Raw genomic sequence first — 72,089 nt, forward strand, 5'->3', positions numbered from 1 at the left:
ATGCACTAGTTGCATAAGGTGGCTAGCGGGTGTCTGTCTCTCCCACTTTAGTGTCATGCCGGTGACAAAGATGATCATGGAGCCCCGAAGATGGAGATCAAAGGAGCTATATGATATTGGCCATATCATGTCACTACTATATAATTGCATGTGATGTTTATTATGTTTATGCATCTTGTTTACTTAGAATGACGGTAGTAAATAAGATGATCCCTTATAATAATTTCAAGAAAGTGTTCCCCCTAACTGTGCGCCGTTGCTAAAGTTCGTCGTTTCGAAGCACCACGTGATGATCGGGTGTGATAGATTCTTACGTTCACATAAAACGGGTGTAAGACAGTTTTACACATGCAAAAACACTTAGGGTTAACTTGATGAGCCTAGCATGTACAGACATGGCCTCGGAACACAGAGACCGAAAGGTCGAACATGAGTCGTATGGAAGATACGATCAACATGGAGATGTTCACCGATGATGACTAGTCCGTCTCACGTGATGATCGGACACGGCCTAGTCGACTCAGATCATTTAACACTTAGATGACTAGACGGATGTCAAATCTGAGTGGGAGTTCATTAAATAATTTGATTAGATGAACTTAATTATCATGAACTTAGTCTAAAATCTTTGCAAAATATGTCTTGTAGATCAAATGGCCAACGCTCATGTCAACATGAACTTCAACGCGTTCCTAGATAAAACCAAGCTGAAAGATGATGGCAGCAACTATACGGATTGGGTCCGAAACCTGAGGATCATCCTCATAGCTGCCAAGAAAGCATATGTCCTAGAAGGACCGCTAGGTCAAGCACCCATCCCAGAGAACCAAGACGTTATGAACGCTTGGCAGTCACGTGCTGATGATTACTCCCTCGTTCAGTGCGGCATGCTTTACAGCTTAGAACCGGGGCTCCAAAAGTGTTTTGAGCAACACGGAGCATATGAGATGTTCGAGGAGCTGAAAATGGTTTTCCAAGCTCATGCCCGGGTCGAGAGATATGAGGTCTCCGACAAGTTCTATAGTTGTAAGATGGAGGAAAACAGTTCTGTCAGTGAGCACATACTCAAAATGTCTGGGTTGCACAACCGCCTGTCCCAGCTGGACATTAACCTCCCGGACGAGGTGGTCATTGACAGAATCATTCAGTCGCTCCCACCGAGCTACAAGAGCTTTGTGATGAACTACAATATGTAGGGGATGGTGAAAACTATTCCTGAAGTATTTTCAATGCTGAAGTCAGCAGAGGTAGAAATCAAGAAAGAACATCAAGTGTTGATGGTCAATAAAACCACCAAGTTCAAGAAGGGCAAGGGTAAGAAGAACTTCAAGAAGGACGGCAAAGATGTTGCCGCGCCCGGTAAGCCAGTTGCCGGGAAGAAGTCAAAGAATGGACCCAAGCCTGAGACTGAGTGCTTTTATTGCAAAGGGAAGGGTCACTGGAAGCGGAACTACCCAAATACTTAGCGGACAAGAACGCCGGCAACACTAAAGGTATATTTGATATACATGTAATTGATGTGTACCTTACCAGTACTCGTAGTAACTCTTGGGTATTTGATACCGGTGTCGTTGCTCACATTTGTAACTCACAGTAGGAGCTGCGGAATAAGCGGAGACTGGCGAAGGACGAGGTGACGATGCGCGTCGGGAATGGTTCCAAGGTCGATGTGATCGCCTTCGGCACGCTACCTTCTTCATTTACCTACGGGATTAGTTTTAAACCTCAATAATTGTTATTTAGTGCCATGTTTGAGCATGAACATTGTATCTGGATCTCGTTTAATGTGAGATGGCTACTCATTTAAATCCGAGAATAATGGTTGTTCTATTTATATGAGGGGTATGTTTTATGGTCATGCCCCAATGGTTAATGGTTTATTCTTAATGAATCTCAAATGTAATGTTACACATATTCATAGTGTGAATACCAAAAGATGTAAAGTTGATAACGATAGTCCCACATACTTGTGGCACTGCCGCCTTGGTCACATTGGTGTCAAGCGCATGAAGAAGCTCCATGCTGATGGACTTTTAGAGTCTCTCGATTATGAATCATTTGACACATGCAAACCATGCCTCATGGGCAAAATGACCAAGACTCCGTTCTCCGGAACAATGGAGCGAGCAACCAACTTATTGGAAATCATACTGATGTGTGTGTTCCAATGAGTGTTGAGGCTCGCGCAGGATATCGTTATGTTCTCACTCTCACTGATGACTTAAGTAGATATGGGTATGTCTACTTGATGAAATACAAGTCTGAGACCTTTGAAAAGTTCAAGGAATTTCAGAATGAAGTAGAGAATCAACGTGATCGAAAAATAAAGTTCTTACGATCAGATCGTGGAGGAGAATATTTAAGTCACGAATTTGGTATGCACTTAAGAAAATGTGGAATCGTTTCACAACTCATGCCGCCTGGAACACCTCAGTGTAATGGTGTGTCCGAACATCGTAATCGCACTCTATTGGATATGGTGCGATCTATGATGTCTCTTACCGATTTGCCGCTATCATTTTGGGGATATGCTCTAGAGACAGCTACATTCACTTTAAATAGGGCTCCGTATAAATCCATTGAGATGACACCGTATGAATTATGGTTTGGAAAGAAACCTAAGCTGTCGTTTATAAAAGTTTGGGGATGCGATGCTTATGTCAAGAGATTTCAACCTGAAAAGCTCGAACCCAAGTCGGAAAAATGTGTCTTCATAGGATACCCTAAGGAAACCATTGGGTATACCTTCTACCTTAGATCCGAAGGCAAGATCTTTGTTGCTAAGAATGGATCCTTTTTGGAAAAAGAGTTTCTCTCGAAAGGAGTAAGTGGGAGGAAAGTAGAACTCGATGAAGTACTAACTCTTGAACCGGAAAGTAGTGCAGCTCAGGAAAATGTTCCTGTGGTGCCTACACCGACTGGAGAGGAAATTAATGATGATGATCAAGGTACTTCGGATCAAGTTGCTACTGAACTTCGTAGGTCCACAAGGACACGTTCCACACCAGAGTGCTATGGCAACCCTGTCCTGGAAATCATGTTGTTAGACAACGGTGAACCTTCGAACTATGAAGAAGCGATGGCGGGCCCAGATTCCAACAAATGGCTTGAAGCCATGCAATCCGAGATAGAATCCATGTATGAAAACAAAGTATGGACTTTGACAGACTTGCCCGATGATCAGCGAGCGATAGAAAACAAATGGATCTTTAAGAAGAAGACGGACGCAGATGGTAATGTTACCATCTATAAAGCTCGACTTGTCGCTAAGGGTTATCGGCAAGTTCAAGGGGTTGACTACGATGAGACTTTCTCTCCCATAGCGAAGCTGAAGCCCGTCCGAATCATGTTAGCAATTGCTGCATACTATGATTATGAGATATGGCAGATGGATGTCAAAATGGCATTCCTTAACGGCTATCTTAAGGAAGAACTGTATATGATGCAGCCGGAGGGTTTTGTCGATCCTAGGAATGCTAACAGGGTATGCAAGCTCCAGCGATCCATTTATGGGCTGGTGAAAGCATCTCGGAGTTGGAACATTTGCTTTGATGAGATGATCAAAGCGTTTGGGTTTATGCAGACTTATGGTGAAGCCTGCATTTACAAGAAAGTGAGTTGGAGCTCTGTAGCATTTCTCATATTATATGTAGATGACATACTTTTGATGGGAAATGATATAGAACTTTTGGACAACATTAAGGCCTACTTGAATAAGTGTTTTTCAATGAAGGACCTTGGAGAAGCTGCTTACATATTAGGCATCAAGATCTATAGGGATAGATCGAGACGCCTCATAGGTCTTTCACAAAGCACATACCTTGATAAGATTTTGAAGAAGTTCAAAATGGATCAGTCCAAGAAAGGGTTCTTGCCTGTATTGCAAGGTGTGAGATTGAGCTCAGCTCAATGCCCGACCACGGCAAAAGATAAAGAAGAGATGAGTGTCATCCCCTATGCCTCGGCCATAGGATCTATTATGTATGCCATGTTGTGTACCAGACCTGATGTAAACCTTGCCGTAAGTTTGGTAGGAAGGTACCAAAGTAATCCCGGCAAGGAACACTGGACAGCGGTCAAGAATATCCTGAAGTACCTGAAAAGGACAAAGGACATGTTTCTCGTTTATGGAGGTGATGAAGAGCTTGTCGTAAAGGGTTACGTCGATGCTAGCTTCGACACAGATCTGGATGACTCTAAGTCACAAACCGGATACGTGTATATGTTGAATCGTGGAGCAGTAAGCTAGTGCAGTTGCAAGCAGAGCATCATGGCGGGATCTACATATGAAGAGGAGTACATGGCAGCCTCGGAGGCAGCACATAAAGCAATATGGATGAAGGAGTTCATCACCGACCTAGGAGTCATACCCAATGCGTCGGAGCCAATCACTCTCTTCTGTGACAACACTGGAGCTATTGCCCTTGCCAAGGAGCCCAGGTTTCACAAGAAGACTAGGCACATCAAGCATCGTTTCAACTCCATCCGTGAAAATGTTCAAGATGGAGACATAGATATTTGCAAAGTACATATGGATCTGAATGTCGCAGATCCATTGACTAAACCTCTTCCACGAGCAAAACATGATCAACACCAGAACTCTATGGGTGTTCGATTCATCACAATGTAACTAGATTATTGACTCTAGTGCAAGTGGGAGACTGTTGGAAATATGCCCTAGAGGCAATAATAAAAGGATTATTATTATATTTCCTTGTTCATGATAATTGTCTTTTATTCATGCTATAATTGTATTATCCGGAAATCGTAATACACGTGTGAATACTTAGACCACAACATGTCCCTAGTGAGCCTCTAGTTGACTAGCTCGTTGATCAACAGATAGTCATGTTTTCCTGACTATGGACATTGGATGCCATTGATAATGGGATCACATCATTAGGAGAATGATGTGATGGACAAGACCCAATCCTAAGCATAGCACAAAGATCGTGTAGTTCGTTTGCTAGAGCTTTTCCAATGTCAAGTATCTTTTCCTTAGACCATGAGATCGTGTAACTCCCGGATACCGTAGGAATGCTTTGGGTGTATCAAACGTCACAATGTAACTGGGTGACTATAAAGGTGCACTACAGGTATCTCCGAAAGTGTTTGTTGGGTTGACACGGATCGAGACTGGGATTTGTCACTCCGTATGACGGAGAGGTGTCTCTGGGCCCACTCGGTAATGCATCATCATAATGAGCGCAAAGTGACCAAGTGTCTGGTCACGGGATCATGCATTACGATACGAGTAAAGTGACTTGCCGGTAATGAGATTGAACGAGGTATTGGGATACCGACGATCGAATCTCAGGCAAGTAACGTACCGATTGACAAAGGGAATTGTATACGGGGTTGCTTAAATCCTCGACATCGTGGTTCATCCGATGAGATCATCGAGGAGTATGTGGGAGCCAACATGGGTATCCAGATCCCGCTGTTGGTTATTGACCGGAGAGCCGTCTCGGTCATGTCTGCATGTCTCCCGAACCCGTAGGGTCTACACACTTAAGGTTCGGTGACGCTAGGGTTGTATGAATATGAGTATGCAGCAAACCGAAAGTTGTTCGGAGTCCCAGATGAGATCCCGGACGTCACGAGGAGTTCTGGAATGGACCGGAGGTACAGAATTATATATAGGAAGTGCAGTTTTGGCCATCGAAAGAGTTTCGGGGGTCACCGGTATTGTACCGGGACCACCGGAAGGGTCTCGGGGGTCCACCGGGTGGGGCCACCTATCCCGGAGGGCCCCGTGGGCTGAAGTGGGAGGGGAACCAGCCCCTAGTGGGCTGGTGCGCCCCCCCCCCCTTGGGCCCCCCTGCGCCTAGGGTTGGAAACCCTAGGGTGGGGGGCGCCTCCACTTGCCTTGGGAGGCACTCCACCCCCCTGGCCGCCGCCCCCCTTGGGAGATCCCATCTCCAGGGCCGGCGCCCCCCCAGGGGGCCTATATAAAGGGGGGAGGGAGGGTAGCCGCACCCTGAAGTCTTGGCGCCTCCCTCTCCCCTGCTACACCTCCTCCTCCCGTAGTCGCTTGGCGAAGCCCTGCCAGAACCCTGCTGCATCCACCACCACGCCGTCGTGCTGCTGGATCTTCATCAACCTCTCCTTCCCCCTTGCTGGATCAAGAAGGAGGAGACGTCACGCTGACCGTACGTGTGTTGAACGCGGAGGTGCCGTCCATTCGACGCTAGGATCTCCGGTGATTTGGTTCACGACGAGAACGACTCCCTCAACCCCGTTCTCTTGAACGCTTCCGCACGCGATCTACAAGGGTATGTAGATGCACTCCTCTCTCTTGTTGCTAGATGAACTCATAGATTGATCTTGGTGAACGTAAAAAATTTTATTTTATGCAACGTTCCCCAACAAAGGTATGTGCTCATTTGAAAGTACCATTTAGCGTTTTGATCTATCCTCATAGATCTTGATGCTCAATGTTCAAGCAGCTTAATTCAGGTTTTCTATTGAAAAACACTTTTCAAATAACCCTATATGGTTTCTAGAAATTCCACATCATTTTGGATCAACAATATGTCATTCACATATACTTATCAGAAATTCTATAGTGCTCCCACTCACTTCTTTGGAAATTCAAGTTTCTCACAAACTTTGTATAAACCCAAAATCTTTGATCATCTCATCAAAGCGTACATTCCAACTCCGAGATGCTTACTCCAGTCCTTAGAAGGATTGCTGGAGCTTTGCGTACTTATTAGCGTCTTTCAGGGTTGACAAAACCTTCTGGTTGTATCACATACAACCTTTCCTCAAGGATATCGTCGAGGAAACAATGTTTCGACATTCTATCTACAAGATTTCATAAATCATGCAGTAATTGCTAATATAATTCTAACAGACTCTTAGCATCGCTACGAGTGAGAAAGCCTCACCGTAATCAACTCCTTGAACTTGTCAGAAAACATCTTAACGACAAATCAAGCTTTCTTAATAGTAATACTTACCATCATTGTCTGTCTTCCTTTTAAAATCCATCTGTACCCAACAGCCTTACGACCATCAAGTAGTTCTTCCAAAGTCCACACTTTGTTCTCATACATGGATCCTCTCTCGGATTTTATGGCCTCGAGCCATTTGTCGGAATCCGGGCCCACCATCGCTTCTCCATAGCTCGTAGGTTCATTGTTGTCTAGCAACATGACCTCTAAGACAGGATTACGTACCACTCTGAAGCAGTATGCATCCTTGTCGACCCATGAGGTTTGGTAGTGACTTGATCCGAAGTTTCATGATCTCTATCATAAGCTTCTACTTCAATTGGTGTAGGTGCCACAGGAACAACTTCATGTGCCCTGCTACACACTTGTTGAAGTGATGGTTCAACAACCTCATCAAGTCTCCACCATCCTCCCACTCAATTCTTTCGAGAGAAACTTTTCCTCGAGAAAGGACCCGTTTCTAGAAACAATCCTTTTGCTTCCGGATCTAAAATAGGAGGTATACCCAACTGTTTTGGGTGCCCTATGAAGATGTATTTATCCGCTTTGGGTTCGAGCTCAACCGGATGAAACTTTTTCATATAAGCGTCGCAGCCCCAAACTTTCAAGAAACGACAGCTTAGGTTTCTCTAAACCATAGTTCATGCGGTGTCATCTCAACGGAATTATGTGGTGCCCTATTAAAGTGAATGTGGTTGTCTCTAATGCCTAACCCATGAACAATAGTGGTAATTCGATAAGAGACATCATGGTACGCACCATATCCAATAGGGTGCAACTATGATGTTCGGACACACTATCACACTATGGAGTTCTAGGCGGTATTAATTGTGAAACAATTCACAATGTCTTAATTGCGTGCCAAAGCTCCTAACTCAGATACTCATCTCTATGATCATATCATAGACATTTTATCCTCTTGTCACTATGATCTTCAACTTCACTCTGAAATTACTTGAACCATTCAATAATTCAGACTTGTGTTTCATCAAGTAAATATACTCAACATCTACTCGAATCATCTGTGAAGTAAGAACATAATTATATTCACTGCATGCCTCAGCACTCATTGGACTGCACACATCAAAATGTGTTACTTCCAACAAGTTGCTATCTTGTTCCAGTTTACTGAAAACGAGGCTTTTCAGTCATCTTGCCCATGTGGTATGATTTGCATATCTCAAGTGATTCAAAATCAAGTGAGTCCAAACGATCCATCTGCATGGAGTTTCTTCATGTGTATACACCAATAGACATGGTTCGCATGTCTCAAACTTTTCAAAAGACGAGTGAGTCCAAAGATCCATCAACATGGAGCTTACTCATGCGTTTTATACCAATATGACTTACATGGCAGTGCCACAAGTAAGTGGTACTATCATTACTATCTTTTGGCATGAACATGTGTATCACTACGATCAAGATTCAATAAACCGTGCAAGACCATTGAAGGTGTTATTCAAATAAACAGAGTAACCATTATTCTCCTTAATGAATAACCGTATTGCGATAGACATAATCCAATCATGTCTATGCTCAACGCAAACACCAAATAACAATTATTTAGGTTCAACACCAATCTCGATGGTAGAGGGAGCGTGCGATGCTTGATCACATCAACCTTGGAAACACTTCCAACACATATCGTCAGCTCACCTTTAGCTAGTCTCCGTTTATTCCGTAGCTTTTATTTTGAGTTACTAACACTTAGCAACCGAATCGGTATCTAATACCTTGGTGCTACTAGGAGTACTAGTAAAGTACACATTAACATAATGTATATCCAATATACTTCTATCGACCTTGCCAGCCTTCTCATCTACCAAGTATCTAGGGTAATTCTGCTTCAGTGTCCGTTCCCTCATTACAGAAGCACTTAGTCTTGGGTTTGGGTTCAACCCTGGGTTTCTTCACTAGAGCAGCAACTGATTTGTCGTTTCATGAAGTATCCCTTCTTGCCCTTGCCCTTCTTGAAACAAGTGGTTTCATTAACCATCAACAATTGATGCTCCTTCTTGACTTCTACTTTTGCGGTGTCAAACATCGCAAATATTTCAAGGATCATCATATCTATCCCTAATATGTTATAGTTCATCATGAAGCTCTAGTAGCTTGGTGGCAATGTCCTTGGAGAAACATCACTATCTCATCTGGAAGATTAACTCCCACTCGATTCAAGTGATTGTTGTACCCAGACAATCTGAGTACAAGCTCAACGATTGAGATCTTCTCCCTTAGTTTGTAGGCTAGAAAACTCGTCGGAGGTCTAATACCTCTTGATGTGGGCACGAGCCTGAAATCCCAATTTCAGCCCTCAGAACATCTCATATGTTCTGCCACATTTCAAAAATGTCTTCGGTGCCTCAATTCTAAACCATTTAACATTACCGAACTATCATGTAGTCATCAAAACGTGTATGTCAGATGTTCGCAACATTCACAGACCACGTTCGAGGTCCAGCACACCGAGCGGTGCATTAAGGACATAAGCCTTCTACTGTCCGCATAATTGCTACTGTCAACTTTCAACTATATTTTCTCTAGGAACATATCTAAAACAGTAGAACTAAAGCGCGAGCTATGACATAATTTGCAAAGGGCTTTTGACTATGTTCAGGATAATTAAGTTCATCTAATGAACTCCCACTCAGGTAGACATCCCTCTAGTCATCTAGGTGATTACATGATCCGAGTCAACTAGGCCGTGTCCGATCATCACGTGAGACGGACTAGTCATCATCGGTGAACATCTTCATGTTGATCGTATCTACTATATGACTCATGCTCGACCTTTCGGTCTCTTGTGTTCCGAGGCCATGTTTGTACATGCTAGGCTCGTCAAGTCAACCTAAGTGTTTCGCATGTGTAAATCTGGCTTACACCCGTTGTATGTGAACGTTAGAATCTATCACACCCGATCATCACGTGGTGCTTCGAAACGGACGAACTTTCGCAACGGTGCACGGTTAGGGGGAACACTTTCTTGAAATTTTAATGAGGGATCATCTTATTTACTACCGTCGTTCTAAGCAAATAAGATGCATAAACATGATAAACATCACATGCAATCAAATAGTGACATGATATGGCCAATATCATTTTGCTCCTTTTGATCTCCATCTTCGGGGCTCCATGATCATCATAGTCACCGGCATGACACCATGACCTCCATCATCATGATCTCCATCATCGTGTCTCCATGAAGTTGTCTCGCCAACTTATTACTTCTACTACTATGGCTACCGGTTAGCAATAAAGTAAAGTAATTGCATGGCGTTTGTTCAATGACACGCAGGTCATACAATAAATTAAGACAACTCCTATGTCTCCTGCTGGTTGTCATACTCATCGACATGCAAGTCGTGATTCCTATTACAAGAACATGATCAATCTCATACATCACATATCATTCATCACATTCTTCTTGGCCATATCACATCACATAGCATACCCTACAAAAACAAGTTAGACGTCCTCTAATTGTTGTTTGCATGTTTTACGTGGCTGCTATGGGTTTCTAGCAAGAACGTTTCTTACCTATGGAAAAACCACAACCTGATATGCCAATTGCTATTTACCCTTCATAAGAACCCTTTTCATCGAATCCGGTCCGACTAAAGTGGGAGAGACTGGCACCCGCTAGCCACCTTATGCAACAAGTGCATGTCAATCGGTGGAACCTGTCTCACGTAAGTGTACATGTAAGGTCGGTCCGGTCCGCTTCATCCCACAATACCATCGAAACAAGATTGGACTAGTAACGGTAAGCATATTGAACAAAATCAACGCCCACAACTACTTTGTGTTCTACTCGTGCAAAGAATCTACACAATAGACCTAGCTCATGATGCCACTGTTGGGGAACGTAGCAGAAATTCAAAATTTTCCTACGAGTCACCAAGATCTATCTATGGAGAGACTAGCAACGAGAGAGAAGGAGAGTGCATCTACATACCTTGTAGATCGCTAGGCGGAAGTGTTCAAGAGAACGGGGTTGAAGGAGTCGTACTCGTCGTGATCCAAATCACCGGAGATCCTAGTACTGAATGGACGGCACCTCCGCGTTCAACACACGTGTAGCCCGGTGACGTCTCCCATGCCTTGATCCAGCAAGGAGAGAGGGAGAGGTTGAGGAAGACTCCGTCCAGCAGCAGCACAACGGCGTGGTGGTGATGGAGGAGCGTGGTCATCCAGCAGGGCTTCGCCAAGCACCACGAGAGACGAGGAGAAAGAGAGGTAAGGCTGCGCCAGGGAGAGGTGGAAACTCTTGTGTATGGCAGCCCCAAAACCTCAAGTATATATAGGGGAGAGGGTGGGGGCTGCGCTCCCTCTAGGGTTCCCACCCCAAGGGGTGCGGCAGCCCCAAAACCCATCTAGGGTGGCGGCCAAGGGGGGGAGAGGGGGAAACTTGCCCCCCAAACAAGGTGGAGGCCCCCCTCCCCAAACCCTAGGCGCCTTGGGCCCTTGTGGGGGGGGGCGCACCAGCCCACCTGGGGTTGGTCCCCTCCCACACTTGGCCCATGCAGCCCTTTGGGGCCGGTGGCCCCACTTGGTGGACCCCCGGGACCCTCCCGGTGGTCCCGGTACGTTACCGATAACACCCGAAACTTTTCCGGTGACCAAAACAGGACTTCCCATATATACTTCTTTACCTCCGGACTATTTCGGAACTCCTCGTGATGTCCGAGATCTCATACGGGACTCCAAACAACATTCGGTAACCACATACAAACTTCCTTTATAACCCTAGCGTCATCGAACCTTAAGTGTGTAGACCCTATGGGTTCGGGAACCATGCAGACATGACCGAGACGTTCTCTGGTCAATAACCAACAGTGGGATCTGGATACCCATGTTGGCTCCCACATGTTCCATGATGATCTCATCGGATGAACCACGATGTCGAGGATTCGATCAATCCCGTATACAATTCCCTTTGTCTAGCGGTATTGTACTTGCCCGAGATTCGATCGTCGGTATGCCGATACCTTGTTCAATCTCGTTACCGGCAAGTCTCTTTACTCGTTCCGTAACACATCATCCCGTGATCAACCCCTTGGTCATAGTGTGCACATTATGATGATGTCCTACCAAGTGGGCCCAGAGATACCTCTCCGTCACACGGAGTGACAAATCCCAGTCTCGATTCGTGCCAACCCAACAGACACTTTCGGAGATACCCGTAGTGCACCTTTATAGCCACCCAGTTACATTGTGACGTTTGGTACACCCAAAGCATTCCTACGGTATCCGGGAGTTGCACAAGCTCATGGTCTACGGAAATGATACTTGACATTAGAAAAGCTTTAGCATACGAACTGCACGATCTTTGTGCTAGGCTTAGGATTGGGTCTTGTCCATCACATTATTCTCCTAATGATGTAATCCCGTTATCAACGACATCCAATGTCCATGGTCAGGAAACCGTAACCATCTATTGATCAACGAGCTAGTCAACTAGAGGCTTACTAGGGACATGGTGTTGTCTATGTACCCACACATGTATCTGAGTTTCCTATCAATACAATTATAGCATGGATAATAAACGATTATCATGAACAAGGAAATATAATAATAACTAATTTATTATTGCCTCTAGGGCATATTTCCAACAACAAGTTGCTGCTCCCGGGAAGAAACCCAAGTCTGGACCTAAGCCTGAAACTGAGTGCTTCTACTGCAAAGCGACTGGTCACTGGAAGCGGAACTGCCCCAAGTATTTGGCGGATAAGAAGGATGGCAAAGTGAAAGGTATATTTGATATACATGTTATTGATGTGTACCTTACTAATGCTTGTAGTAGCGCCTGGGTATTTGATACTGGTTCTGTTGCTCATATTTGTAACTCAAAACAGATGCTACGGATTAAACAAAGATCGGCTAAGGACGAGGTGACGAGGCGCATCCAAAATGGTTCCAAGGTCGATGTGATCGCCGTCGGCACGCTACCTCTACATCTACCTTCAGGATAAGTTTTCGACCTGAATAATTGTTATTTGGTGCCAGCGTTGAGCATGAACATTATATCTGGATCTTGTTTGATGCGAGAGGGTTGTTCATTTAAATCGGAGAATAATAATTATTCTATTTATATGAGTAATATCTTTTATGGTCATGCACCCTTGATGAGTGGTCTATTTATATGAGTAATATCTTTTATGACCGAAGTTTGTTCGGAGTCTCGGATGAGATCACGGACATGACGAGGAGTCTCGAAATGGTTGAGAGGTAAAGATTCATATATTGGAAGGTACTATTCGGACATCGGAATGGTTTCGAGTGGTTTGGGTATTTTACCGGAGTACCGAGGCGTTACTGGAACCCCCCGGGGGAAGTATTGGGCCTACATGGGCCTTAATGGAGAGACGGGAGGGCCGCACGCCCCCCATGGCAGTCCGAATTGGACTAGGGGAGGGGGTGGCTCCCCCCTTTCCCTCTCCCTCCCCCTCGCCTTCCTTTTCCCTCCGGTGGAAGAAAGGAAGGGGGGGGGCGAAAATCCAACTAGGAGTGGAGTCCTAGTAGGACTCCCCCCCCCCATGGAACGCCCCCCTTGTCCGCCGACCTCCTTCCCTCCTTTATATATGGGGGCGGCGGGCACCCCAAAGGCACATCAATTGTTCTCTTAGCCGTGTGCGGTGCCCCCTCCACAGTTTACACCTTCGGTCATAGTGTCGTAGTGCTTAGGCGAAGCCCTGCGTGGATCACATCACCATCACCGTCACCACGCCGTCATGCTGAAGAAACTCTCCCTCGACCCTCTGCTGGATCAAGAGTTCGAGGGACGTCATCGAGCTGAACATGTGTTGAACTCGGAGGTACCGTACGTTCAGTACTAGATCGGTTGGATCATGAAGATGTTTGACTACATCAACCGCCTTAACCTAACGCTTCCGTTTTGGGTCTATGAGAGTACGTGGACACACTCTTCCCCTCTCGTTGCTATGCATCTCCTAGATAGATCTTGCGTGATTGTAGGAATTTTTTTGAAATTGCATGCTACGTTCCCCAACAGTGTTATCAACACATAGTATCATGAATCTGTTTTTATAGTGGCATATAACAACATTCAATAACATGGCAACTAAGTTAATATAATCTGGTAACTAAGTGACTAATAACTTGGTCAACAAGTGCTGAAAAGTATTCACAAAAATGTTGTTAAAACCTTCCAACATGCAATCTAGTTTCGTAGATATCATCCACTACAAAAAACCTGTTAATCCATGAAGGATGTATGGTGACATTCTCAGAAACTGTCACTGATCATGACAGGTTTCTCTTGTTCGTCACAGAAACTGCCATGGATCAGCAAGATGGGAGTGGCCCCTGAAACGGTAGCCCCCTTATGGCGGACATAGATGAACCATCATGGAAACCATTGCAAATCGAGCAGCTGGTCTGTCACGGATGGCTCATGCTGATGTGTCATGCTGGGTGGAGTAGGGAGCGATCCTGTATGAGAAAAACTGTGCATTCTGATTGGTCGAATCAACCCGCCGACATGTCGATCTCCCAAACCGTTCAATTTTCCGAGATCCAACAGGCGACACACAATATCCCTATCCCTATCTTCTCCCCCTACCTCGCAGTCATCGTCTTCTCTTCCGCCGAGCATCCAGCATGTAATTCCCCCAAACTCCTTCTCTCCCATGCCTTCCTCCTCCCATAGCTCACCGCCGCCCCCACCTCGAATCACCTTGTAGCTTTGGCGGCTGCCAGATCCGTTGCATGCCCCACCCATCTCCTCTTGCGACCCATCTCTCTCTCTCTCTCTCTCTCTCTCTCTCTCTCTCTCTCTCTCTCTCTCTCTCTCTCTCTCTCTCTCTCTCTGAGTGCATGGTCGTCAAATTATGATGCGATATACATGACGGATTTCAAATCCTTCATAGATGTCCCATGATGGTTTTCAGCACATATGTGATAGTTTGAATCTGCCATGGATTAACAGGTTTATTGTGGTGTCATAAGTGGCTGTCGGTGAAAGCGGATCAATAACTAGATTAGTACTTTTAGATATTTTTGTAATTTTAATATTTAAGAGAATCTTCATGGTTATGGAAATTTTGCGGCCTTAATGTTTGGACCCTATGGGTCCAACTAACTACCCCAACAACATATGAGCCTGATATACAATTGAATACAATTTCCTGTTATTATTTATTTCATTTGTCATTTTGTTGTCCTTCCCCCTCCCCTTTTCCTTGCCGCACTTTCATTCCAATTTCACTTTATCTTCTTCTTTCATTTATTTTATTATTTATTTCTTATAATAGTTTTCTTCCTGTTTTGAAACACTTTATTCCTTATTTCTTTACTTTCTTTGGTAGCTCTTTAGTGTCTAATCTTGTTTCCATTATTGTCACCGAACAAAATTTTCATGTAATATTTTTTGTTAACCAGTATACATAAATTAACAAAAAAATTATTCTAGAATGATTTTTAATAAAATTAACATAATTGTTTTATAAATTTTTGAGTTGATAATGCTTCAATTTTTCATGTAACAAAATGAAGTTTATCAAATAATGTTTTATATGGGCTTTTTGTGTATAGGTGTTGGTGTGATGTTTGGGCCGATATCATGTATGGGCTCTTGATGGTTTTTGAGTTATATTCCGGTGCGACTACGTCTCGCTTAACGCGAGACAGAGCCACCGCTCGCCTCAAGTGGCTCAAGAATGGGACGATCCATTTGGCTTCCTGAAGAACACACAATTTTCTACGTTTGAATCGTCTTTTTCTTCTTTCTTTCTTTATTTTTTGGTTGCTCCACTTCTACTTTGCTTCTACTTTGACTTCTTTTCTTCTTTCAATATCCTACATGTTTCTTCTTTGCTTCTGATTTCTATTCTTTTAACTTTTTTCAATGCTTGTTTGTCAATAAAATGTTGGTTGCTTAAAAGAAAAAAAATGTTAATTTGATAGTTAAGAAATGTATGTGTAATGCTTAAAGAATATACATCAACAAAGGTGAAAAAAAATGGTAATTAAAAACAAATTTTAATCCTTTTGGAGAAGTGTTGGTAATGTGTTTTAAATATGCACTTAAAAATGGTCATTATGTATCCAAATAAGAAAGTGTACACCCAATGGAAAAATATTGATTGCTCAAAGGAAAAAAACGTTAATTTAGTAGTTAAGAAATGTATGCGCAAGATACATGAAATTGAAAAAGGTACAATTTTTTAATGCATTTGCTTTTGGAAAAAGTGTTGAAAATGTATTTAAAAATGTGAAAAAAACCCCATTAAAAATACATGGAATCTACATTAAAATGGTTTTAAGCTTTTTGGAAAAGTGTTGGTAATGTTATTAAAATATGTATTTGAAAAATGGTCATGATATCTCCAAAGGAAAGATGCTGTTTTAGTAGTTAATAAATGTATGTCCAAGATACTTGGACTAAAGAACAAGTGTAAAAAATGTTCCTGATGTATACAAAAAATATACTACATTTATGAAAAAAGTAGACATAAAAAAGATACATTTGAATTTTTTAATCATGTATTTGATAAATGTTAACACTATATAAGAATAATGTTTCAAATGTGAACAAAAGAGTACAATATGTATGAAAAATAGGCATAAACATATATATGATAAAATGTTAATCATATATTTAAAAAATATTAAACATGTGTAAAAGATGTTCCTTATGTATACGAAAATGTACAATGTATATAAAAAAGTAAACATTAAACCATATATTTGACAAAAATGTTTATCATGTGTAGAAAATATATTTATCATATGCAAAAAGCTTCAGATGTATTTTTTAGGGAGGTTTCAGATGTACATGGAAAAATATTTCATGTATTGGAAAATGTTAAACATGAATAAAAAAATGTTCCTGTCCTATAGGAAAAGGGAAAGAAAGGAAAGAAAACAAACAAACAAAGGAAAATGAAGAATCCAAGAAAACAATAAAACCAAAAAAATCAATGCAAAAAGAGTAAATACAATGGAAACCGACAAAGAAACAGAGAGAAAAATAATGAAAACGGGAAAAGAAACAAAGAAAATAGGAAAATAAAAACCAAGGAAAACGTATGCAAAAAGAACAAAAATCGATAAAAAAAACAAAGAAAATCGAGGAAGAAATAAAGAAAATGTAGAAAAAAGGGGAAAAAGTGAAAACCGAAACAGTAAAGAAGACCACAGAAAAAGAAAAAAATATGATAAAACGTCAACTAGGCCAATCAATAACCAGCCAGAAGAACAAAACCAACAAAACTTACACACTGTGACGCCCGGATAATTAGGCTACAGTAAAACTCTGCTAATGATGCCACGTCACCACTCTTACTGTTGTAAACCTCACGATGATTCAATCACGTCTGAATTCAAAAATTCAAAATCAAGGCAAACAATAAAAGTTTTCAAACATTAAAACTAAAATGTTCTATATGTGCCAAATATTGCATAAATAATTATGGTGGAGAATCCACAGTTTTATAAAGTATTTAATGGCACTGAAATAAATAAAACAGTAATAAAAACTAATAATTAAATGCCTTTACTAATTAGTAAATTATCAAACTAAATTAATTGGGGACTAGACATTTTGTGACGGCGGACTAAACTGAGATACTAAATTAGATGCTATGTATATATTTTACAGAAACTAAAATAAAAGGTGACTAAAGTAAAACAGGAAAGAATAAATAAAAAGAAAAGAACAAATAGAAAACAAAAGAAAGAAAAAGGAGAAAGAAAACCCCCCTGCCCCCCTGGGCTTCGGCCCAGCTCACCGGCCTCTCGGCCCTCCTGGCGACCGGCCGGCCCAGCCCCCCCCCCCTCTCTCTGGCCAAGTTGGCCACTACACCAGGCCCAACCCACCCCGTCCTCCCTTATCCCCTCCCACGCCCCGAAATATCTGCAGACCACCCCACTCCCCCGATCCACCTCACCCTCTCGCTCTCTCGATCTGGATCGGGAGATCCCCCCTCGCCTCCGCCCGACGGCCCTCGTCCCTGCCCAGGTGGTGTCGCCGCCGTTCGACCCCGACGGACGCCTCGCCCTCCTCCTGAAGCTCGCCGCCTCGTTGCGTCGCCCAGACCCGAGCCGGCGCCCCGCCACCTCGCCCCGAAGTCGCCCCGCCGCCTCGACCACGCCTCCCCACCGGACTGCCTCCTCGCCTACGACGTCGCTGTCCCCGTCCCCCACCTCGAGCACCATTGCCACGTGCCCTACGCTCCGATGTGAGCCCTCGCCAACCCCCCCCCCCTCGTCTCCGTCGTCGAACGTGGCCGCCGCTCCCTGTTGCGGATGCTGCCTGGCCCGTGCTCCCGTGCTTCCCTGCGCCGTCCCACGGTCGCCCCGTCTTGGTCCGCCGTGGCCGTGCCGCCCCGCTCTTGCTTGCTTCCCACGTCTGGTGTGGCCGCCGGACCGCGCGTCCCTGGCCACTCCCGCCAGGCCCTGCGCCTCGCCGCCCCAGTCCTCGCGGCTCCAACCGGCCGCGCCATGGCCGCCGGCGCGCGCCCTCCTGGGCGCCCGAGTGCTCCCCGCCCCTGGTGGCCTCGGGCACGCACACCCGCACCCGTCGCCCGCTAGGCCACTAGGGTCTATGACACCGGGGCCCCATGCCCCTGTTCAAAAAAACGAAAATTAAAAAGAAATGAAAATGTAATTAATAAAAACATTAATTAGCTAATTAATTAATTAGTAAAATACTTAAGTTAATTAATCATGTTTAAATTAATCTAATTAATTACTTAATTTAATTAAGCAGTAATCAATCAGCTAAACCCTACTTAAACTAAAAAGTGTATGACATGCGGGACCCACACGTAGTTGACTCAGTCAACTGCGCAGTTGACTGCTGACGTCAGCATGTTGTCATGCTGACGTCATCTTTTACTATTCTGGATAATGTTGAGATAAATAATTAAATAAATCCTGAAAATGATTTAAATCTTTTAAAATTAATAGAAAATAAACCGTAGCTCCGATGAAAAAACTTTGTACATGAAAGTTGCTCAGAACGACGAGACGAATGCGGATACGCAGCCCGTTCATCTGCCACACGTCCCTAGCATAGTGAACCTGCAACATTTCACCTCCGGTTCATCTGTCCGAAAACACGGAACACCGGGGATACTTTCCCGGATGTTTTCCCCCTTCACCGGTATCACCTCATACCGCGTTAGAACATGTCTACTCTGCTTGTTGTCCTGTCATGCACTTGCTTGCTATGTATTTACTGTTTCTCCCTCCCTCTTCTCTCCGGTAGACCCCGTGACGATGCTGATGCCCCCGTGGTCGACTACGTCACCGACGACCCCTCCTTCTTGTCTGAGCAACCAGGCAAGCCCCCCCTTTGATCACCAGATATCGCCTACTCTTCTCTATACTGCTTGCATTAGAGTAGTGTAGCATGTTACTGCTTTCCGTTAATCCTATTCTGATGCATAGCCTGTCATTGCTGCTACAGTCATTGATACCTTACCCACAATCCTAAATGCTTAGTATAGGATGCTAGTGTTCCATCAGTGGCCCTACACTCTTGTCCGTCTGCCATGCTATACTACTGGGCTGTGATCACTTCGGGAGGTGATCACGGGCATATACTATATACTTTACACTGTTACATTACCTGTGATACTGTTCGGAGTTGGGGGCTGAAAAGGACAGGTGGCTCCATCCCGGTAGAGGTGGGCCTGGGTTCCCGACGGCCCTCGACTGTTACTTTGTGGCGGAGCGACAGGGCAGGTTGAGACCACCTAGGAGAGAGGTGGGCCTGGCCCTGTTCGGCGTTCGCGGATACTTAACACGCTTAACGAGATCTTGGTATTTGATCTGAGTCGGCTACGAGCCTATACGCACTAACCATCTACGTGGGAGTAGTTATGGGTATCCCGACGTCGTGGTATCAGCCGAAGCACTTCAGACGTCAGCGACGGAGCGGCGCGCGCCGAATTGGACTGGAACGCCACTAGGCTAGGTCTGCTTTCGGCCGCCCTCGCAACGTGCAGGTGTGCTATGGGCGATGGGCCCAGACCCCTGTGCGCTTAGGTTTAGACCGGCGTGCTGGCCTCTCTGTTTTGCCTAGGTGGGGCTGCGACGCGTTGATCTTCCGAGGCCGGGCATGACCCAGGAAAGTGTGTCCGGCCAAATGGGATCAAGCGTGTTGGGTTATGTGGTGCACCCCTGCAGGGAAGTTAATCTATTCGAATAGCCGTGATCTTCGGTAACAGGACGACTTGGAGTTGTACCTTGACCTTATGACAACTAGAACCGGATACTTAATAAAACACACCCTTCCAAGTTCCACAGACAACCCGGTGATCGCTTTTCCGCAGGGCGACGAGGAGAGTATTGCCGGGTAGGATTATGCTATGCGATGCTACTTGGAGATGATACTTGGAGATGCTACTTGGAGATGATACTTGGAGATGCTACTTGGAGATGATACTTGGAGATGCTACTTGGAGGACTTCAATCTACTCTCTTCTACATGCTGCGAGACGGAGGCTGCCAGAAGCGTAGTCTTCGATAGGACTAGCTATCCCCTTCTTATTCTGGCATTCTGCAGTTCAGTCCACCGATATGGCCTCCTTACACATATACCCATGCATATGTAGTGTAGTTCCTTGCTTGCGAGTACTTTGGATGAGTACTCACGGTTGCTTTTCTCCCTCTTTTCCCCTTTCCCTTCTACCTGGTTGTCACAACCAGATGCTGGAGCCCTGGAGCCAGACGCCACCATCAACGACGACCCCCTACTACACCGGAGGTGCCTACTACTACGTGCAGCCCGCTGACGACGACCAGGAGTAGTTAGGAGGATCCCAGGCAGGAGGCCTGCGCCTCTTTCGATCTGTATCCCAGTTTGTGCTAGCCTTCTTAAGGCAAACTTGTTTTACTTATGTCTGTACTCAGATATTGTTGCTTCCGCCGACTCGTCTATGATCGGGCACTTGTATTCGAGCCCTCGAGGCCCCTGGCTTGTATTATGATGCTTGTATGACTTATTTTATTTGTAGAGTTGTGTTGTGATATCTTCCCGTGAGTCCCTGATCTTGATCGTACACATTTGCGTGCATGATTAGTGTACGATTGAATCGGGGGCGTCACAAGTTGGTATCAGAGCCGACTGCCTGTAGGAATCCCCCTTCCAACTCCTTGGCCGAAGTCGAGTCTAGACATTGAAAAACTTTTACTAACATGGCTGTGTGGCCCATGGGCCCACGTCGCCATCGGGTGGTAGTAGGATCTTTTACTCCTCGACCTATACTCTGGGGCTCTGACATCTCTTCTATTCGGGTTAAATGAATTTTACTAAATCTAACATTAGGATCTCGTTATCATTTTCACCCGGAGAGCCCCTTATTACTGATGATCGTCCGAGAACTTGTGTTCATCGCGTTTGCAATTCACCTTCCACCGCAAACCCTTATGGATAACTACTTGCATTTGTTATTCTTACATTCATCCCCAGTGGTCTTGTTATTACAAGATACCCTGAAAAACTCGTCGTTGTTTCGATAATCCCTTGAGCTTACTGCCTTGCTGTTCTTTGTCACTTGAATACCCTACGGTTAATTCTCGCACTTATCGAGTATCCGCTCATCCCCCAGTTGTTCATGTGTTACACAAAAGTCTTCGAAATACCACCCGATATTCCGAAAATCCTCAGCAACCTATTGCTCTGGAATTTCTTGTTTGCTTTCATTATGATTAATCCCATAAGTATAGAAATCTTATTGACATTCCTTGTCATTATCATTTTGAGTCTGTTGACTCAATATGCTGCGAATACACGCAATCATCATTGATCCTTATAAATTACCTTTCCGGCTGAGCTTCCATTCTTTTAACTGGAATTGGTTCTCGACCAATCCAATTGTCGTTGATTGTACCCTAAGGCTATTCAACTTATCCATCCCTAATCAGAGCATTGCTTCTGATCCCTTGATTTGGAAATCATAATTCCTTTGCTTTTGACAATTGAGTTAGTCAGTTGTTTCTATAATCTGATCTCCTTGCATTCTTCTTCCTCTAGTTGAGTACCGATACTCGTATCAGATCCTTTGTGGACCATCAAGTCCTTTGTTGGATTGTTATCCGACAGTGTCCTTCACATTTGATCACTTTATGAGTTCTTCCCCTGATACATAATGCCTTTGTTAAGTTGTATCCTCTGCTTGGCCAACCATGCTCTGCTTTCGGGCTTGTGTTATTTACTCTTGAAACTTGTGGTATATGTTTCTAAGCCCCTATGGGTTGAACATATGCCTTCTCTAAACCGTGTGAACCCGAAAGTTTTCACGAGTCATACTCTTCTGGTGCTTCACCAGATAAAATTTCAACACTGCAACTTCATCGAACGTGAGAAGTGAATGAAATGTTATGCATTGGAGAAGTGGGAGTCGACCTTGAACTTTGTGTTCATGCCCATGGACGCGATGTATATCCTATCATGGAAGCTTCTTGTAACAATAACTATTTCCTTGATAACTAACATATGGTATCTGTGAATTGATCCCTTGCAACCGTGGTTCCGACCATGATTGTTCTTCTTTGATCTCATTTCTCGGACAAGTTAAAACAATTGTCTTCTATGGATCAATACACCAGTCCAACCTTTACTTTGATCTTGTGTTGAGTATTACCCCCCTGGTATCTCGAGATTATCATGGTACTGCATAACTTCTTATGAGTTCTTCATCAAGTGCTACCTTACCACTGATTCCAATTTTTCACGGGCTCTGAGTTATTAAACACTCAAAGACACCGATAACTGAACCGAGTCCGCTCTACGGTTCAACAACTCTTCAGTAAGCTTCTATAAGTATGAGTTTGTACCTGATCACGCCATTCCTAGCCTGTTTGGCTACATCATTGTCGTGATGATTCTAACTGTGCTACCTGGTCCTTATTCTCGGAGCACCAATTTGCGACGATAGCTAAGCTTACGTCGATCTTCCTCGTCATATCATTTCGCCTTGAACAACAAGCTAGATTTCAAGTTTGTGTCGTACCTATGGTTCCAATAACCTCTAGCTTCATCATTCTTTTGACTTGATGTGATCGCGGATCGATTACATCTTCGTGGAATCTCTCGACAAATGTGTCATGATCACCATCTACATTCTGATGCTCTTCCAGGATATCAATTGAATTAATGATGAGAAATACCATCCTTGCCCTCGATGATTTGTGTTGTCATCGACCTGTTTATTGCGTTCCCTCCAACAAAAACTTGTTTGTGTTCTGTGTTATACCTCGAGTTCCTTGCTACCTAGCATTTGTTCTTCTTTACCATGGAGTATTATCATCTTTTATGTCAAGGAGGTCGTGAGGATTACTCCACCTCTTAAGAATTCTTGGTATGGTGATACTTCTCACCCTCACCATTCTTTCTTGGTACCCGTGTTGTTTCTAACCGGAATACCGACAATTGAACCATGAGGTGTGAATTCAAAACTTCTAGCAACCCTATTGCTTTGAAGTAATGGTCGAGTTTCATTCAAATTCTTTTGTTCGTCAAGTCACCACTCTAACTTTGATCGTGCGACCCAACCCATATTCGGGTGCACCTTTCAACCAATGTTTAATTGAGTATGTTTCCTCGAGCATACATCAGTATACCATTTGATCTGACAAATATTATCTCCTTGTTCACATAATTGTGGAAATCCATCTTGTCGGAAATCTCGATGGATTATCGCCGAGCCCATCAGCCACCTCCTCCTCTCCTTGGTTTAATGATGAACTATTGTTTCAGGAACCCACTCCCATAGTTCATTTTCTGAGAATCCTGAAATGTCATTTCGTCTATTTGTGTTGCACCTTTTATTCTCGGACATCCTGAGTCTGAGGTATCATGACACCAATGGATCTGAATCTCGGTCAGATATGATGGTTGGGACAACTTTCCAAGAGTTATGATATTGGTCCTTTGATGAACCGGTAACTTGATGTCATGCCTAGCACCCCCCCCGGGTGGAGGACCGATCATTATAAATTCTTTTGCAAGGATAACCATTCTTCCTGGAGGAAATTGTAAGACTTATTCTATAAGTTATTCCTGATGAATCCTTTGTGTATCCGAAGTATGACCTTTACATGAAGACCATGTCAATGCTATCTCGAAGCATGTCTGTGGTACTCCGATTTTCAATAAGAACATTTGAAGCCCAATGCTAAATGTTTCCTGCTCAATTATCCAAACACCGATGTATGGGTAATGTCATGAAAATTCTCTCCCCTACCTAAAGAGTTTTCTACATTATATCCTGTCATGGATATCATGCTCTGTTAATCCTTGGGAAGGATATACCCATGGATTATGTGTTTAAATTTTCCTTTGTTTAACCTGATGATCACATTTTACTTTCCATTGGTTTGTTTGACCTTTCTTGTGATCTATATAATCTAAGCAGTAATAATTCACTGCTTATGTAAACACCTCGGTGTACAACTCTGCCAGTGAGACCCTGTTTCTATTGTTGATGACATTTCGGTAACCGCCGATGGACGAGAACTTTGCCTCTTGGCCCGCCTCGTTTCAACGAGCAGGAAAATGGTTCTCTTTGTCCCTCGCCCTTGGTACCGACATTGTTGCCAACATAAATGGCAAGCTACCCTCTAACATACCTTACTATCGTGACCGTGCAAGATGTCAGCACCCTTGCTACTTTTAACCCACATGGTGGGCCCATAACCCACAGTTCCACAGGATCGAAACCTGACTCTCCTGTCCACCCTAGATTTCCAAAGCTATGCCTCACGCGTGGCCTCATATATAATTCACGAGCCACCTCCCGAGAGATCATCAATTCTGGTATCAGACACAATACTTATTACCGTTGCTCTGGACCCGTTTCACACTTTGTTTCAGGCATCGAACGATTGCCTACCCGCTCGAAACATCTCATGGTACTTACTTACTCTACTCTCGATATTGTCTTAAGTTTCCATTCAAGAGTTACTTTCCGCCACCATCCCCGAGGTTATCAACCAGATAGTCGACCTTTCAGAGGTCCGTTTTTTTCGCAGTTACCCCTTGTCCTTCATACGTACAATGAAGACTCCGAAGAAAGGACGACAACTTCATCGTGATGCATTGATGCATAGGAATGAAGACATCAATGCTATGGATCGTCCTCTTCGAGAAGAGCTACCAAGACCAAGAAGATTCGCTAGAATTTCGTAACCAAACCTTTCCCCCTTAGACCCCTCTTAAATCTCGGGACGAGATTTCTTATAGTAGAGGAGAATTGTGACGCCCGGATAATTAGGCTACAGTAAAACTCTGCTAATGATGCCACGTCACCACTCTTACTGTTGTAAACCTCACGATGATTCAATCACGTCTGAATTCAAAAATTCAAAATCAAGGCAAACAATAAAAGTTTTCAAACATTAAAACTAAAATGTTCTATATGTGCCAAATATTGCATAAATAATTATGGTGGAGAATCCACAGTTTTATAAAGTATTTAATGGCACTGAAATAAATAAAACAGTAATAAAAACTAATAATTAAATGCCTTTACTAATTAGTAAATTATCAAACTAAATTAATTGGGGACTAGACATTTTGTGACGGCGGACTAAACTGAGATACTAAATTAGATGCTATGTATATATTTTACAGAAACTAAAATAAAAGGTGACTAAAGTAAAACAGGAAAGAATAAATAAAAAGAAAAGAACAAATAGAAAACAAAAGAAAGAAAAAGGAGAAAGAAAACCCCCCTGCCCCCCTGGGCTTCGGCCCAGCTCACCGGCCTCTCGGCCCTCCTGGCGACCGGCCGGCCCAGCCCCCCCCCCTCTCTGGCCAAGTTGGCCACTACACCAGGCCCAACCCACCCCGTCCTCCCTTATCCCCTCCCACGCCCCGAAATATCTGCAGACCACCCCACTCCCCCGATCCACCTCACCCTCTCGCTCTCTCGATCTGGATCGGGAGATCCCCCCTCGCCTCCGCCCGACGGCCCTCGTCCCTGCCCAGGTGGTGTCGCCGCCGTTCGACCCCGACGGACGCCTCGCCCTCCTCCTGAAGCTCGCCGCCTCGTTGCGTCGCCCAGACCCGAGCCGGCGCCCCGCCACCTCGCCCCGAAGTCGCCCCGCCGCCTCGACCACGCCTCCCCACCGGACTGCCTCCTCGCCTACGACGTCGCTGTCCCCGTCCCCCACCTCGAGCACCATTGCCACGTGCCCTACGCTCCGATGTGAGCCCTCGCCAACCCCCCCCCCCTCGTCTCCGTCGTCGAACGTGGCCGTCGCTCCCTGTTGCGGATGCTGCCTGGCCCGTGCTCCCGTGCTTCCCTGCGCCGTCCCGCGGTCGCCCCGTCTTGGTCCGCCGTGGCCGTGCCGCCCCGCTCTTGCTTGCTTCCCGCGTCGGGTGTGGCCGCCGGACCGCGCGTCCCTGGCCACTCCCGCCAGGCCCTGCGCCTCGCCGCCCCAGTCCTCGCGGCTCCAACCGGCCGCGCCATGGCCGCCGGCGCGCGCCCTCCTGGGCGCCCGAGTGCTCCCCGCCCCTGGTGGCCTCGGGCACGCACGCCCGCACCCGTCGCCCGCTAGGCCACTAGGGTCTATGACACCGGGGCCCCATGCCCCTGTTAAAAAAAACGAAAATTTAAAAGAAATGAAAATGTAATTAATAAAAACATTAATTAGCTAATTAATTAATTAGTAAAATACTTAAGTTAATTAATCATGTTTAAATTAATCTAATTAATTACTTAATTTAATTAAGCAGTAATCAATCAGCTAAACCCTACTTAAACTAAAAAGTGTATGACATGCGGGACCCACACGTAGTTGACTCAGTCAACTGCGCAGTTGACTGCTGACGTCAGCATGTTGTCATGCTGACGTCATCTTTTACTCATCTTTTACTATTCTGGATAATGTTGAGATAAATAATTAAATAAATCCTGAAAATGATTTAAATCTTTTAAAATTAATAGAAAATAAACCGTAGCTCCGATGAAAAAACTTTGTACATGAAAGTTGCTCAGAACGACGAGACGAATGCGGATACACAGCCCGTTCATCTGCCACGCGTCCCTAGCATAGTGAACCTGCAACATTTCACCTCCGGTTCATCTGTCCGAAAACACGGAACACCGGGGATACTTTCCCGGATGTTTCCCCCCTTCACCGGTATCACCTCATACCGCGTTAGAACACGTCTACTCTGCTTGTTGTCCTGTTATGCACTTGCTTGCTATGTATTTACTGTTTCTCCCCCCTCTTCTCTCCGGTAGACCCCGTGACGATGCTGATGCCCCCGTGGTCGACTACGTCACCGACGACCCCTCCTTCTTGTCTGAGCAACCAGGCAAGCCCCCCCTTTGATCACCAGATATCGCCTACTCTTCTCTATACTGCTTGCATTAGAGTAGTGTAGCATGTTACTGCTTTCCGTTAATCCTATTCTGATGCATAGCCTGTCATTGCTGCTACAGTCATTGATACCTTACCCGCAATCCTAAATGCTTAGTATAGGATGCTAGTGTTCCATCAGTGGCCCTACACTCTTGTCCGTCTGCCATGCTATACTACTGGGCTGTGATCACTTCGGGAGGTGATCACGGGCATATACTATATACTTTACACTGTTACATTACCTGTGATACTGTTCGGAGTTGGGGGCTGAAAAGGACAGGTGGCTCCATCCCGGTAGAGGTGGGCCTGGGTTCCCGACGGCCCTCGACTGTTACTTTGTGGCGGAGCGACAGGGCAGGTTGAGACCACCTAGGAGAGAGGTGGGCCTGGCCCTGTTCGGCGTTCGCGGATACTTAACACGCTTAATGAGATCTTGGTATTTGATCTGAGTCGGCTACGAGCCTATACGCACTAACCATCTACGTGGGAGTAGTTATGGGTATCCCGACGTCGTGGTATCAGCCGAAGCACTTCAGACGTCAGCGACGGAGCGGCGCGCGCCGAATTGGACTGGAACGCCACTAGGCTAGGTCTGCTTTCGGCCGCCCTCGCAACGTGCAGGTGTGCTATGGGCGATGGGCCCAGACCCCTGTGCGCTTAGGTTTAGACCGGCGTGCTGGCCTCTCTGTTTTGCCTAGGTGGGGCTGCGACGTGTTGATCTTCCGAGGCCGGGCATGACCCAGGAAAGTGTGTCCGGCCAAATGGGATCAAGCGTGTTGGGTTATGTGGTGCACCCCTGCAGGGAAGTTAATCTATTCGAATAGCCGTGATCTTCGGTAACAGGATGACTTGGAGTTGTACCTTGACCTTATGACAACTAGAACCGGATACTTAATAAAACACACCCTTCCAAGTTCCACAGACAACCCAGTGATCGCTTTTCCGCAGGGCGACGAGGAGAGGATTGCCGGGTAGGATTATGCTATGCGATGCTACTTGGAGATGATACTTGGAGATGCTACTTGGAGATGATACTTGGAGATGCTACTTGGAGATGATACTTGGAGATGCTACTTGGAGGACTTCAATCTACTCTCTTCTACATGCTGCGAGACGGAGGCTGCCAGAAGCGTAGTCTTCGATAGGACTAGCTATGCCCCTCTTATTCTGGCATTCTGCAGTTCAGTCCACCGATATGGCCTCCTTACACATATACCCATGCATATGTAGTGTAGTTCCTTGCTTGCGAGTACTTTGGATGAGTACTCACGGTTGCTTTTCTCCCTCTTTTCCCCTTTCCCTTCTACCTGGTTGTCGCAACCAGATGCTGGAGCCCTGGAGCCAGACGCCACCATCGACGACGACCCCCTACTACACCGGAGGTGCCTACTACTACGTGCAGCCCGCTGACGACGACCAGGAGTAGTTAGGAGGATCCCAGGCAGGAGGCCTGCGCCTCTTTCGATCTGTATCCCAGTTTGTGCTAGCCTTCTTAAGGCAAACTTGTTTTACTTATGTCTGTACTCAGATATTGTTGCTTCCGCTGACTCGTCTATGATCGAGCACTTGTATTCGAGCCCTCGAGGCCCCTGGCTTGTATTATGATGCTTGTATGACTTATTTTATTTGTAGAGTTGTGTTGTGATATCTTCCCGTGAGTCCCTGATCTTGATCGTACACATTTGCGTGCATAATTAGTGTACGATTGAATCGGGGGCGTCACACACACCCACCGAATGAGCAGCAAAATAGCGAATCATGCCGGTCCAGTAGCTCCTTCCATTTGCTATAAGCGAGATATGGGTCCTCCTACCTGTCGCACATTGCGTCCAGCAGACGCGTGGAACATGGGCTCACCCAATTGGGCTGGCCCTACATCGTGCAAATGGTGCCGCAAAAAATCCCAAAAGGATAATGCGCGTGTGATGAATCGAACCACAGACCTATTGCCATTGATCTTAATGGCTTGCACGTGTGATGAATCAAACCACCCATCGTTGTTGATCCTAGTGGCTAGCAATTGTAGTTGGTAAGCTTCAGTGTCTAAATCGGCAGCGCGGGGGTATAAAAACTATAAGCCATGGCAATTTTTTTTTATGAAAATAGTGTTTTTTTAAACATGGACATTTTTCAAATTTGTAAATAAAATTTTAAAACCTCAAACATATTTCGGGAATCTCAATTTATTTCTGAAAGTGCGATCATTTTTGAAAGTTTGAAATTTTTTTGGAAAACATGGATAATTTCTTTTGAATCTGTATAATTTTTGAAAACATGAGTTTTTTTTGAAATTTTGAACAATTTTGGAAAAAAAGAAATTTTTGTGAAATTCATGAACATTTTTTGAGTTTGTGAGAAAATTTTAAAAATTTTGAGCTTTTTTGTAATTCTAAATTTCTTTGAAATTTCAAACATTTTAAAAATAAGTGAACAATTTTAGAAATATTTTTTTTTGAATCTTTGAACATTTTATAAAATTTCTGAACGAAATATCTTAACAGGAATTTTTTTGAGATTTTAATTTTTTCTCAAAAAAGACAAAGATTTTTTGTGAAAAGATAAATAAACTCGATAACGAAACAAGAAACAGGAAAGAAAAAGGAAAACAGAAGCAGAAAAATATACCGAAAAAACGAAAACGGCCGGGCCAGTCGTGGGTGCCCCTGTGCTAACCCCCGACTACTTGACGCGACGCGCGTGAAATAGGGGTTTCCGCGGGATACAGCTCTCGCGTTGTTCTCACGTCGGCCGGCTGCAACGACCAAGAAAAAGCCCAAGCAAAGTAGGGTTACGCGATTGCTGGGTTTGCTTACCTTCTTCCTTGGCCTCCGTCCGTTTCCCTCTACGAACACAGCACACGCAACGTGGTCGAGACTACAACCTAGAAAAAATCCCATCGATCTACTCCAGCTTTGCGGCGCGGCAGTCAGCCAGCACTCATGGCGGTGGAGGAGATAACCGAGGGCGTGAGGGGCCTCAAGGTGGAGGACGGCGAGGGGGCGGCGGCCGCGGCCGACGCGCCGGCCGCCGCCGCCGGCGGGGAGGGGCAGAGGCGGGGCGCCAACAGCAGCAGCAACCGCATCCAGGTGTCCAACACGAAGAAGCCCCTCTTCTTCTATGTCAACCTCGCCAAGGTACCGCGCCGGCCAACCCACCTCTTTTGGTTCGATCCCCCCATTCGTCGGCGCCGTCTCTGAAACGAATTTGCTTCCTTGGTTGGCTGCAGAGGTATATGCAGCAGCACGGCGACGTCGAGCTCTCCGCGCTCGGGATGGGTGAGTCTTGTTTCCGCCATGCCTCTGATTGATTGAATGCCAGTAGGGATGTAATTTTGGTAACGCCGCCTGTGCAACCGATTGCTACGTTTACACTATTATTGTGTGATTTCTGCCTCATGTTTTCGCGAATTTGATCGAGTGATTGTGCGGTCATAAGGGAATGTACTAGCTTAGATGTGTAGTTAATCGCTGGAGACTTTTGGGACAGCTAGATCCGCAAAATATTCTGTTATTGCTTAAACCCTAACATTTTCCCTGGACTGTGGTGTTGCCAGTTTCAGAAACTGGTGAGTTCATTTGATAAAAAGAATTGCACCCTAACATTCTCCTGTGATATTTTTTGTTTAATCTGTTCTAATTATTCTCCTGTCATGGGATATGCATGTTTGCATAACTGAATATTGTGTATTCAGTTGTGCAAAAGTCAAGCGGATTGTATCTCGCGCTCTTGAGTACTCGTCCAGTGGGGGAAAGACAGCGTTCTTGAGTACTCAGCCAGTGGGGGAAAGATCGCCTCCCACGTTTTTTTTTCTTTTTTTGCAAGAAGAAACCTCACTTCCCGACCGACAAATCCCCAAGAACCTTGACAGGCCGCACACGCAGGCTGGCTGCCACATTACTACTAGCTGGGCCGGCTCCATGCAGATATAAGAGTTGCCAGTGAGGGAGGTTTTTAACCAGCCCTGAAATTTGCTCCGACGGGGAATCATGCACTGGAGGTGCTACTCAGGAGCCACAACCATTACACTATGGACCCGTTCGCTCTCGCGCTCTTGAGTAATTTCATATAACTATGACCCTATCCACAATACTTCCGCAAACCATGGGCATTTTGATACATGTATCTAGAAAAACACAACTATGAGTCTAAGATTCTCGAGTAAAATTGATTGATTACATATGCAGTTACTGGCTGCCATCTGGACTTATTATTGGCACTACCGTATTCATTCAGTTTCTGTGGTTTGATGTTTTCTTTATTGTTGAAGTTGGCACTAACCAAGATCTGTTTGCAGCCATTGCGACGGTTGTAACCGTGGCGGAGATTCTGAAGAACAACGGCCTTGCTGTTGAGAAGAGTAAGAACCGTCTTCTTTCCTTGTAATGCAGATTATGTCTGATCATATATCTTGGCCAGCAATGCTGCCATGAACCTTCTCCACATTTATCATCATGTACTCTCAACTTTCCTCTTTTAACCTTGGTGTGTGTAGAGATTAGGACATCCACGGTGGAAATAAACGACGAATCGAGAGGCCGCCCATTCCAAAAGGCTAAGGTAAGAGAGTAACAACAGTTTGGCTTACTCTTTGTCTGTCAATGTGCTAATTCTCTTATGTATGAAGTTCCACTTCTCGACAAGTAAAACTGACTCGGCGACTGATTCATGCAGATTGAGATAGAGTTGGGAAAGAGCGAGAAATTCGACGAGTTGATGGCCTCTGCTGCGGCAGATGCCGAAGAAGGCGAGGAGGAGGCCTGAAGAACCAAACAAAGCCGTAGCGACCACATCCTGTTGCTCTACTTTGTTATCGCTGTTGTTTAAAACTTCAAAACCAATGCACCAGACATGGCGTGTGTTCTTGTTTAACTTGTATTTTCGTAGTGTCAGTGTTTGTGAACTCTTTGGCAGATGATAATCAGTTTCGTGTGCATTTCTTTCTCCGAACTGCTGGCTGGAAGTAATCTTTTTCGCGTGTGCTCCGTTTGGTCCTAATCCGGAGAGGCTCTACGTTTGTAATTTTGTTGATTGATACCACTATGGTGCGAATGCAGGCGCTGTGTTTCTCATGTAATTTTCTTTTTGAGCATCATAAACTTTATTCATCAAATGATAGCTAAATCGTTTACATAATGATGAAGAATAAAGTCAGGGATGACAGTTTCCCATGCTTCAGACTTGCCAGAACTAATACAACGTTTCTCATGTAATTTTAGTTTGGAATGTGAAATTCTGGAAGCAAATCCGCTCGGCTGCAAGCCCGTTTTACCCCGGCCAAAATTACCCGTTGCTGGACGTGCCACGTAGCCTCAGGCGCACCGTGCCTTCGGCTCTGAAGAGAAATGAAGCTTGGACAAGCCACTGCACAGCAGATACACGAGAGAAGGGAAGGAGGCGATGGCGACCATGGCCGGGCGCTACTGCTGCAGCTACAGCTCGCCCTCTGCCTCTGCGCCGCCGCCCCATCGGCAGCGCGGGCCTCCGCTGCAGCCGCGACCCACGGGAGGACGGGGAAGGGGACTCCGGCGGCCGAGCCTACGGGCGGTCGCGTCGGCGGCGGCGGAGCCCGTGAAGGCTGCCACCGACGCCGAGTTCTTCCAGCCCGCCGACTCGAGGCCCATCATGCTCTTCGACGGCGTGTGCAACCTCTGCAACGGCGGCGTCCGGTTCGTGCGGGAGCACGACCCCGGCCGGAGCATCAGGTACATCCCCCTCCAGAGCGACTCCGGGAGGAAGCTCCTGCGCAGGTCCGGCAGAAGCCCCGACGACATCTCCAGCGTCGTCCTCGTCGAGAAGGACAGGTAACCAAACCGAGTCTGGTCGAGCTGCTCTGCCTTTGTCCATCGACATCAGCCATGGCCAAGTGTGGTGAGAAATGTTCTTTGCCCCTCAGGTCATACATCAAGTCTGACGCCGTGCTGAGGATAATGGAGTACCTGAACCTGCCGTTCCCGCAGCTCGCCGCGTTCCTCAAAATTGCCCCTTTGTAAGCTCAATTCACACACACACACTGCATGCTTTCAATTGAACCACTGCAATTGCAAACTACTAATTCGTGGCGATGCCATGGCTAGGTTTGTGAGGGACTTCGCCTACGACAACGTCGCGAACAACCGGTATGTGGTTTTCGGCCGGTCAGAGACAGAATCATGCGAGATACTCTGAATTGCTGCCATAGATAGCACCTCGGTGCTCCTGCTTATATTATAGATAGAAGAATGGACATATTGCGAAGTTGTAGGCATGACAGATATGAGATGGCATGAACCGCCATCATTACTACCAATCCAATCTTAGCACTGCTACCCTGCCTCATGTGGCGCTCACCTACGGTAAGCATTTCTGCACTTACTCCTCTGTCTATGTCCAAGCACTATGTTCACAACGGAGAGCGCTGGGGTCAAAGGCCGCGGAACCGTACTTGTGGCTTCACCGTGCCCGCGACGCGTCCTTGGGCATTTAGGATTTTGGCTTTTGTTGGGGCCGTGTGGTTGGCCCAAGAGAGGTCAACGTTGTGGAGAAAAATCCCGTGGCACGGCGCGCTTTTGCTGCACAGGATCTGGATGGCCTCTTGCTCCGAGGACGTCCCCCGGATGTTGATGAACCTCGCGTCTGTTATGGCCACACCACCTTCCTGCAAACGCAGCCAATATGGTTTCAGTTGAGGTAGTGGTGGTGACTGAATTCAATTGAGTGGGTTTCCTCACCCGTTCTGGACAGTTTGCCTGGGGGCAATAGAACTGGTCAATGTCGATAGGATACCGTACTTCAGTCATGTTGAGGTCCCTGAAAAGGAACGTGTTCGCTTTGCCTCGCCCTCCCTGCATTTCTCATAACATCATTATAAGTTTGGGGAACATACTACATGGCGTATGCATGCAACCATCAGTTGGTATCTTTGAACTGATGCAAGGCACACACATGCATGTAGATGCGGCTTCAGTGTTACCTGCCACGATTTGATCCTGACACCGGTCATCGTACTAAAGAAGTTGCAGTTGGATAGTGTAATTCTTTCCACCAGCGCTGGTTTTTCACCGGCACCTCCAAGGCTTCCCACACTACACAACAAGATCAGAAAAGCCACCTTCCTCAATGTGATATGCTACTCACTAGAGAATGCTTATCAGAAATATATTATGCACTTGGTCAGCACAGGCCTGCATATACAAGCATGGCTGTGTAGTGCATCTGTATACCTGATGCCATGGCCGGGCCCACACGTGACGTCAGTGACGTTGACATCGGTGGTGCCCGTTAGAATCGACACGCAGTCATCACCTGCACTTGTCCAATGTATCCATGTCAGCGGCAGTGTTGCAAACATGCTTCAGGAGTATTGCAAACACACTTGATGCCAGAGAGTGCAATACGCATGTACTGGATCTTATTTATCAGTCAGGGGCTAGTGAAGGAGGCGGGGCTGTACCGCTGTGGATGTTGCAAGAGGAGATGCGGACATGGTCGGAGGCCCCCATGGTGATCCCGTCCGTGTTGGGGCTGTCCCAGGGCGCCATGACGGAGACGTTGTGCACCTGCACCTGGCTGCACTCGAACACGCTCATGTGCTTGTCGGCGCTGTCCTTGAGGCGAATGTTGGTCACCCGTAGACCGTTGCAGAACGAGAATGACACCAGCTGCATGGTTTGCATGTATGTGCAAGCCTGGATGAGTTTCAACACAGACACACACATATGTCTGACTAGCTAGTAGTTCCAGACTGAAACTGAAAGAGGGATTGCGTGTGCGCTTACCTGTGGCCGGTAATGGCATTTCTGTGGGAACCAGAGAGAGGGAGGGGCGTCAGGTTGTGGACAATGTATGTATATCTGAAGATGGAATGAAGAAGGAACGGCCATGTTTATTTGCCCAGGTATGTTGCTGTTACCTTCTGGTTGTAGCAGTCCCACCACGGCGCGCCTCGGCCGTCGATCTGCCCGATGCCGTCCACCGTCAGGTTGTCCACCCTGTAGAAGGCCAGGAGGCTTGTTAACGACTTTAGGCTCCAGAGGGAGCTTGGCGCCACGATGTCCCCGTCCACCTGCACAAGCACAAACCTCGGTTATGTGATACCTCTTGTGCTAGATACCAGAGACGAAGATGGGTGATGCAGGACGGACGCCGTCTTGATCGTCGTCGACGGATGTTTTTTACCTGCATGGTGATCGGTGACTTGCAGGGTCCCTGCAACTTGGTTTCTCCCAGCAGGAAGGTCCTTCCTTCAGGGACGTACACCGTCGCCCCGCCGCTATCTCTGCAAGCTGAGTCCCATGTCTCCTCGAACGCCTGTCGGCGAGACGAAGACGGAGGGTGCAGATGAGTAAGAGAGATCTGATCTCACCGGCAATGTGGTGACCAAGATGCATGCACGTCGAGAATCATATGGGGGTACGCTGTTGCTATACCTTGGAATCATCCGTCTCGCCGTCCCCGGCGGCATGGAAAGCCATGACGCTGTATCGAGTTCCTTTCCCTTTCCGCCGCCCGGCCTCCGCCGCAGATCCAACTGCGGCCGACGCCACGAGAAGCAGCAGCAGCGGCAGCACAATCCTCTGCCATGTTCAAGATCCGTACGTCAGGCAAATGAGAAGGCAAACCTACGTGTACCTTCCGACCGAGCTGGTGAGCTGACGCGTGTACCATGATGATCACCGACGGTCAGCAGCTGAATCGGCGGAAGAAGAGCTGGCTGGGGATGCCTGCTCGTAGTACAGTAGGTCGCAAGCACCGCCGTACCGACCGATGACGCCGACAGTTGTGTGCTCATGTGTATGTATTTATACATACACGCGCGAGACGAGAGCACACGACACGAGCGTAGGCGTGGCAGCAAATGGGGAAAATATTCAAGCCAAATCTCTCGTTTGTCGTGGCAGTAATGCCGTGGATATTATAGTATATCCAAATCAGCGCAGGATACCGCGGCCGGCTGTCCTTTCCCCGTTTGAAAGAGGAGATAGCTGCACGCGAGCCCCAAAATGCCATGCGGTTATCTCGCACAGCTGCGTGCGTTTGCGCGCTGCCAAAAAATGCGGCGTACGCCATTTCCAGCATGTAATCGCGTATGTCCCTCCTCTTGCAATGGCTCGTGATTGATTGATTAAAAGCGTGCAGTATTTCATTCCCGGAATTGCAGAACAAGGTACAGAGGATCTCGTTGCGGCGGTGAGGGATCGAGCAAATGCACGGTTGCACGTCCGGGGCCGTCCGATCGCGAGATGGACGGCTTGGATGGCGCGGTCTGGGTAGCTAGGATTTTCCTTCCCGACTAATGCCATGTGTGCTGATCACGCACCAAGATCGCCTTCTTGCTGAAATTTTACAAGATCGCGTTTTTTACTTTCACGCTTTCAGATGAATGCTCCGCGACCGGCAACTTTTCGTGTGTGTTTTTGTGTGTGAGAGCCAGTTTTTGATCCTATGAAATTTCTCGCTCGTCGTGCGCAATCGCTCACCCGTCGTGTATTCCAAAGCCTACTCCAAATCGGGAAGACTTCCATTCTTTTCCAAAGGCGTGCGCCGACATTGCATCGATTGCAAATCCAGGGAGACCCGCAACGTCTCATCGAAGCTGCCCCCGTAGAATGTCAACCAAACCCACGTCATTCGTTAGTGTAAGAGACAGATGAGATGGGGCGTGATTGTATTGCCAGCCATCTAGTTCTAGTGCCTATATATGTTGTTACAGGTATTGCCTACCTCCATATCTAGAGTCGTATAATTACGCAACAAGCAAAGGAGACAAGGACGCGGCTGCCAAGATTACAACAGATGAGATGCGACGTGATTGTATTGCCACACATTTAGTGCATACATATGTTGTTACACGTGTTGCCTACGTCCATATCTAGAGTCCTGGCGTGGAACTGGCGGAGCGTTTTGAATTGGGATTTGGCGGTGCTCGTGACCTTCCTCCTTCAATTTTTGGAGCTGTTGGTGGTGACTGGCTCTTGTCATGGCTTGACTGTTGCTTGTGCGAGCATGGTCATCACTTGCGTGGCATCACAAGTCAAGACCGTGCTATGTAAAAAAAGAAGATAAGGACGTGACCGGCAAGATTACAACAGGTGGGAATATCACAACCTGACTATGCTCGAGCCATGTAGCATACACTCATCATTTAGGATTTGCCCCCAATTGTGCTACAATACACCGATGACACTCTCATCATAGCCCATTCAAACTAATCAGACATCCGCCAGGTACATAAAACACATTTTCCATGACTTCTTCCTTCCTTGTGAACGGCCTTTGCGTCAAAATTGAAAAAATAACTTTCGTCACCTTGCACACTAACGAGATGCTAACCCAAACCACACCTTTAAGCCCCCAGCTACCCCATTTCCCCTTTTCCCTAAACCCACCTTGGCCTCCCGTACAAATTCTTGGCCTCTGCCTTCTAACCCACTATCGCTAAATCCATCAAATACCTCCCTGGACAGTTTGTACGCATGCTAAACATGGGAGCTGGACTTAATTTTTTGCGGGATAACATACGAGCGAGACTAATCCTCATCTCCATTCTAGACTTGCTAGTTACGTACTCCCTCCGTCTCAAAATAAGTCTCAACTTTAAACTAGTTTTAGTATAGGGGCTGCTATCTATCCCCTAGAGCCGCTCTAGGGTTCCTACCTATCCCCTGGCGGCGATCGCTAGGGTTCCCATCTATCCCACCAAAAATCCACGAAATCTCACGTAAGAACCCTCCTGTGGAGCGTTCCTTACGTGATTCACCAACGGAGTGAGAGAGTAGACGATCTTGCATGGCGGGACCGGAGCAAGCTCCGGTGGCGGGTGCCGCCGCGGGGGTCGATGACGGAAGGGCTGAACATGATGAGATCAGGCCTAACCTAGAAGACAGATTCCAGGGGCTGAATCTCCATGGCGAGGAAGAGGAGGAATTGGATCTGTCTGGAGAGATTGAGGGGTTGATCGAGGAGACAAGATGGGTTGTCGTCTTTAGGGTTCATACCCAGAAACCCTTTAGTCATGTATCCCTCTTTAAATCTTTGAGGAACGTGTGGACGGCAGCGCAGGGGGTGACCTTCAAGCCAATGGGCGAGAACATATTCCTGGCGCAACTGATGTGCCTTGGTGACTGGAACAGAGTGATCAATGGAGGCCCCTGGCTCTTCCGCAAGGCGGCGGTGGTCATCGAGGAGTATGATGGAATTACGAATGTGAATGATTACAAACTTGATCGTATCCCTGCGTGGGTACGTATCGTCGGAATTCTGGATGGCCTTATGAAGAACAAAGCAATTGCGGAGAATATTGCGAGGAAGGTTGGTATTCCTCCGATAAAGGTCATTGTGAATGAAGGACGAATTAACCCGACTAAATATCTGAGAGCTAGGGTGTTTCTTCCCCTAGATGTGCCAAGTCCGGTTTGTCCATCTGACATTGAAAGAGAGCAAGAGGTATCTGGTGGAGTATGAAAAACTCCCGGATTTTTGTGATTTCTGTGGTATGATTGGACATCTTGTAACTGAATGTGGTGATGGAACCCATAGAGCAGAGGTTTGTGAATGGGGCAACTGGTTGCTGGTTAAGTTTGATGATCCGTCTGGTGGATCTGGGTATGGTCGAGGTGGTGGCCGCGATTCAGGCCGCGGAGGAGAGATGTGGAACAAAGGGAGGGGATTTGGTGATGACATAAACCCGGCACCAAGAAGTGCAGGGAGGGGTAATGCTGATGATGTAAATGTTGGACATATGCCCTAGAGGCAATAATAAATTAGTTATTATTATATTTCCTTGTTCATGATAATCGTTTATTATCCATGCTATAATTGTATTGATAGGAAACTCAGATACATGTGTTGGTACATAGACAACACCATGTCCCTAGTAAGCCTCTAGTTGACTAGCTCGTTGATCAATAGATGGTTACGGTTTCCTGACCATGGACATTGGATGTCGTTGATAAAGGGATCACATCATTAGGAGAATGATGTGATGGACGAGACCCAATCCTAAGCCTAGCACAAAGATCGTAGTTCGTATGCTAAAGCTTTTCTAATGTCAAGTATCATTTCCTTAGACCATGAGATTGTGCAACTCCCGGATACCATAGGAATGCTTTGGGTGCACCAAACGTCACAACGTAACTGGGTGGCTATAAAGGTGCACTACAGGTATCTCCGAAAGTGTCTGTTGGGTTGGCACGAATCGAGACTGGGATTTGTCACTCCGTGTGACGGAGAGGTATCTCTGGGCCCACTCGGTAGGACATCATCATAATGTGCACAATGTGACCAAGGGGTTGATCACGGGATGATGTGTTACGGAACGAGTAAAGAGACTTGCCGGTAACGAGATTGAACAAGGTATCGGCATACCGACGATCGAATCTCGGGCAAGTACAATATCGCTAGACAAAGGGAATTGTATACGGGATTGATTGAGTCCTTGACATCGTGGTTCATCCGATGAGATCATCGTGGAACATGTGGGAGCCAACATGGGTATCCAGATCCCGCTGTTGGTTATTGACCGGAGAACATCTCGGTCATGTCTGCATGGTTCTCGAACCCGTAGGGTCTGCACACTTAAGGTTCGATGATGCTAGGGTTATAGGGAATAGATATACGTGGTTACCGAATGTTGTTCGGAGTCCCGGATGAGATGCCGGACGTCACGAGGAGTTCCGGAATGGTCCGGAGGTAAAGATTTATATATGGGAAGTCCTGTTTTGGTCACCGGAAAAGTTTTGGGTTTTATCGGTAACGTACCGGGACCACCGGGAGGGTCCCGGGGGTCCATCAAGTGGGGCCACCGGCCCCAGGGGGCTGCATGGGCCAAGTGTGGAGGGGACCAGCTCCAGGTGGGCTGGTGCGCCCCCCCACCAAGGCCCAAGGCGCCTAGGGCTTGGGGGAAACCCTAAAGGGGGGCGCCCCCTTGCCTTGGGGGGCAAGGCAACCCCCCTGGCCTTGGGGGGCAAGGCAACCCCCCTGGCCGCCGCCCCCTCCTCAGATTGGATATGAGGGGGCCGGCCCTCCTCTCCCTTTCCCCTATATATATGTGGGGGGTGGGAGGGCAGCCGCACCCCAAGTGCTGGTGCAGCCCTCCCCCTCTCCCAAGTACTCCTCCTCTCCCGCGGTGCTTGGCGAAGCCCTGCAGGATTGCCACGCTCCTCCACCACCACCACGCCGTTGTGCTGCTGCTGGACGGAGTCTTCCTCAACCTCTCCCTCTCTCCTTGCTAGATCAAGGCATGGGAGACGTCACCATGCTGCACGTGTGTTGAACGCGGAGGTGCCGTCCGTTCGGCACTAGGATCTCCGGTGATTTGGATCACGACGAGTACGACTCCTTCAACCCCGTTCTCTTGAACGCTTCCGCTTAGCGATCTACAAGGGTATGTAGATGCACTCTCCTTTCCCTCGTTGCTGGTTTCTCCATAGATAGATCTTGGTGACACGTAGGAAAATTTTGAATTTCTGCTACGTTCCCCAACAGTGGCATCATGAGCTAGGTCTATTGCGTAGATTCTTTGCACGAGTAGAACACAAAGTAGTTGTGGGCGTTGATTTTGTTCAATATGCTTACCGTTACTAGTCCAATCTTGTTTCAACGGTATTGTGGGATGAAGCGGCCCGGACCGACCTTACACGTACACTTACGTGAGACAGGTTCCACCGACTGACATGCACTTGTTGCATAAGGTGGCTAGCGGGTGCCAGTCTCTCCCACTTTAGTCGGAACAGATTCGATGAAAAGGGTCCTTATGAAGGGTAAATAGAAATTGGCATATCAAGTTGTGGTTTTGCGTAGGTAAGAAACGTTTTTGCTAGAAACCCATAGCAGCCACGTAAAACATGCAAACAACAATTAGATGACGTCTAACTTGTTTTTGCAGGGTATGCTATGTGATGTGATATGGCCAAGAAGAATGTGATGAATGATATGTGATGTATGAGATTGATCATGTTCTTGTAATAGGAATCACGACTTGCATGTCGATGAGTATGACAACCGGCAGGAGCCATAGGAGTTGTCTTAATTTATTGTATGACCTGCGTGTCATTAAACAACACTATGTAATTACTTTACTTTATTGCTAACCGGTAGCCATAGTAGTAGAAGTAATAGTTGGCGAGACAACTTCATGAAGACACGATGATGGAGATCATGATGATGGAGATCATGGTGTCATGCCGGCGACGATGATGATCATGGAGCCCCGAAGATGGAGATCAAAAGGAGCAAAATGATATTGGCCATATCATGTCACTATGTGATTGCATGTGATGTTTATCATGTTTATGCATCTTATTTGCTTAGAACGACGGTAGTAAATAAGATGATCCCTCATTAAAATTTCAAGAAAGTGTTCCCCTAACTGTGCACCATTGCGAAAGTTTGTCGTTTCGAAGCACCACATGATGATCGGGTGTGATAGATTCTTACGTTCACATACAACGGGTGTAAGCCAGATTTACACACGCGTAACACTTAGGTTGACTTGACGAGCCTAGCATGTACATACATGGCCTCGGAACACAAGAGACCGAAAGGTCGAGCATGAGTCGTATGGTGGATACGATCAACATGAAGATGTTCACCGATGATGACTAGTCCGTCTCACATGATGATCGGACACGACCTAGTTGACTCGGATCATGTAATCACTTAGATGACTAGAGGGATCTCTATCTGAGTGGGAGTTCATAAGATGAACTTAATTATCCTGAACATAGTCAAAAGCCCTTTGCAAATTATGTCATAGCTCGCGCGTTAGTTCTACTGTTTTAGATATGTTCCTAGAGAAAATAGAGTTGAAAGTTAACAGTAGCAATTATGCGATCAGTAGAAAAGCTCATGTCCTTAATGCACCGCTCAGTGTGCAGAACCCCAAAACGTCGTCTGTGGATGTTGCAAACATCGGACATACACGTTTTGATTACTACGTGATAGTTCATTTAAACGGTTTAGAGTTGAGGCACCAAAACGTTTTCAAAATGTCACGGAACATATGAGATGTTTCGAGGGCTGAAATTGGGATTTCAGGCTCGTGCCCACATCAAGAGGTATAAGAACTCCGACGATTTTCTAGCCTGCAAACTAAGGGAGAAAAGCTCAATCGTAGAGCTTGTGCTCAGATTGTCTGAGTGCAACAATCACTTGAATCGAGTGGGAGTTGATCTTCCAGATGAGATAGTGATGTTTCTCCAAAGTCATTGCCACCAAGCTGCTAGAGCTTCGTGATGAACTATAACATATCAGGGATAGATATGATGATCCTTGAAGTATTCACGATGTTTGACACCGCGAAAGTAGAAATCAAGAAGGAGCATCAATTGTTGATGGTTGGTGAAACCACTAGTTTCAAGAAGGGCAAGGGCAAGAAGGGATACTTCATGAAACGGCAAATCAGCTGCTGCTCGAGTGAAGAAACCCAAGGTTGAACCTAAACCCGAGACTAAGTGCTTCTGTAATAAGGGGAACAACCACTGGAGCAGGATTACCCTAAATACTTGGTAGATAAGAAGGCAAGCAATGTCGACAGAAGTATATTGGATATACATTATGTTAATGTGTACTTTACTAGTACTCCTAGTAGCACCAGGATATTAGATACCGGTTTGGTTGCTAAGTGTTAGTAACTCGAAATAAAAGCTACGGAATAAACGGAGACTAGCTAAAGGTGAGCTGACGATATGTGTTGGAAGTGTTTCCAAGGTTGATGTGATCAAGCATCGCACGCTCCCTCTACCATCGAGATTGGCGTTAAACCTAAATAATTGTTATTTGGTGTTTGCATTGAGCATAGACATGATTGGATTATGTCTATCACAATACGGTTATTCATTTAAGGAGAATAATGGTTACTCTGTTTATTTGAATAATACCTTCAATGGTATTGCACCTAAAATGAATGGTTTATTGAATCTCGATCATAGTGATACACATTTTCATGCCAAAAGGTATAAGATAGTAATGATAGTACCACTTACTCGTGGCACTGCTATGTAAGTCATATTGGTATAAAACGCATGAAGAAGCTCCATGTTGATGGATCTTTAGACTCACTCGTTTTGAAAAGTTTGAGACATGCGAACCATGTCTATTGGTGTATATGCATGAAGAAACTCCATGCAAATGGATCGTTTGGACTCACTTGATTTTGAATCACTTGAGACATGCAAATCATACCACATGGGCAAGATGATTGAAAGCCTCATTTTCAGTAAAATGGAACAAGAAAGCAACTTGTTGGAAGTAATACATTTTGATGTGTGTAGTCCAATGAGTGCTGAGGCATGCAGTGAATATCGTTATGTTCTCACTTCACAGATGATTTGAGTAGATGTTGAGTATATTTACTTGATGAAACACAAGTCTGAATTATTGAATGGTTCAAGTAATTTTAGAGTGAAGTTGGAGATCATCGTGACAAGAGGATAAAATGTCTATGATATGATCATAGAGATGAGTATCTGAGTTAGGAGCTTTGGCACGCAATTAAGACATTGTGGAAATGTTTCACAGTTAATACCGCCTGGAACACCATAGTGTGATGGTGTGTCCGAACATCATAGTTGCACCCTATTAGATATGGTGCATACCATGATGTCTCTTATCGAATTACCACTAACGTTCATGGGTTAGGCATTAGAGACAACTGCACTCACTTTAATAGGGCACCACGTAATTCCGTTGAGACGACACCGGTTTGAACTATGGTTTGGAGAAACCTAAGTTGTCGTTTCTTAAAAGTTTGGGGCTGCGACGCTTATGTGAAAAAGTTTCATCGTGATAAGCTCGAACGCAAAACGGATAAACACATCTTCATAGGATACCCAAAATGGTTGGGTATACCTCCTATCTCAGATCCGGAAGCAAAAGTAATTGTTTCTAGAAACGGGTCCTTTCTCGAGGAAAAGTTTCTCTCGAAAGAATTGAGTGGGAGGATGGTGGAGACTTGATGAGGTTATTGAACCGTCACTTCAACTAGCATGTAGCAGGGCACATGAAGTTGTTCCTGTGGCGCCTACACCAATTGAAGTAGAAGCTTATGATAGTGATCATGAAGTTTCGGATCAAGTCACTACCGTACCTCGTAGGGTGACAAGGATGCATACTACTTCAGAGTGGTACACAATCCTGTCTTAGAGGTCATGTTGCTAGACAACAATGAACCTACGAGCTATGGAGAAGCGATGGTGGGCCCGGATTCCGACGAATGGCTCGAGGCCATAAAATCCGAGAAAGGATCCATGACTTCGTAAGAAATACTTGATGGTCGTAAGGCCGTTGGGTACAGATGGATTTTAAAAGAAAGACAGATAATGATGGTAAGAATCACCATTAAGGAAGCTTGACTTGTCGTTAAGATGTTTTCCGACAAGTTCAAGGAGTTGACTACGGTGAGGCTTTCTCACTCGTAGCGATGCTAAGAGTCTGTTGGAAATGGATTAGCAGTTACTGCATTATTTATGAAATCTTGCAGATAGAATGTCAAAACATTGTTTCCTCGACAGTTTTCTTGAGGAAAGGTTGTATGTGATACAACCAGAAGGTTTTGACAATCCTGAAGAACGCTAACAAATATGCAAAACTCCAGCAATCCTTCTAAGGACTGGAGTAAGCATCTCGGAGTTGGAATGTACGCTTTGATGAGATAATCAAAGATTTTGGGTTTATACAAAAGTTTATGAGAAACTTGTATTTCCAAAGAAGTGAGTGGGAGCGCTATAGAATTTCTGATGAGTATATGTTGTTGACATATTGTTGATCAGAAATGATGTAGAATTTCTGGAAAAGCATATGGGGTTATTTGAAAAGTGTTTTTCAATGGAGAACCTGGATTAAGCTACTTGAACATTGAGCATCAAGATCTATGAGGATAGATCAAAGAAACGCTAAATGGTACTTTCAGATGAGCACATACCTTGACATGATCTTGAAGGTGTTCAAGATGGATCAGTCAAAGAAGGGAGTTCTTGCCTGAGTTGTAAGGTATGAAGTTAAGAGTTAAAGCTCGACCACGGCAGAAGAAAGAGAAAGGACGAAGGTCGTCCCCTATGCTTCAGACGTAGGCTCTATAGTATGCTATGCTGTGTACCGCACCGGAAGTGTGCCTTGCCATGAGTCAGTCAAGGGGTACAAGAATGATCCAGGAATGGATCATTGGACAGCGGCCAAAATTGTCCTTGGAGTAAATAAAGGACATGTTTCCTGATTATGGAGGTGATAAAGAGTTCGGCGTAAAGGGTTACGTCGATGCAAGCTTTAACACCTATCCGAGTGACTCTGAGTAGCAAACCGGATACGTATAGTGGAGCAACCATTTGGAATAGCCCCAAGTGGAGCGTGGAAGCAGCATTTACAATATGACATAGAGAATTGCGAAGTACATACGGATCTGAATGTTGCAGACCCATTGACTAAAACCTCTCTGACAAGCAAAACATGATCAAACCCCAGAACTCATTGAGTCTTAATCACATGATGATGTGAACTGGTTTAGTGACACTAGTAAACTCTTTGGATGTTGGTCACATGGCGATGTGACCTATGAGTGTTAATCACATGGCAATGTGAACTAGATTATTGACTCTAGTGCAAGTGGGAGACTGTTGGAAATATGCCCTAGAGGCAATAATAAATTAGTTATTATTATATTTCCTTGTTCATGATAATCGTTTATTATCCATGCTATAATTGTATTGATAGGAAACTCAGATACATGTGTGGGTACATAGACAACACCATGTCCCTAGTAAGCCTCTAGTTGACTAGCTCGTTGATCAATAGATGGTTACAGTTTCCTGACCATGGACATTGGATGTCGTTGATAACGGGATCACATCATTAGGAGAATGATGTTATGGACAAGACCCAATCCTAAGCCTAGCACAAAGATCATAGTTCGTATGCTAAAGCTTTTCTAATGTCAAGTATCATTTCCTTAGACCATGAGATTGTGCAACTCCCGGATACCGTAGGAATGCTTTGGGTGCACCAAACGTCACAACGTAACTGGGTGTCTATAAAGGTGCACTACAGGTATCTCCGAAAGTGTCTGTTGGGTTGTCAAGAATCGAGACTGCGATTTGTCACTCCGTGTGACGGAGAGGTATCTCTGGGCCCACTCGATAGGACATCATCATAATGTGCACAATGTGACCAAGGGGTTGATCACGGGATGATGTGTTACGGAATGAGTAAAGAGACTTGCTGGTAACGAGATTGAACAAGGTATCGGCATACCGACGATCCAATCTCAGGCAAGTACAATACCGCTAGACAAAGGGAATTGTATACGGGATTGATTGAGTCCTTGACATCGTGGTTCATCCGATGAGATCATCGTGGAACATGTGGGAGCCAACATGGGTATCCAGATCCTGCTGTTGGTTATTGACCGGAGAACGTCTCGGTCATGTCTGCATGGTTCCCGAACCCGTAGGGTCTGCACACTTAAGGTTCGATGATGCTAGGGTTATAGGGAATAGATATACGTGGTTACCGAATGTTGTTCGAAGTCCCGGATGAGATCCCGGACGTCACGAGGAGTGCTAGAATGGTCCGGAGGTAAAGATTTATATATGGGAAGTCCTGTTTTGGTCACCGGAAAAGTTTCGGGTTTTATCGGTAACGTACCGGGACCACCGGGAGGGTCCCGGGGGTCCACCAAGTGGGGCCACCAGCCCCAGGGGGCTGCATGGGCCAAGTGTGGGAGGGGACCAGCCCCAGGTGGGCTGGTGCGCCCCCCACCAAGGCCCAAGGCGCCTAGGGCTTGGGGGAAACCCTAAAGGGGGGCGCCCCCTTGCCTTGGGGGGCAAGGCAACCCCCCTGGCCGCCGCCCCTCCTCAGATTGGATTTGAGGGGGCCAGCCCCCCTCTCCCGTGCCCCTATATATATGTGGGGGGTGGGAGGGCAGCCGCACCCCAAGTGCTGGCGCAGCCCTCCCCCTCTCCCAAGTACTCCTCCTCTCCCGCGGTGCTTGGCGAAGCCCTGCAGGATTGCCACGCTCCTCCACCACCACCACGCCGTTGTGCTGCTGCTGGACGGAGTCTTCCTCAACCTCTCCCTCTCTCCTTGCTGGATCAAGGCATGGGAGACGTCACCGGGCTGCACGTGTGTTGAACGCGGAGGTGCCGTCCGTTCGGCATTAGGATCTCCGGTGATTTGGATCACGACGAGTACGACTCCTTCAACCCCGTTCTCTTGAACGCTTCCGCTTAGCGATCTACAAGGGTATGTAGATGCACTCTCCTTCCCCTTGTTGATGGTTTCTCCATGGATAGATCTTGGTGACACGTAGGAAAATTTTGAATTTCTGCTACGTTCCCCAACAGTAAATCCACAAGAATCTGAGAGCATGGAGATGGAAAGAGGGGATGATCCTCAAGGGAAAGATGTTGTGCCGTTTGCGAGAAAGCGTCTCATTAGTCAGGATGGGACTGTTAATACAGCGGCCAACTCCTCTGCGGCACCGCTACCAGGCTTTGTGTCCGATCAAATCCTTTTGATTGAGCACACAGGTGGAGGACAGATCGATAAAACTCTCATGAGTACCCCTCAAAAGATACATGATAACAAAAGGCAGAAGACAAATTTGCCGGAGTCGACAGAACAAGCAGCGGCGTCCTCCTCCGGGGAGGGTCGCCGAGCGCAATGAAACTCATAAGCTGGAACTGTCGGGGTTTGCTCGGGGCCCCGACAGTGAGATCGCTTCTGGATATCCAGAGGCGGAATAACCCAGATGCGTTTTTCCTGTCTGAAACACACTTGGATGAGGCTAAGGTAGATGAGATAATGAGGAAGCTGAGGATGGATCATAGGATTGTGGTACCCTGCCTTGATGGTAGAAGTGGAGGTTTACTATTAGTCTAGAAGAAGGAGGTGAGGATCTACTCCCGGACTAATACGTTTAATTGCATTGATGTTTTGGTGGAAGAAGCGGATGGTAGAATATGGAGGCTTACGGGTGTGTATGGATAACCTAGTTGGGATAATAAGATCAAAACATACCAGCTGATCCGAGACCTTCATGCCCATTCTAACTTGCCGTGGGTTGTTATTGGTGATTTTAATGAGATATTACTGTCGTCAGAAAAAGAAGGAGGAGCTCAGCGGCAACATTCTAGGCTCAAAGCGTTCCAAGATGCACTGATAGATTGCTCCTTAGAGGATATTGGATATCATGGCGACAAGTTTACATTCTATAGAGGAGGACTGCGAGAAAGACTGGATCGAGCAGTTTCAAATCCAGGATGGATGGAGATGCACCCTTTATGTGGTCTTGTAAATTTAGATATGGGAAAATCAGACCACAGACCTATATGTTTGGATACTGAATACTTGGCGGGTGTTGCTGCTCAACGGTGTCGGTCAGGAAGAAAATTTGAGGCAAGTGAAGGAAATATGCCCTAGAGGCAATAATAAAGTTATTATTTATTTCCTAATATCATGATAAATGTTTATTATTCATGCTAGAATTGTATTAACCGGAAACATGATACATGTGTGAATACATAGACAAACTTAATGTCACTAGTATGCCTCTACTTGACTAGCTCATTAATTAAAGATGGTTATGTTTCCTAACCATAGACATGTGTTGTCATTTGATTAAAGAGATCACATCATTAGGAGAATGATGTGATTGACTTGACCCATTCCGTTAGCCTAGCACTTGATCGTTTAGTATGTTGCTATTGCTTTCTTCATGACTTATACAAAGTTCCTACAACTATGATATTATGCAACTCCCGTTTACCGGAGGAACACTTTGTGTGCTACCAAACGTCACAACGTAACTGGGTGATTATAAAGGAGCTCTACAGGTGTCTCCAAAGGTAGATGTTGAGTTGGCGTATTTCGAGATTAGGTTTTGTCACTCCGATTGTCGGAGAGGTATCTCTGGGCCCTCTCGGTAATGCACATCACTATAAGCCTTGCAAGCAATGTGGCCAATGAGTTGGTTACGGAATGATGCATTACGTAACGAGTAAAGAGACTTGCCGGTAATGAGATTGAACTAGGTATTGGATACCGACGATCAAATCTCGGGCAAGTAATATACCGATGACAAAGGGAACAACGCATGTTGTTATGCGGTTTAACCGATAAAGATCTTCGTAGAATATGTAGGAGCCAATATGAGCATCCAGGTTCCGCTATTTTTGGTTATTGACCGGAAATAGTTCTAGGTCATGTCTGTATAGTTCTCGAACCCGTAGGGTCCGCACGCTTAAAGTTACGATGACAGTTTCATTATGAGTTTATATGTTTTGATGTACCGAAGGTTGTTCGGAGTCCCGGATGTGATCACGGACATGACGAGGAGTCTCGAAATGGTTGAGACATAAAGATTGTTATATTGGAAGCCTATATTTGGATAACGGAATCGTTCCGGGAGAAATCGGGATTTTTCCGGAGTACCGGGGGGTTACCGGAACCCCCCCGGGGGTTAATGGGCCTACATGGGCCATGAGGGAGAAGAGGAGGGCCGGCCAGGGCAGGCCGCGCCCCCCGTCTCCCCCTAGTCCGAATAGGACAAGGAGGGGGGGGGGGCGGCGCCCCCCTTTCCTCTTTCTCCTCCCCCCTTTCCTTCTCCACCAAGGCAAGAGGGGGGAGTCCTACTCCCGGTGGGAGTAGGACTCCTCCAGGCGCACCCCTAGGGGGCCGGCCGCACCTCCCCCTCCCTCCTTTATATACGGGGGCAGGGGGGCACCTCTAAACACACAAGTTGATCTTCGTGATCATTCCTTAGCCGTGTGCGGTGCCTCCCTCCACCATATTCCACCTCGGTCATATCGTTGCGTTGCTTACGCGAAGCCCTGCGTCGGTAGAACATCATCATCGTCACCACACCGTCGTGCTGATGGAACTCATCCCCGAAAGCATGCTGGATCGGAGTCCGGGGATCTTCATCGAGCTGAACATGTGCTGAACTCGGAGGTGCCGTACGTTCGGTGCTTGGATCGGTCGGATCGTGAAGACGTACTACTACATCAACCGCGTTGTCATAACGCTTCCGCTTTCGGTCTACGAGGGTACGTGGACACACTCTCCCCTCTCGTTGCTATGCATCACCATGATCTTGCGTGTGCGTAGGAATTTTTTTGAAATTACTACGTTCCCAGCAGTGGCATCCGAGCCTAGGTTTTATGCGTTGATTTTTATGCACGAGTAGAACACAAGTGAGTTGTGGGCGATACAAGTCATACTGCTTACCAGCATGTCATACTTTGGTTCGGCGGTATTGTTGGATGAAGCGGCCCGGACCGACATTACGCGTACGCTTACGCGAGACTGGTTTTACCGCCGTGCTTTGCACACAGGTGACTAGCGGGTGTCTGTTTCTCCAACTTTAGTTGAACCGAGTGTGATTACGCCCGGTCCTTGCGAAGGTTAAAACAACACTAACTTGACGAACTATCGTTGTGGTTTTGATGCGTAGGTAAGAATGGTTCTTGCGCAGCCCGTAGCAGCCATGTAAAATTTGCAACAACAAAGTAGAGGACGTCTAACTTGTTTTTGCAGGGCATGTTGTGATGTGATATGGTCAAGACGTGATGCTATATTTTATTGTATGAGATGATCATGTTTTGTAACCGATGTTATCGGCAACTGGCAGGAGCCATATGGTTGTCGCTTTATTGTATGAGATGCAAACGCCCTGTAATTGCTTTACTTTATCACTAAGCGGTAGCGATAGTCATAGAAGCAATAGATGGTGTAACGACAACGATGCTACCATGGAGATCAAGGTGTCGCGCTGGTGACGATGGTGATCATGACGGTGCTTCAGAGATGGATATCACAAGCACAAGATGATGATGGCCATATCATATCACTTATATTGATTGCATGTGATGTTTATCCTTTATGCATCTTATCTTGCTTTGATTGATGGTAGCATTTTAAGATGATCTCTCACTAAATTATCAAGAAGTGTTCTCCCTGAGTATGCACCGTTGCGAAAGTTCTTTGTGCCGAGACACCATGTGATGATCGGGTGTGATAGGCTCTACGTTCAAATACAACGGGTGCAAAACAGTTGCACATGCGGAATACTCAGGTTAAACTTGACAAGCCTAGCATATAGATATATGGCCTCGGAACACGGAGACCGAAAGGTCGAACGTGAATCATATAGTAGATATGATCAACATAGTGATGTTCACCATTGAAACTACTCCATCTCACGTGATGATCGGACATGGTTTAGTTGATTTGGATCACGTGATCACTTAGATGACTAGAGATATGTCTGTCTAAGTGGGAGTTCTTAAGTAATATGATTAATTGAACTTAAATTTATCATGAACTTAGTACCTGATAGTATTTTGCTTGTATACGTTTGTTGTAGATAGATGGCTCGTGCTGTTTTTCCGTTGAATTTTAATGCGTTCCTTGAGAAAGCTAAGTTGAAAAATGATGGTAGCAATTACACGGACTGGGTCCGTAACCTGAGGATTATCCTCATTGCTGCACAGAAGAATTACGTCCTAGAAGCACCGCTGGGTGCCAGGCCTGCTGCAGATGCAACTGATGACGTTAAGAACATCTGGCAGAGCAAAGCTGATGACTACTCGATAGTTCAGTGTGCCATGCTTTACAGCTTAGAACCGGGTCTTCAACGATGTTTTGAACATCATGGAGCATATGAGATGTTCCAGGAGTTGAAGTTAATATTTCAAGCAAATGCCCGGATTGAGAGATATGAAGTCTCCAATAAATTCTATAGCTGTAAGATGGAGGAGAATAGTTCTATCAGTGAACACATACTCAAAATGTCTGGGTATAATAATCACTTGATTCAACTGGGAGTTAATCTTCCTGATGATAGTGTCATTGACAGAATTCTTCAATCACTGCCACCAAGCAACAAGAGCTTCGTGATGAACTATAATATGCAAGGGATGGACAAGACTATTCCCGAGCTCTTCGCAATGCTAAAGGCTGCGGAGGTAGAAATCAAGAAGGAGCATCAAGTGTTGATGGTCAATAAGACCACTAGTTTCAAGAAAAATGGCAAAGGGAAGAAGAAGGGGAACTTCAATAAGAACAACAAACAAGTTGCTGCTCAAGAGAAGAAACCCAAGTCTGGACCTAAGCCTGAGACTGAGTGCTTCTACTGCAAGCAGACTGGACACTGGAAGCAGAACTGCCCCAAGTATTTGGCGGATAAGAAGGATGGAAAAGTAAACAAAGGTATATGTGATATACATGTTATTGATGTGTACCTTACTAATGCTCGCAGTAGTACCTGGGTATTTGATACTGGTTCTGTTGCTAATATTTGCAACTCGAAACAGGGACTACGGATTAGGCGAAGATTGGCTAAGGACAAGGTGACGATGTGCGTGGGAAATGGTTCCAAAGTCGATGTGATCGCGGTCTTCACGCTACCTCTACATCTACCATCAGGATTAGTTTTAGACCTGAATAATTGTTATTTAGTGCCAGCGTTGAGCATGAACATTATATCTGGATCTTGTTTGATGCGAGACGGTTATTCATTTAAATCAGAGAATAATGGTTGTTCTATTTATATGAGTAATATCTTTTATGGTCATGCACACTTACAGAGTGGTCTATTTTTATTAAATCTCGATAGTAGTGATACACATATTCATAATGTTGAAGCCAAAAGATGCAGAGTTGATAATGATAGTGCAACTTATTTGTGGCACTGCCGTTTAGGTCATATCGGTGTAAAGCTCATGAAGAAACTCCATACTGATGGACTTTTGGAATCACTTGATTATGAATCACTTGGTACCTGCGAACCGTGCCTCATGGGCAAGATGACTAAAACGCCGTTCTCCGGAACTATGGAGCGAGCAACTGGTTTGTTGGAAATCATATATACTGATGTAGGTGGTCCAATGAATATTGAGGCTCGCGGTGGGTATCGTTATTTTCTCACCTTCACAGATGATTTGAGCAGATATGGGTATATCTACTTGATGAAACACAAGTCTGAAACATTTGAAAAGTTCAAAGAATTTCAGAGTGAAGTGGAAAATCATCTTAACAAGAAAATAAAATTTCTACGATCTGATCGTGGAGGAGAATATTTGAGTTACGAGTTTGGTTTACATTTGAAACAATGCGGAATAGTTTCGCAACTCACGCCACCCGGAACACCACAACGAAATGGTGTGTCCGAACGTCGTAATCATACTTTATTGGATATGGTGCGATCTATGATGTCTCTTACTGATTTACCGCTATCGTTTTGGGGTTATGCTTTAGAGACGGCCGCATTCACGTTAAATAGGGCACCATCAAAATCTATTGAGACGACGCCTTATGAACTGTGGTTTGGCAAGAAACCGAAGTTGTCGTTTCTTAAAGTTTGGGGCTGCGATGCTTATGTGAAGAAACTTCAACCATATAAGCTCGAACCCAAATCGGCGAAATGTGTCTTCCTAGGATACCCAAAAGAGACTATTGGGTACACCTTCTATCACAGATCTGAGGGCAAGATTTTCGTTGCTAAATTCGGATCCTTTCTAGAGAAGGAGTTCTCTCGAAAGAAGTGAGTGGGAGGAAAGTAGAACTTGATGAGGTAACTGTACCTGCTCCCTTATTGGAAAGTAGTTCATCATAAGAACCGGTTCCTGTGACAACTACACCAATTAGTGAGGAAGCTAATGATAATGATCTTAAAAATTCAGATCAAGTTTCTACTGAACCTCGTAGGTCTACCAGAGTAAGATCCGCACCAGAGTGGTATGGTAATCCTATTCTGGAAGTCATGTTGCTTGACCATGACGAACCTACGAACTATGAGGAAGCGATGATGAGCCCAGATTCCGAAAATGGCTTGAAGCCATGAAATCTGAGATAGGATCCATGTATGAGAACAAAGTATGGACTTTGGTTGACTTGCCCAATGATCGGCAGGCCATTGAGAATAAATGGATCTTCAAGAAGAAGACTGACGCTGATGGTAATATAACTGTCTACAAAGCTCGACTTGTTGCAAAAGGTTTTCGACAAGTTCAAGGGGTTGACTACGATGAGACTTTCTCACCCATAGCGATGCTTAAGTCTGTCCGAATCATGTTAGCAATTGCCACATTTTATGATTATGAAATTTGGCAAATGGATGTAAAAACTGCATTCCTGAATGGTTTTCTGGAAGAAGAGTTGTATATGATGCAATCGGAAGGTTTTGTCGATCCAAAAGGTGCTAACAAAGTGTCAAGCTCCAGCGATCCATTTATGGACTGGTGCAAGCATCTCGGAGTTGGAATAAACACTTTGATAGTGTGATCAAAGCATATGGTTTTATACAGACTTTTGGAGAAGCCTGTATTTACAAGAAAGTGAGTGGGAGCTCTGTAGCATTTCTGATATTATATGTAGATGACATATTGTTAATTGGAAATGATATAGAATTTCTGGATAGCATAAAGGGATACTTGAATAAAAGTTTTTCTATGAAGGACATCGGTGAAGCTGCTTAGATATTGGGCATCAAGATCTATAGAGATAGATCAAGACGCTTAATTGGACTTTCACAAAGCACATACCTTGATAAAGTTTTGAAAAAGTTCAAAATGGATCAGGCAAAGAAAGGTGAAAGGATCGATATGGTTGACTAGAGGGGGGGGGGTGAATAGGCAACTAACAATTTTTAGACTTTTCTTTAACAAATTAAAACTTGCAATGAAATATGTTGTCTAGATGTGCAACTACGTGGACAACCTATATGATGCAAAGTCAATAAGCACACAAGCAAGCAATGGATATAACTCAAGTAAGCTTGCAAAAGTAAAGGGACAAGATAACCAAGAATGGAGCCAGTGGAGACGAGGATGTGTTACCGAAGTTCCTTCCTTTTAAGGGGAAGCACGTCTCCGTTAGAGTGGTGTGGAGGCACAATGCTCCCCAAGAAGCCACTAGGGCCACCGTAATCTCCTCACGCCCTCACACAATGCGAGATGCCGTGATTCCACTATTGGAGCCCTTGAAGGCGGCAACCGGACCTTTACAAACAAGATTGGGGCTATCTCCACAACACTTAGAGGCTCCCAACAACACCACGAAGCTTCACCACAATGGAGTATGGCTTCGAGGTGACCTCAACCGTCTAGGGTGCTCAACACCCAAGAGTAACAAGATCCGCTAGGGATAAGTGGGGGAATCAAATTTCTCTTGGTGGAAGTGTAGATCTGGGCCTTCTCAACCAATCCCGAGCAAATCAACAAGTTTGATTGGCTAGGGAGAGAGATCGGGAAAAAAATGGAGCTTGGAGCAACAATGGAGCTTTTGGGAAAGAGGTAGGTCAACTTTGGGGAAGAAGACCCCCTTTTATAGTGGGAGGAGCAAACCAACCGTTATCCCACTCACCAGCCCCGCACAGAGCGGTACTACCGCTGGGGAAGGGCGGTACTACCGCTCCAGGCGGTACTACCGCTCGACCCAGCGATACTGCCGCGCTGCCCGGGGCCCTGACCCCAGGGCGGTACTACCGCTTAGAGCGGTACTACCGCTCCTACTACCTCCCTTAGTGTCGCAAAACCCGACATGAAAAATTTGTTCGATAATCGAGGCGGAAGTAGCCCAGACGCACAACGGTACTACGGCCGAAAAACCCAAGCAGTACTACCACTCGGAGAGCGGTACTACCGCTTGTAGCAGTACTACCGCTCTGAGAGCGGTACTACCGCTGGGGAGTTTCGGTGGTACTACCGCTGTGGTCGCGGTACTACCACTAGGGCAGAGCAAAGCATAGCAAGGGGAAACCGGCAGCTCCAGAGATGCGGAAGGAAAGACGACGGGTGTGATAAGGATGTGTACGTGTGATTCCACCCAAGTCTTACCAAAACGGATCCCCTCTTGATAGTACGGTGACTCCTACGAAACTAGTCCACCAACAACGAAACGAAGGAGCTACACCGTCTTGAATTACAACACCGAGGGGAGGAAATCGTCTCGTGCCAATGGATGAATCTCTGAAAGAACTAAACGCACACGATTAGTCCACACATGCATTGTCATCAATCACCAAAACATATTGGGGATAAATATGCCCTTACAATCTCCCCCTTTTTGGTGGATTGATGACAATACGGGATTTGCGCAAAATGATAGATGTAGGATAAGCGCAAAAGCACAACCGTCCTAAAATGTAGAAGGGCTCCCCCTGGATGTGTGCTACCTAGAAAACTGCTTTGGACTGCACGGCACAGATGCCAGGATCAATGCTCCCCCTACATTTTAGAGACCAACTACCTAAGCAAGATATGAGAGCAACATATATATAACAGGATAAGCAGGGAACTCATAAGCTAGATAGACATAGATAATGGTACGGAAAGGTAAGGTAGCATATGTCTCACACCATATGACTCAAGCTTAGGTCTTACTGACAGAACCAGAACTTAGGACTCACAGACACAAACCAAATAAAGCAACAAGCGAAAGCACAAACACAAAAGACGAAAGACACAAAACGCAAATCCGTAAACTCTCTCCCCCTTTGGCATCGAGACACCAAAAAGGAGAGGGAGTGTTGCTACGGCTCCAGGTGAAGGCAAACGAGGGACACCCATCAGATCTCAGCGGGATCATCTGCGCTACCATCGTCAGCCGGGAAGTGCTCAGCATCAGAATCAGTCCAAGGGCAGTGCTGCTGAATCCACTCCTCCTCCTCGGTAAGCTGATCCTCAGAACCACTAATCACAATAGCAGCCATCTGACACATGAGCTCCTTGTGGCGACCTCGGGCCTTCTTCTCAGCCACATGAGTCATGTACTGACCGTGAGACTCCATGCAGAACAGCTTCTTCACCTTGATCTTGAGCTTCTTGGCCCAAGAGGGCTCTGCCTCAGAAGGCACGTAGTCATCATCTTCATCCTCAGCCTCAGCCCCAAACTCCTCCTCAGTCTCCATGGTAGCAGCAGATGAAGGAACTCCAGTCCTAGGGGCCTGAGTGCCCCAGTTATCCTTCTTCCTCAGACGCTTGACATCGTGAGAAACCAACTCTCCAATCTCCAGCACCACCTTGGGATAGACACAATCCCAGGCCTTCTCAATGAGTAGCATAATGAATGGACCATAAATCGGGCACTTGCGCTCGGAGATAGCAGAAACCAGCTCAGACCACATAACATGAGAGATATCCAAGGACTCTCCGGTGCTCTGCACCTTCTCCCGCTGACAGAAGAGAAGCATGTCCATGAGATAAGAGTGAACCTGGTCCAGATTCCCGATGCGAGGGAAAAGAGTCTCTCTGAAGATACGGTGAAGAATATCCAGATAGGCAGGCAGCTCATAGGTCTCCTTCTTCGTCTCAGGGTTGATCCTCAGAGTGCAGTAGGGCCATAGAGCTTGCTTGTGAGTGGCATTGGCGCGACGGTGGGGGCGAAAGCCGAAAGAAGACTCAAGTCCTAGATCTTCCACCCCAATCAACTGCATGAAAGCTTTCCACTTGACTGACAGCAACTTGCCATTTGTCATCCAAGTCAGAGTCCTGTCCTCATTGGTCCCAAGGTGAACCGTGGCATAGAATTGGGCCACAATATCAGCATCATAGTCCTTGTTGAATTGCATGATCCCGAGAATGTTCAGCTGAGTGCACATCTGAAGAGCTTCACCAAAGTAGTCAGGATCTTTCTCCATATGCTCGGTGTCGATGGAGTGCACGTTGACATAGAGATTCTTCTTGGCTTTGAGAACATCAAAGTAGATGGCAAACTGGAACCTGTTCCAGAACGGACGGTTGACCAAAGTGGGATCTTGGTCGACCTCATACGGGTTGCGGCGCCTTGCCCAGAACTCCTTGGGCGGCATTTCTGGCATGGTTTTGCTTGGCTTTGGCTTGATTCCAGGCTTCTTCTGCAGTTGAGGAGGAGGTGGAGCACTAGAAGATCCTCCGGCAGGCTCAGTGGGTTCAGTGGTGCGGTAGCGCTTGGACGAGGCACGGCCGGGGTTGACACGACGAGCCTGATGCTCAGGAACCTCATCACCTGGAACCACACACACAAACACGCAAACAACCAGAAAGAACGAGCGTAAGCCACAAACACGAACAAAGAGGATCACTGAGAGGTAGGAGTAAGATGGAACCTGGTAGAGGGCGGTAGTACCGTGACCCTTGAGCGGTAGTACCGCTCTCAGCGGTAGTACCGCTCTGGGAGAGCGGTAGTATCGCTCGAGGCGGGGAAACAGCAGTTTCCGACTACGGTGGTCAGATCCGGTACTACCGTCCTACCAAATTCAAAAATACTCCAACCAAACACTAATCCAAACAGTCTAGAAGCATTCTCCATCCTACTCAAGCCTAGATCTGGACAAAAATCTAGAGATGCAACTGCTATTGCCCCTAGAACGCTAGATTGGAAATCTAGACAAAAGGAAACAGGGAATGGGGGCAATACCGGCATCCATGGCAAGAGGACAAGGTGGGGATCGATTCCACCGAAGGAAACGGAGAGGAGCACCCCAGAGAGGAAGATCCGCCGGAGCCCTCCCGCGGTGCCGGTTGCTGAAGAGAGAGACGAACAGGGCGAAGGGGGCGAGCGAATGGGTATGGGGGAGAAGAAACTCCCCCTGCCCCCGATATAACCCCCAGCCCGCGCCTCACAGCGGTAGTACCACTCTGGAGGGCGGTAGTACCGCTGGGAGCGGTAGTACCGCGCTGGAGGGCGGTAGTACCGCTAAGAGCGGTAGTACCGCTCGCCACCAGCGGTAGTACCGCTTTAGCAAGCACACGGCTTCTAGACCAGCGACTAATTCTCAAAAAGAAACAGAAAGCAAGGCCAAAAGAACGAGAGGACCGACGCGGCAACACACACACACACAATAGAACAGAAACAACTCAAACACAAACAACCACACGAAACAGAGCAAGCTCTGGCCTATCTCAGGAGAGGGTGGTGGCCGGAGCCACCTATGTTTGAGTCAATTGGTATGGCACCGCGAAGAATTATCCTTGGGCCCATGACCAAAACTCGTCTTTGAAGCACAAGTGCCATCAAAAATGGCTATTGTGAAAGAGTTGATCGTTTTATGCATAATGGGGGGAGGGAAAGTTCATTGAGAGAACAACACTCTCCCTATGTCCATGCCTACATCTAAGCTAGATACCAAGTTGAGTGGGATGGGGTGTGCAAGGGTTCAAGTCACATTGCTCGAATCAATGATATTTAGCTCATGCCTTAACTCACGAAATCTTGCTTCATCCAAGGGCTTCGTGAAAATATCTGCAAGGTTATCATGAGTGTTGACATACTTGAGCTCGATCTCTCCTCGCCTAATGTGATCCCGGATGAAATGATACCGAATCTCAATGTGCTTCGTCTTGAAGTGTTGCACCGGGTTGAGAGAAATCTTGATGGCACTTTCGTTGTCACACCAAAGAGGCACTTGTCACAAATGACACCGTATTCCTTTAAAGTTTGCCTCATCCATAGGAGTTGTGCACAACAACTACCGGCCGCCACATATTCAGCTTCGGTGGACGAGAGAGATACACAACTCTGCTTTTTGGAAGACCAACTCACCAAAGAGCACCCAAGAAACTGGAACCCTCCGGAAGTGGACTTCCTATCCACTTTGTCTCCCGCCCAATAGGAATCCGTAAATCCTTCAAGCTTGAAGTTTGCCCCTCTTGGGTACCATAAGCCAAAGTTTGGGGGTATGAGCCAAATATCGAAAGATTCGCTTGACCGCCACATAGTGAATTTCCTTTGGTGCAGCTTGAAACCATGCACACATCCCCACACTCAACATGATATCCGGTCTAGATGCACAAAGGTAAAGCAAGGAGCCAATCATGGAGTGATATACCTTTTGATCCACCACTTTACCATTGGGATCAATGCCAAGTTGGCACTTGGTGGGCATTGGAGTAGAGGCCGGCTTGACATCACTTAACTTGAATCTCTTGAGCATGTCTTGAGTGTATTTGGCTTGGTTGATGAAGGTACCTTCTCTTCTTTGTTTGATATCAAAACCAAGGAAGAACTTCAACTCTCGCATCGAAGACATCTTGAACTTAGAGGTCATAAGAGCGGCAAATTCTTCATTGAAAGCTTTGTTAGGGGAACCAAAGATAATGTCATCAACATATAGTTGGCATACAAACAACTCCCCTTTGACCTTCTTAGTAAAAAGAGTGGGATCGATTAGCCCCACTTCAAATCCACGATCTTGTAGCAACTCGGTAAGGTGGTCATACCACGCACATGAGGCTTGTTTAAGGCCATAGAGCGCCTTATCGAGTTGATACACATTATCCGGGAAGAAAGGATCCTCGAACCCGGGGGGTTGCTTGACATAGACCAACTCATTAATAGGACCATTAAGAAAAGCACTTTTAACATCCATTTGTTGCAACTTAAAGTTGTGATGGGAGGCATAAGCAATCAACAAACGAATGGATTCAAGGCGAGCAACGGGAGCAAAGGTTTCACCGTAGTCGATACCCTCGACTTGGGAGTAGCCTTGTGCTACCAATCTTGCCTTGTTGCGAATGATGTTCCCATGAGCATCTTGCTTGTTCTTGAAGATCCACTTGGTTCCAATGATGTTATGGTTCCCGGAAGGCCTTGGCACCAATATCCACACCTTGTTGTACTCGAAGTTGTTGAGTTCTTCATGCATGGCATTGAGTCAATCCGAGTCTTCGAGCGCCTCATAGACCTTATGGGGTTCAACACAAGAGACAAACGCGTGATGTTCACAATAGTTTGCTAATTGTCTACGAGTGCTTACCCCCTTTCTTAGGCTTCCAGCCACATTCTCCATGAGACGACCTTTGGTGGTGAGTTTGGAAGCAATCTTCGCGGCACGACTCTCCAATTCCTCCTCAGATGTCGAAGGTGGAGGGTTCACTTGATCATCTTGAGCGTCGTCATGAGCTTGTTCTTGATCTTGAGCTTGCTCATGATCTTGAACTTGCTAAAGGGGAAGAACTTGACCTTGGGCATCATGTGGAGGTTCATCACCATCTTGTGATTGATCTTGCCCTTGGTCTTGTTCCCTAGGTTGAGGGCCTTCACTTTGTTCTTCGGAAGCGTGTGGGTCTTGAGTAGGTGAAGGCTCCACCGAGGTGGAGCATTGTCCTTCTCCTTCGGCCACAAGGGGTTCCTCAATGGGTAGGATATGACCAATACCCATTCTTCTTATGGCTTGGGGAGGAATTTCATCACCTACATCACAAGTACCACTTTGCTCCACTTGGGAGCCGTTATTTTCATCAAACTCTATGTTACACGTCTCCTCAATGAGTCCGTTGGACTTGTTGAGAACACGGTAAGCATGAGAGTTTGTAGCATAACCAACAAATATGCCCTCATGAGCTCTAGCCTCGAATTTAGACAAACGAACACCTTTCTTGAGAATGAAACACTTACACCCGAACACCCGGAAGTACTTAAGATTGGGCTTGTTCTCGGTGAGTATCTCATACGGAGTCTTGTTCAAGCCTTTGCGGAGATAGAGCCGATTGGATGCATGACAAGCTGTGTTGATGGCTTCGGCCCAAAAGTTGTATGGAGACTTGAACTCCGCCATCATGGTCCTTGCCGCATCCATCAACGTCCGGTTCTTCCTCTCCGCAACACCATTTTGTTGAGGGGTATATGGTGCAGAATATTGATGCTTGATCCCTTCATCACTAAGAAACTCATCCAAGGTGTAGTTCTTGAACTCAGTGCCGTTGTCACTTCTTATTGTCAGAATCTTTGCATCATGTTGACGTTGAGCTTCATTTGCAAAGTCGATGACGGTTTGTTGAGTCTCACTCTTCCTCTTGAAGAAGTATACCCAAGTGTATCTTGAATAATCATCCACAATCACCAAGCAATACTTTCTACCCCCAAGACTGTCAAAGGATGGAGGCCCGAAGAGGTCCATGTGTAGGAGCTCCAAGGGTCTCTTCGAGTAGATGATAGTCGTGGGAGGGTGAGCCGTCTCATGAAGCTTTCCTTTGATGCAAGCACTGCAAACACGATCTTTGGCAAAACTAACATTTGTTAGTCCATGAACATGGTCCCCCTTGAGAAGACTTTGCAAAGATCTCATATTGACATGGGCTAAACGGTGATGCCAAAGCCATCCCACATCAACTTTAGCCATTAGGCATGTCGCGGTCTTAGTGGGTTGCTCCGAAAAGTTAATCACATAGAGACCGTTCTCGACATGCCCAACAAAGGCTACTTTAAGAGTCTTGCTCCACAAGAGGGCCACAGTATCAATATCAAAGAAGGTGGCAACGCCCATGAGTGCGAGTTGACGAACAGAAAGTAAATTGAACGCAAGGGACTCAACAAGCATGACTTTCTCGATCGTTAGATCATGAGAAATGACAACCTTGCCAAGACCCAATACCTTAGAATGTGAGGCATCACCCCATTCGACATTGGTGGGCATAGATGGGATCTTGTGCACGTCCACCACCAAGTCCTTGCTCCCGGTCATATGATTTGTTGCTCCACTATCGAGCAGCCATGATCCCCCACCGAAAGCAAACACCTACAAGAGATCAATGCTTGGTTTTAGGTACCCATTGAGTAATGGGTCCTTTGATGTTAGTAACAAGGGTCTTAGGAACCCAAATAGACCATTCAATGTACTCATAAGGAGAACCAACAAATTTAGCATAAACATGCCCATCACTAGCATAGCACAACACATAAGATGGGTTAAAGTCGCCGGCTTTGTTGGGAGAGATGGCTTTGCGCTCTTGGGCATCACCATTCTTCCCATTGTTCTTCTTCTCCTTAGGAGCACCTTCTCCCTCCTTCACAAAGGTTTGCGTGAGCGGAGGAGGTCGATTGGTCTTGCTCTTCTTCTCCTTGTTCTTCTTCTTGTTCTTGGACTTGGGGTGAGAACCCAACTCCCTCCTTGCCCACAACTTCCTTTTGATTGCTCAAAAGGTCATTGAGGTTCTTCTTGCCTTGTATGCATGACACAAGACCTTTCTCGAGTTGTTCCTTCAACTTGGCATTCTCCTCCACAAGATGCACATGCTCACAAAAAGGGTTAGTAGCATTTGCATTATCAATTAAGACCATGTGAGGAAATGTGGCCTTTTCCTTGGTTAGCTTAACTTGGAGTTGAGCATGAGACTCCTTGAGGGTAGCATGAGCACCTTTCAAGACCTTGTGGGCCTTGTCAAGTATATCAAACTCCTCCGTGAGTCTAACATGATCAACCCCAAGTTTAGCCTTCTCGGAAGCTAGAACACGAGACACAACAAGAGCATGATCAAGATCTTTCTTTAGTTTAGCATGACCATCATTGTGTGACTCCTCAAGAGCCAAACGATGCTCACGCTCTTCCTCAAGAGCATTAGAGAGATCCGATATCTCATCGACATAGTCACGACTATGACTTTCCATCTTAGAGATGGTTTCTTCATGAGCCTCGATCATGTCATTGGCTTCACCAAGTTGTTCCAAGAGAGCAACAAAGTGCTTCTTGGATTTGCCCTTGAGCTTACTCATGAAGGACTCAAATTCATTGATCTCCTCATTAGACCCCTTACCATTATCAAAATCATCCATTGAAGGAGGGTTAGGAATAATGGTGGTTTTGATGTTGGGGGTTACCTTGTTGGTGGCCTTAGCCATGAGGCACTTGGCGGTGATGTTCTCGTTAGGTGCATCGAAGAGAGACACCCGGGGAGTTGTGACAATGGCAACAGATTCCATGGCCATTGTTTCACCATCTTCATCATCATCGTCATCCTCACGGTATTCTTCTTGAACCACCAACCCGCGAGACGGAGTCTTCTTGGTGAAGTTGTTCTTGTTGGGGAAGGACTTGGCTTTGTCTTTTCGGATGAACTTGCCACCATTGTCTTCCCGCTTCTCGTAGGGACAATCCGCAATGAAATGGCTAACATTGCCACAGTTGAAACAAGTTCTAACTCGTTGCTTCCCTTTGAGGCCACTTGAGTTGTTCTTGTTGAAGTTGGGTCTTGTATTCTTCTTACTCCAAAACTGTCTTGAGGCAAGAGCCATGTGCTCATGATAATCATACTTCGTGTCCTCGGGGTTGCTCTCCTCATCTTCCTCTTCTTCTTCTTCTTCCACATAACCTTGGCCTTCAAGGCAAGATTGGGCCTCTTTGCCCTTTGGGAATGGAGCACCGCATTGTCGGCGGTCTTGTCCAAGATGCTCATTGCAACAAACTCATCCAACACTTCACTAGAGGTCATGGAGTGGAAGTCCGGTCTTTGGCGAATGACGGAGGACATGGCCTTGTTGTAGGGCATCATGGCCTTGAGGAACTTGCGCTTGATCTAGTTGTCATTCGTGTCCTTGCTCCCATGATCTCGGAGTGCGACCGCGAGTTTGGTCACTCTTCGAAAGAGCTCACGAGGTTCTTCATCCTCTTTCATTGCAAACTCATCGGCTTCATCTTGCACCACTTCATAGTTGTAGCGTTGAATGCTAGCACTTCCTCGATAGAGACGCTCGACACATTTCCATGCTTCTTTAGCCATGGCATGAGGTCGAAGATGAGGGAGATCTTTGGGAAGGATTGCATCTTGGATGATGAAGAGAGCACTTTCATTGAATTGATTGTCCACTTCTTCTCGAGGGGTGAAGTTGCTTGGATCATGAGGATAGAAACCTTCTTCAATAATTCTCCAAAGGTTAGTGATCACATGTTTTAAGTGACGCTTGAAGCGATAGAGCCAAGCATCAAAATCTTCATTTTTCACATATTTAGGAGGAGGACCGGCATGATTCAAATGAGTAGAGGGGATCGGTCCCCTATACACCGGGGGTTCCACATTGGCAAAAATGCCGGTGCCATTTCTACCACTAGTAGACGGACTCTTTTCACTGTTAGCTTCCCCCTTGTCGGAGGTAGCATCCGTCACCTTGTTAGTGGGATCACCCACTTTCATCGGCGAGGTAGATAGTTTAAGTCCGTCTAAGAAATCAGAAAACATGCTTTTGACCTCGGCCGTCATGGAGGTTTTCAATGTGTCTAAAGCCACATTGAATTCCTCACGAGAGACCGAGGCTCCCCCTTCGGCCGTGGACGAGATGTGATTCACACCGGAGTGCTCCTCCGCACCGTCGTGGGTGTCAACCATACTCTTCGGACGACAAAGTCCTTAATAAAGAGATGAGGCTCTGATACCAATTGAAAGGATCGATATGGTTGACTAGAGGGGGGGGGGTGAATAGGCAACTAACAATTTTTAGACTTTTCTTTAACAAATTAAAACTTGCAATGAAATAGGTTGTCTAGATGTGCAACTACGTGGACAACCTATATGATGCAAAGACAACAAGCACACAAGCAAGCAATGGATATAACTCAAATAAGCTTGCAAAAGTAAAGGGACAAGATAACCAATAGTGGAGCCGGTGGAGACGAGGATGTGTTACCGAAGTTCCTTCCTTTTAAGGGGAAGTACGTCTCCGTTAGAGCGGTGTGGAGGCACAATGCTCCCCAAGAAGCCACTAGGGCCACCGTAATCTCCTCACGCCCTCACACAATGCGAGATACCGTGATTCCACTATTGGAGCCCTTGAAGGCGGCAACCGGACCTTTACAAACAAGATTGGGGCTATCTCCACAACACTTGGAGGCTCCCAACAACACCACGAAGCTTCACCACAATGGAGTATGGCTTCGAGGTGACCTCAACCGTCTAGGATGCTCAACACCCAAGAGTAACAAGATCCGCTAGGGATAAGTGGGGGAATCAAATTTCTCTTGGTGGAAGTGTAGATCTGGGCCTTCTCAACCAATCCGGAGCAAATCAACAAGTTTGATTGGCTAGGGAGAGAGATTGGGCAAAAATGGAGCTTGGAGCAACAATGGAGCTTTTGGGAAAGAGGTAGGTCAACTTTGGGGAAGAAGACCCCCTTTTATAGTGGGAGGAGCAAACCAACCGTTATCCCACTCACCAGCCCCGCACAGAGCGGTACTACCGCTGGGGAAGGGCGGTACTACCGCTCCGGGCGGTACTACCGCTCGACCCAGCGGTACTGCCGCGCTGCCCGGGGCCCTGACCCCAGGGCGGTACTACCGCTAGGGAAGGGCGGTACTACCGCTTAGAGCGGTACTACCGCTCCTACTACCTCCCTTAGTGCCGCAAAACCCGACACGAAAAATTCGTTCGAGAATCGAGGCGGAAGTAGCCCAGACGCACCGCGGTACTACGGCCGAAAAACCCAAGCGGTACTACCGCTCGGAGAGCGGTACTACCGCTTGGAGCGGTACTACCGCTCTAAGAGCGGTACTACCGCTAGGGAGTTTCGGCGGTACTACCGCTGTGGTCGCGGTACTACCGCTAGGGCAGAGCAAAGCATAGCAAGGGGAAAACGGCAGCTCCAGAGATGCAGAAGGAAAGACGACGGGTGTGATAAGGATGTGTACGTGTGATTCCACCCAAGTCTTACCAAAACGGATCCCCTCTTGATAGTACGGTGACTCCTACGAAACTAGTCCACCAACAACGAAACGAAGGAGCTACACCGTCTTGAATTACAACACCGAGGGGAGGAAATCGTCTCGTGCCAATGGATGAATCTCTGAAAGAACTAAACGCACACGATTAGTCCGCACATGCATTGTCATCAATCACCAAAACATATTGGGGATAAATATGCCCTTACAAAAGGGTTCTTGCCTGTATTACAAGGTGTGAAGTTGAGTCAGACTCAATGCCCGACCACAGCAGAAGATAGAGAGAAAATGAAAGATGTTCCCTATGCTTCAGCCATAGGCTCTATCATGTATGCAATGCTGTGTACCAGACCTGATGTATGCTTAGCAATAAGCTTAGCAGGGAGGTACCAAAGTAATCCAGGAGTGGATCATTGGACAGCGGTCAAGAACATCCTGAAATACCTGAAAAGGACTAAGGATATGTTTCTCATTTATGGAGGTGACAAAGAGCTAGTCGTAAATGGTTACGTCGATGCAAGCTTTGACACTGATCCGGACGATTCTAAATCGCAAACCGGATACTTGTTTTTATTAAACGGTGGAGCTGTAAGTTGGTGCAGTTCTAAACAAAGCGTCATGGCAGGATCTACATGCGAAACGGAGTACATAGCTGCTTCGGAAGCAGCAAATGAAGCAGTCTGGATGAAGGAGTTCATTTCCGATCTAGGTGTCATACCTAGTGCATCGGGACCGATGAAGATCTTCTGTGACAATACTGGTGCAATTGCCTTGGCAAAGGAATCCAGATTTCACAAGAGGACCAAGCACATCAAGAGACACTGCAATTCCATACGGGACCAAGTCCAGGTGGGAGACATAGAGATTTGCAAGATACATACGATCTGAATGTTGCAGACCCATTGACTAAGCCTCTTCCACGAGCAAAACATGATCAGCACCAGGACTCCATGGGTGTTAGAATCATTACTGTGTAATCTAGATTATTGACTCTAGTGCAAGTGGGAGACTAAAGGAAATATGCCCTAGAGGCAATAATAAATTTATTATTTATTTCCTCATATCATGATAAATGTTTATTATTCATGCTAGAATTGTATTAACCGGAAATATGATACATGTGTGAATACATAGACAAACTTAATGTCACTAGTATGCCTCTACTTGACTAGGACATTAATCAAAGATGGTTATGTTTCCTAACCATAGACATGTGTTGTCATTTGATTAAAGAGATCACATCATTAGGAGAATGATGTGATTGACTTAACCCATTCCGTTAGCCTAGCACTTGATTGTTTAGTATGTTGCTGTTGCTTTCTTCATGACTTATACAAAGTTCCTACAACTATGAGATTATGCAACTCCCGTTTACCGGAGGAACACTTTGTGTGCTACCAAACGTCACAACATAACTGGGTGATTATAAAGGAGCTCTACAGGTGTCTCCAAAGGTAGATGTTGAGTTGGCGTATTTCGAGATTAGGTTTTGTCACTCCGATTGTCGGAGAGGTATCTCGGGGCCCTCTCGGTAATGCACATCACTATAAGCCTTGCAAGCAATGTGGCCAATGAGTTGGTTACGGAATGATGCATTACGTAATGAGTAAAGAGACTTGCCGGTAATGAGATTGAACTAGGTATTGGATACCGACGATCAAATCTCGGGCAAGTAACATACCGATGACAAAGGGAACAACGTATGTTGTTATGCGGTTTGACCGATAAAGATCTTCATAGAATATGTAGGAGCCAATATGAGCATCCAGGTTCCACTATTGGTTATTGACCGGAAACAGTTCTAGGTCATGTCTACATAGTTCTCGAACCCGTAGGGTCCGCACGCTTAAAGTTATGATGACAGTTTCATTATGAGTTTATATGTTATGATGTACCGAAGGTTGTTCGGAGTCCCGGATGTGATCACGGACATGACAAGGAGTCTCAAAATGGTCGAGACATAAAGATTGATATATTGGAAGCCTATATTTGGATAACAGAATCGTTCCGGGAGAAATCGTGATTTTTCCGGAGTACTAGGGGGTTACCGGAACCCCCCCGGGGGTTAATGGGCCTACATGGGCCATGAGGGAGAAGAGGAGGGCCGGCCAGGGCAGGCCGCACGCCCCCTCTCCCTCCAGTCCGAATAGGACAAGGAGGGGGGGGGGGCGCCCCCCTTTCCTCTTTCTCCTCCCCCTTTCCTTCTCCACCAAGGCAAGAGGGGGGAGTCCTACTCCCGGTGGGAGTAGGACTCCTCTAGGCGCACCCCTAGGGGGCCGGCCGCACCTCCCCCTCCCTCCTTTATATACGGGGCAGGGGGCGCCTCTAAACACACAAGTTGATCTTCGTCATCATTCCTTAGCCGTGTACGTGCCCCCCTCCACCATATTCCACATCGGTCATATTGTTGCTGTGCTTAGGCGAAGCCCTGCATCGGTAGAACATCATCATCGTCACCACGCCGTCGTGCTGACGGAACTCATCCCCGACACCCTGCTAGATCGGAGTCCGGGGATCGTCATAGAGCTGAACGTGTGCTGAACTCGGAGGTGCCGTATGTTCGGTGCTTGGATCGGTCGGATCGTGAAGACGTACGACTACATCAACCGCGTTGTCATAACGCTTCGGCTTTCGGTCTATGAGGGTACGTGGACACACTCTCCCCTCTCATTGCTATGCATCACCATGATCTTGCGTGTGCGTAGGAATTTTTTTGAAATTACTACGTTCCCCAACAGTGGCATTCGAGCCTAGGTTTTATGCGTTGATGTTATATGCACGAGTAGAACACAAGTGAGTTGTGGGCGATACAAGTCATACTGCTTACCAGCATGTCATACTTTGGTTCGGCAGTATTGTTGGATGAAGCGGCCCAGACCGACATTACGCGTACGCTTACGCGAGACTGGTTTTACCGCCGTGCTTTGCACATAGGTGACTAGCGGGTGTCTGTTTCTCCAACTTTAGTTGAACCGAGTGTGACTACGCCCGGTCCTTGCGAAGGTTAAAACAGCACTAACTTGACGAACTATCGTTGTGGTTTTGATGCGTAGGTAAGAACGGTTCTTGCTCAGCCCGTAGCAGCCACGTAAAATTTGCAACAACAAAGTAGAGGACGTCTAACTTGTTTTTGCAGGGCATGTTGTGATGTGATATGGTCAAGACGTGATGCTATATTTTATTGTATGAGATGATCATGTTTTGTAACCGATGTTATCGGCAACTGGCAGGAGCCATATGGTTGTCGCTTTATTGTATGAAATGCAAACGCCCTGTAATTGCTTTACTTTATCACTAAGCGGTAGCGATAGTCGTAGAAGCAATAGATGGCGTAACGACAACGATGCTACGATGGAGATCAAGGTGTCGCGCCGGTGACGATGGTGATCATTATGGTGCTTCGGAGACGGAGATCACACGCACAAGATGATGATGGCCATATCATATCACTTATATTGATTGCATGTGATGTTTATCCTTTATGCATCTTATCTTGCTTTGATTAACGGTAGCATTTTAAGATGATCTCTCACTAAATTATCAAGAAGTGTTCTCCCTGAGTATGCACCGTTGCGAAAGTTTTTCGTGCCGAGACACCACGTGATGATCGGGTGTGATAGGCTCTACGTTCAAATACAACGGGTGCAAAACAGTTGCACACGCGGAATACTCAGGTTAAACTTGACGAGCCTAGCATATAGATATATGGCCTCGGAACACGGAGACCGAAAGGTCGAACGTGAATCATATAGTAGATATGATCAACATAGTGATGTTCACCATTGAAACTACTCCATCTCACGTGATGATCGGACATGGTTTAGTTATTTGGATCACGTGATCACTTAGATGACTAGAGATATGTCTGTCTAAGTGGGAGTTCTTAAGTAATATGATTAATTGAACTTAAATTTATCATGAACTTAGTACCTGATAGTATTTTGCTTGTCTATGTTTGTTGTAGATAGATGGCTCGTGCTGTTGTCCATTGAATTTTAATGCGTTCCTTGAGAAAGCTAAGTTGAAAAATGATGGTAGCAATTACATGGACTGGGTCCGTAACCTGAGGATTATCCTCATTGCTGCACAGAAGAATTACATCTTGGAAGCACCGCTGGGTGCCAGGCCTGCTGCAGATGCAACTGACGACGTTAAGAACGTCTGGTAGAGCAAAGCTGATGACTACTCGATAGTTCAGTGTGCCATGCTTTACGACTTAGAACCGGGTCTTCAACGATGTTTTGAACATCATGGAGCATATGAGATGTTCCAGGAGTTGAAGTTAATATTTCAAGCAAATGCCCGGATTGAGAGATATGAAGTCTCCAATAAGTTCTATAGCTGTAAGATGGAGGAGAATAGTTCTGTCAGTGAACACATACTCAAAATGTCTGGGTATAATAATCACTTGATTCAACTGGGAGTTAATCTTACTGATGATAGTGTCACTGACAGAATTCTTCAATCACTTCCACCAAGCTACAAGAGCTTCGTGATGAACTATAATATGCAAGGGATGGACACGACTTTTCCCAAGCTCTTCGCAATGCTAAAGGCTGCGGAGGTAGAAATCAAGAAGGAGCATCAAGTGTTGATGGTCAACAAGACCACTAGTTTCAAGAAAAAGGGAAAAGGGAAGAAGAAGGGGAACTTCAAGAAGAACATCAAACAAGTTGCTGCTCAAGAGAAGAAACCCAAGTCTGGACCTAAGCCTGAGACTGAGTGCTTCTACTGCAAGCAGACTGGACACTGGAAGCGGAACTGCCCCAAGTATTTGGCGGATAAGAAGGATGGCAAAGTAAACAAAGGCATATGTGATATACATGTTATTGATGTGTACCTTACTAATGCTCGCAGTAGTACCTGGGTATTTGATACTAGTTCTATTGCTAATATTTGCAACTTGAAACATGGACTACGGATTAGGCAAAGATTGGCTAAGGACGAGGTGACGATGCACGTGGGAAATGGTTCCAAAGTCGATGTGATCGCGGTCGGCACGCTACCTCTACATCTACCATCGGGATTAGTTTTAGACCTGAATAATTGTTATTTAGTGCCAGCATTGAGCATAAACATTATATCTGGATCTTGTTTGATGCGAGACGGTTATTCATTTAAATCAGAGAATAATGGTTGTTCTATTTATATGAGTAATATCTTTTATGGTCATGCACACTTACAGAGTGGTCTATTTTTATTAAATCTCGATAGTAGTGATACACATATTCATAATGTTGAAGCCAAAAGATGCAGAGTTGATAATGATAGTGCAACTTATTTGTGGCACTGCCGTTTAGGTCATATCGGTGTAAAGCACATGAAGAAACTCCATACTGATGGACTTTTGGAATCACTTGATTATGAATCACTTGGTACTTGCGAACCGTGCCTCATGGGCAAGATGACTAAAACGCCAT

At 46.1% G+C, this 72,089-nt stretch overlaps 3 protein-coding genes across 3 annotated transcripts; 2 read left to right on the forward strand and 1 right to left on the reverse strand.

Annotated features, from left to right (window-relative positions):
* Positions 1-30,097: 30,097 nt before the first annotated feature.
* LOC123069106 (uncharacterized protein At2g34160) lies at positions 30,098-32,243 on the forward strand. The gene is made up of 5 exons (XM_044491861.1): positions 30,098-30,436; positions 30,529-30,577; positions 31,597-31,659; positions 31,795-31,859; positions 31,974-32,243. Exons 1-5 carry the CDS (start codon positions 30,242-30,244, stop codon positions 32,061-32,063), a joined length of 462 nt encoding a protein of 153 aa, XP_044347796.1. The 5' UTR covers positions 30,098-30,241; the 3' UTR covers positions 32,064-32,243.
* A 391-nt stretch (positions 32,244-32,634) lies between these two features.
* LOC123069105 (DCC family protein At1g52590, chloroplastic) lies at positions 32,635-33,651 on the forward strand. Its single transcript, XM_044491860.1, has 3 exons — positions 32,635-33,103; positions 33,196-33,288; positions 33,377-33,651. Exons 1-3 carry the CDS (start codon positions 32,700-32,702, stop codon positions 33,465-33,467), a joined length of 588 nt encoding a protein of 195 aa, XP_044347795.1. The 5' UTR covers positions 32,635-32,699; the 3' UTR covers positions 33,468-33,651.
* Positions 33,652-33,702: 51 nt separating this feature from the next.
* On the reverse strand, positions 33,703-36,065 carry LOC123069104 (probable polygalacturonase At1g80170). Its single transcript, XM_044491859.1, has 10 exons — positions 35,943-36,065; positions 35,708-35,854; positions 35,457-35,588; positions 35,191-35,343; positions 35,057-35,077; positions 34,732-34,939; positions 34,502-34,583; positions 34,252-34,363; positions 34,010-34,123; positions 33,703-33,936 (listed from the first exon to the last, which is right to left on the reverse strand). Exons 1-10 carry the CDS (start codon positions 35,943-35,945, stop codon positions 33,703-33,705), a joined length of 1,206 nt encoding a protein of 401 aa, XP_044347794.1. The 5' UTR covers positions 35,946-36,065.
* Positions 36,066-72,089: the final 36,024 nt, after the last annotated feature.

This window comes from Triticum aestivum, chromosome 3B, assembly GCF_018294505.1.
Source record: "Triticum aestivum cultivar Chinese Spring chromosome 3B, IWGSC CS RefSeq v2.1, whole genome shotgun sequence".
NCBI classification, from domain to species: Eukaryota; Viridiplantae; Streptophyta; class Magnoliopsida; order Poales; family Poaceae; genus Triticum; species Triticum aestivum.

What these genes read in the sequence shown, in the direction of transcription:
- LOC123069104 (XM_044491859.1), bottom strand. An exon ending in TCAGGATCAAATCGTGGCAG is followed by an intron (nt 34,124 to 34,251) that starts GTAACACTGAAG and finishes TGAGAAATGCAG; the next exon opens with GGAGGGCGAGGCAAAGCGAA. An exon ending in AGGCAAACTGTCCAGAACGG is followed by an intron (nt 33,937 to 34,009) that starts GTGAGGAAACCC and finishes CTGCGTTTGCAG; the next exon opens with GAAGGTGGTGTGGCCATAAC.
- LOC123069105 (XM_044491860.1), top strand. Translation starts at nt 32,700, where the DNA reads ATGGCGACCATGGCCGGGCGCTACTGCTGCAGCTACAGCTCGCCCTCT. An exon ending in GTCCTCGTCGAGAAGGACAG is followed by an intron (nt 33,104 to 33,195) that starts GTAACCAAACCG and finishes TTTGCCCCTCAG; the next exon opens with GTCATACATCAAGTCTGACG. An exon ending in TTCCTCAAAATTGCCCCTTT is followed by an intron (nt 33,289 to 33,376) that starts GTAAGCTCAATT and finishes TGCCATGGCTAG; the next exon opens with GTTTGTGAGGGACTTCGCCT.
- LOC123069106 (XM_044491861.1), top strand. Translation starts at nt 30,242, where the DNA reads ATGGCGGTGGAGGAGATAACCGAGGGCGTGAGGGGCCTCAAGGTGGAG. An exon ending in GCTCTCCGCGCTCGGGATGG is followed by an intron (nt 30,578 to 31,596) that starts GTGAGTCTTGTT and finishes ATCTGTTTGCAG; the next exon opens with CCATTGCGACGGTTGTAACC. An exon ending in GCCCATTCCAAAAGGCTAAG is followed by an intron (nt 31,860 to 31,973) that starts GTAAGAGAGTAA and finishes TGATTCATGCAG; the next exon opens with ATTGAGATAGAGTTGGGAAA.